The sequence below is a fragment of the Anguilla anguilla genome, chromosome 1 (genome assembly GCF_013347855.1).
Source record: "Anguilla anguilla isolate fAngAng1 chromosome 1, fAngAng1.pri, whole genome shotgun sequence".
Classification (NCBI taxonomy): Eukaryota; Metazoa; Chordata; class Actinopteri; order Anguilliformes; family Anguillidae; genus Anguilla; species Anguilla anguilla.
The window spans coordinates 31,991,245-32,057,010 of NC_049201.1; the positions used below are offsets into that span (position 1 = coordinate 31,991,245).

At 39.1% G+C, this 65,766-nt stretch overlaps 2 protein-coding genes across 4 annotated transcripts; one reads left to right on the forward strand and one right to left on the reverse strand.

Moving 5' to 3' along the window:
* The first annotated feature begins 514 nt into the window (after nt 1–514).
* Nucleotides 515–12,902, forward strand: LOC118234047 (ankyrin repeat domain-containing protein 66). 2 transcript variants are annotated; one of them, XM_035430356.1, is made up of 4 exons: nt 515–835; nt 6,543–6,771; nt 10,138–10,271; nt 11,592–12,902. In XM_035430356.1, the coding sequence occupies exons 1-4, from the start codon at nt 697–699 to the stop codon at nt 11,657–11,659; spliced, it is 570 nt and encodes a 189-aa protein (XP_035286247.1). In that variant the 5' UTR covers nt 515–696; the 3' UTR covers nt 11,660–12,902. The 2 variants fall into 2 exon arrangements, with proteins under 2 accessions (XP_035286247.1, XP_035286240.1); XM_035430349.1 differs by having other exon boundaries at nt 517–835; nt 10,138–12,902.
* A 632-nt stretch (nt 12,903–13,534) lies between these two features.
* Nucleotides 13,535–54,034, reverse strand: LOC118233902 (adhesion G-protein coupled receptor F1-like). Of its 2 annotated transcripts, XM_035429989.1 has the most exons (17): nt 53,973–54,034; nt 52,362–52,422; nt 52,116–52,140; nt 51,445–51,585; nt 24,497–24,652; nt 22,770–22,873; nt 22,381–22,439; nt 22,148–22,272; nt 21,728–21,934; nt 20,368–20,592; nt 19,817–19,972; nt 18,505–18,689; nt 18,069–18,263; nt 15,280–16,608; nt 14,975–15,016; nt 14,814–14,849; nt 13,535–14,154 (listed from the first exon to the last, which is right to left on the reverse strand). In XM_035429989.1, exons 1-17 carry the CDS (start codon nt 54,014–54,016, stop codon nt 14,101–14,103), a joined length of 3,144 nt encoding a protein of 1,047 aa, XP_035285880.1. In that variant the 5' UTR covers nt 54,017–54,034; the 3' UTR covers nt 13,535–14,100. The 2 variants fall into 2 exon arrangements, with proteins under 2 accessions (XP_035285880.1, XP_035285890.1); XM_035429999.1 differs by lacking the exons at nt 13,535–14,154; nt 14,814–14,849; nt 14,975–15,016; nt 15,280–16,608; nt 18,069–18,263 and having other exon boundaries at nt 18,614–18,687.
* Nucleotides 54,035–65,766: the final 11,732 nt, after the last annotated feature.

Here is a 65,766-nt window from a genome sequence, read left to right on the forward strand (position 1 = left end):
GCTCAAGGGTACAACGGCAGTGTCCTACCCGGGAATCGAACCTAAAACCTTTCGGTTACAAGTCCAGTTCCTTACCAGCTGTGCTACACTCCGTCCTACACACTTTCATGTGACTTTGAATGACCACAGGGCCAAGTCAGATTAAATAATTTAAGAAACGTAGCAATGCTTTGATTAGAGCCTGTTTATTTTGTGTGAACTAAGATAGAAACTACATATTTAAACTACAACAATGGTCGCATTCTGGCAAGCGCCACTCTAGTTTCCATACTAGCCCTCCTGCACGCGACAACCATTGTAGTTTCAATATAGCAACTTGTTCGAAACTTCGAAATACACGGTTGAGACATGAATGGGTGTCATTTATCTCGTAGAAGAAAACGTAATGCTGTCTTGGGCATACGTTAACCACAGACCTTATTTTCGGAAAAAAACGAAATTGTACAATTGTACCCATGGCGGAAGAAACGTCAGGGCTGGCCTACAAAATTACGTAATCACTGTGCTGCGTGGTTCTGACGTTACCATGGTACCCCATTCATTTTCTGGAAAGGACGCAACCATAGAGTTCAGTGGATAGCCTACAACAAAGGCTATTTACCTAATTTCTAGAGCTAATTGTAAATATTACCATTTTTAAAACTACATTATGTTGCTAGCTTACTGTTATTGTAGTTACTTTATTTAAGAAGGCACATGACCGAACTACACCAGGCAGCTGCAGCTGGGGATTACGACCTGGTGGAAGACATTGTGAAGAAGAATAGATGTAACCCAAACCAGAAAGACACTGACTGGAACAACAAAACACCACTACACTGGGCGGCGGCAAAAGGTATCCTATATAGACTAATCTAAATTGTTTCGCTTCATAGCCTGTGTCGCGAACATAGGCTACACAACTGCAGTCAGTTGTTAGCCAACCTCATACGTGTAACGTTTTCATAAAATTTATCCCGACCGTGAAGAACGACTGACTTTGTTGCATTCTGGACAGATGTGGCTGCTGAGTAAATCTGTTGTTTCTAAAATTTGTCCTTGCCCTGAAAAGTGTTTGATCCACAAGCGTAAAATTGTGTTATCACGGCGACACAATTGTATCGAAAAATACTATGTTTTGGTGGGTAAACGCTATATGCTGTAGCTGCATTTAGATCAAACCTACCATTCATAAAAACGTAAAAACACGCGTCAGTCACTCACTGAGCAGTGTGAAGCTAGCGACAGCAAGGACTTTCGCGCGGGTCTGAAAATTTCAAAATAAAAGTCCGACGATAAAACCACTGTTACGTTCAGCAAAATGAAATTAATTAAGGAAAAATCTGACTGCAGTTGTCCTAAAATATGAACTATTCGTTTTCTATTTGTACAATATTAAAACAACTTCGATTTTAAACACAGACATTGTAAAACTATTCACAAAGCTAATATTAATTACAAACAAATCTGTCTTCATGTTTTCTATTTTTTTCCCTACATTTTTAACAATGTCAATGCAAAAATTTAAATGGAGAATTAAAGATAAAATACACCCATTACTTTTAATTATTATTGCAATATCCAATACAACATTACATCAGTACATGAGTTTAACTGAATGGTAAGGGAAGAATTAGAGTAATTTAAAATGCATTACTTCAACATTCTGTGCTACCTTGTAACATCAACTATGCGCTGCTGCCTTCCCTGGACATGTTGTCTCAATGATATGGGGGTGTTTTGAAAACCTTGGACCCTTCACTCTTCAGATATATGTACTGCATGTTCAAACCCCAGCCACATTTTCTATGACGCTTATTTGATATAAGTGACACCATATCTGAAGTGTGGAGGGTCCAAGGTATTCAAAACACCCCCATATCATTGAGACAACATGTCCAGGGGAGGCAGCAGAGCATGTTATCTGTTATAGTATCAGAAAGCAATTGGAACTTAATTGAATGAAATTTGCCTATGTACTGCATGTTCAAACCCCAGCCACATTTTCTATGACGCTTATTTGATATAAGTGACACCATATCTGAAGAGTGGAGGGTCCAAGGTATTCAAAACACCCCCATATCATTGAGACAACATGTCCAGGGGAGGCAGCAGCGCATTATATATGTTATGCTATCAGAAAGCAATTGGGATTTAATTGAATGAAATTTGCCTATGTACTGCATGTTCAAACCCCAGCCACATTTTCTATGATGCTTATTTGATATAAGTGACACCATATCTGAAGAGTGGAGGGTCCAAGGTTTTCAAAACACCCCCATATCATTGAGACAACATGTCCAGGGGAGGTAGCAGAGCCTGATGTAGGCTACACGATCCATTGACCTATACTAGCAGTAGAGAGGAATACACTGTTTAGTTGAACCACAATATTTTCTATCAAATTTTCTATTATGTTTATTTGATATCTTTGTCATCATATCAATTTAGTGAAGGGCTGTGTGCAGTAAATGTGCATTGTTAATTCAAGTCTTGACAGATAACTTTTGGTCTGACTCTGGAATGTGGGTCCAAATGTTATCTATTTAGAGTTGAATTAGCACTGGACATTTTATTGTGTACTAACAAACCCATGCCACATAGTTTATCCTATAACAATTAGCCAGTAAGCTATCATCTAGAGTTGTTAGACCACCTCAGTGGTAACATGACCTATTAATTATGACAAATATGCTGGAATCAGTTTTATATTCTCCTAAAAAAAGCAAGATCATGGTATTTCATATTTAGACTTACTGCACTTCCAAGAATCAACATGGCAGAAATATAAAAAAAAGCTTTATAAAAATACACTGCCTTTTTAATTGGCATTATAATTATAACGAAGGAGTATTATGTCAGAACGTCGCTGGTTTAGAAAATAAACTTTGAGATATGCGTTTCTCGCTTACTTTTATTTTGAACGATTTCCGACGAATCTGCCGTTTTACTGTCGCTCACTGTCGCTCATTTCACGGTACTCTTAATCTGTGGGTGATTGACGCCTGTAATGCCATCATAGCTCAAAGTGTTTAAAACCATAAAACCACCCCCCTGGAGCCTGTCCTAGCGTGCAATGGGTGAGAGGCAGGAATACAACCTGGACAGGCCATTACATTTACATTACATTTATTTAGCAGACGCTTTAATCCAAAGCGACCTACAAAAGTGCATATCAAGATCATTGGACAGCTACAAAACACAGGTTCAATAAGACTGCCAATCTATAACAGGACACACACAGCATTCACTTACATACTCATACCTATGGGCAATTTAGAGTAGCCTATCTGAATGTCTTTTGTACTGTGGGAGGAAACTGGAATACCTGGAGGAAACCCACACGGACACAGAGAGAACATGCAAACTCCAGACAGAAAGGCCTCAACTGAGATTCTAACTCACAACCTTCGTGCTGAGAGGTGACAGTGCTACCCACTGCACCACCGTGCACAGTTTTTTCTATTGTGTTTTTTAATGAGACTATAATGAATATATTCATTATTATTAGACCCATAGGTTTTCCGCTAAAAATGCAAAAAGTACACAGAGGATAGCTCAAAAATACACTAAATCTTCACCTAAATGGACTGTTTGTTGAGCAAAACGTAGAATTAAGTAAATTCCATGAGTACAATTCAGTCAATCAAGATAAAGGATTGTATTTATAAATTTATTTAGGAGAACTCAATGTGTATTCACAACCTTTTTTACATGCCATTGCTTCAGATTTGCTTCAACTGATAAAATATCACTTCTGATATTGCAATAAATTGTCTTGATTCAACCCTTGAAAAATATCATACAATTTACAAAATGCAAAATAAAATAAAAAATCTATTCCTTGTTATTCATGGCATGCAGTCATTATATTGAGGCCATGAACTCATCATCATCATCACTACCACACCTTTCACCAGGGGATTCACACTGCACTTTTTGATTGAAATATAAAAATACCAGGGCCTTCATGTTTGACTCAGTCAGTGTCTCTGATAACACCAACTGTAATGTTAGACTTCTCCACCTCTTCTTAGTTTGTGACACAGTCACACTCTTTGTCAACATTTTGACAATACAGGCAGTTGTAAAAGAGGTCTGTGTCATGTCAATCATGTCATCAAACATGACCTGACTGCAGCTTGGTGAAGTACATTCAAACCGGCAATTAAAACCAGCATTAAAAAGACAGTGGTTTCCGAATGCAGAAAAATAATACTTTTTAAATAAATGATTAAATCTGTTTCTTAAAATAGGAATCATTTTGCTGCAGGCTGTTACATAAATTGATTAGTAAATCCATGCAATTTAAATAACATGACCAAACAAAGTTTCATTTTCCTTCCTAGTTAGTCACATTATATAAATAATACTATAATATTATATACATCCTACTATAGCCACATTATATAAGTATGTAACTAGCTAGCAAATATACATTAATGTTACATCCCAGTCAGTATCTAGATCCTTTTTATTTTAGGCTATATGAAAATAACAAATAAAAGTGGCTTTCTATTTTACCCAGCAATCTTAGCTTAAACATTTCCTCTGCTGGCACACTGCTGATGGTTGTCTTCTGGTGTTTCAGAACTGATTCTGACAGTTCAGCTAACGATTTGCATTTGAGCTGATGATCCTTCATATTATGTTAAAATTTTATGATGTTGTTGGGGTCAGATTGATACCAACAGTTTAATCTGACACAAAATGATTGAAATAGGAAAATATTGTCACTATGTGTCGACCTTCTTTCTTTAAAAAAAATTAATTTGGCATCTCCAGTCCCACGAGAATTTGAAATGTCCAGTTCAGACACTATCATGCTGCTGGCTTGGGAGAATGAAGACAAACTGTGATTTGTCTTCCTCCAAAACATGTGCCTGCCAGTCAGCTGCAATTGCTTTCACATCACAGCCGCAAACCATGCACATGTAGACCCATTCATACGTGTGTAAAAAAACAGCAAGCCACAGATGCCTGGATGGCCAGCAGGAGTCGCTTGAGCAATGAACAATGCTGTTTATACCGACTGTATCCCTCCCATATTCCTGAGGGCTGCCAGCCATAGTCGTCACTGGCACGGGTCAGATTCTACTCAGTCATGCGCAGCAAGTGGTGCTTTTGCTGAGTGAGCTACCAAACAGTCCTTTGTGTCACCTTCTTTATGTCTCCCAAATTACTTGGGCTTTATCTCTAAGTATTAAAAATGTGTGGGAAACTTCTCATTTTTGTGCCTGAAGTAAGTGAACATCTGAAACCTGTGTGGCTGCCACCAGAATCACCTGCAAAAATCAAAGATAAAAAAAGAAAAAAGGTTGTATATTTTCTTACGTTTTATACAGCTTCAGAGTTGTTTCAGCATTATTTTATCAATGTTGATACTGGCATGCTTTGGTTGAGACTTTGCATGGTTATACACAGTTGGTGTACTTTGGTATAAATTGGTTTTCAATGAAACCATGCACAAATTTAGCTCTGTGGATGTTTGTGAGTAACTGTGGCATTATATTTGACAAAAGACGTCACTTGAGTATTTGGTGCATGTAAATGTGTGCCGCCTTGAGGTCACAGAAATCTTGTCCCATTGAGGTCCATTGCTGCATGGGATATCTACAAAACTTGTCAAATCTTAGCAAAACTATCTAGATGGATTTTATAGCACTCTGGGTAAGTGGAAAGCTTAGTTATTTTATTTTTTGGGTTAACTGCCTCTTTAGGAAGCTTTCCAGTAAATATTGGGACAGTCAAAATAAAAGAAAGACTGCCACTATTGCATGCACGAATGTCAGTGATGGTAACAACAGTAGTCATTTTATTAATATTTGTAAAAGTAGTAAAAAAAATTTAATAAGTTTTCAGTGTTTTATTACATTCATTGGTTAGAAGTGTTTGGTAAGTGGAAGATTTGATGCAGTTGTAGTTGTGACACCAAATTTACTGTCAATTTTAAAATAAGGAATAAAGTTATAGCCTATATTAATTTGGGGTGCTTTGCCTAGTTTCTGTTGTCAGAAAACACCCATCATTCATTTTTTAATTCATTTTAATCTTTGAATTCATTGCTAATTTGTAGATTAAATAGGCCTATGTTACAAAAAAAAAAAAGAAAACGTTGGCTCTGACCTCACTAGAATACCATAAAATGAAGTGGAGTAGTTCTCATTTATACAGTAGTAGAGTAGATAAACACACAAGAAACCTGTTGGGGAATTGGATGGATGTCTTCAATACATTTTTATTTTGAGTTTCATTTTGTTGAACTTTTTAAAATGTAATGTATACTTGGAGCGGCTTAATGTAATAATTTAGTAATATTTAATAGTTAATCACAATTAGGTTACTGGCATCATAATTAGTCCATTGCTTTTTAATGATTTGAGAATATTAAGGCATGCTTGGATTATATTAATTGCAGAGTGCACCGGAACCCTCAGAAATTGCACAATTTCTGATCCCCCTCAGCTACGTTTCTCTCAACTGGCTACTTGAATGTCTGGGGATTGATGGAAAAACTATGGAATGTTCTGTATGACAATAGTACTCCCTCTTTTTGTGCTCAGGGCAAACGGATATGGTGAGGATCCTGGTGGAGAACGGGGCTAGGCCGTGCCTCAGGACGGATTCCGGCTGGACTCCCGCCCACTTTGCAGCCGAATCTGGGAGGCTAAGTGTCCTTCGCTTGCTACACTCGCTCCACGCCCCCATTGACAAAGAGGACTCCTCTGGAGACAGGCCCATTAGGATTGCTGACATATATGGCCATAAAGATTGCGTGGAATTCCTAGAAACGTAAGAGCTATCCTGCAAAAGTGCTTTCCTGCTTCTTGCTTTTTTTAGTCCAGTTTCCCCATTTCTTTCCTCCCTATTCAGAATGTACTTGTACTGCTGCACCATCCTTTGCTGGGAAAGCAGCTACCACCTCTCTTTTCACCCAGTCACCAGCAGAACTATGGTTTTGCTGTTTTGGACAACTACATTTCATGCACTTCAGGTTCTGGCAGATTTCAAACAAACACGTGACCAGAGAAATCTCTGAATGAGGCAGGGAATTCCTGCCAACTTGCATACTCCCTCTGTCACTGTGTAAGCAGGTAGGTGTGCTGCAGTTTTGATACCACAGCTCTAAAATAAGGTACAAGCCCCCTTTTGTCTCCTCAGGCTCCTTCAGCATTTTATAAGAAAAAAGAAATCAGTATGTCTCTTTTAAAGCTGTTTGTTAGCAAAAATGATCACTACCAATTACAATGGTACGCAATGGGTATACAGCCCTGCACAATTGTAGTTATGTTTGCAGTGTACTGTAGCTAATGCATAAACTCCAGGCTTGGTGACTCCTATTGCATATCATGGGATCAGGGATTTTGCAGGGGTTTTTTGAAAAACATTACAGAGATGTTTTTCTCAGTATTGAATTCCTTTTGGCATTATTAATAAGAACTGGGATCTCTCATATCTGCCACAGCATCTCTATTGGGCTTAGGTCAGGACTTTGAGTCGGTCACTCCAAACCTTTAATTTTGTTTTAATTTAACTTTTCAGCCAATCCTTGCCCATTTAGGGGGTACCCCATTTAAAGCTTTGTGGTACTTTATTTTTTCCAAAATTATGAATATAAAGTAATCTAAGCTAGTATTGTAAATGGTACAAATGTCTTGCTTCTTTTAAGCCATTTTTGAAGTCTCTGTGGTGTTCACATCTGGAGTTATAAATTCAATTGTCTAGGCAAAAAATGAATTTGCTCTTTTTTAGTTTGCAATGAAATACTGGGAGATTGCATATATACAGCAGGTTAAAGTATACAGGTCCTGGATCAAAAACTTCTTGACCACAAGTTCATAAAATCCAAGGGTGGATACGCAGAACTACTAATGATCTATGAAGCAAAAACTAAGCAGTGTACCCAGCATCTCCAAATCTATCCAAAATGTCTAAATTATGCATTGCTGTAAATCACAACATATTCACATATTTCACTACAAAACAACTGTTTTGACTCAAGAAACTCACGGTTGTATCATTTTCAGGTGGTAATTACAAGCTTTCAGCCAGTACATTGGTCTAAAATTTCTAGGGGTCCAGAAACATATCCAAAATCTCTCCAAAATTGAATAAAATGCTTTTTGTCCATTATAAAGCATATAAATGAGCCCCTATGAAGGTTTAAGATGAAGCATTGCTATCAGATTAAAAAAATAATGAAAAAATATTGTCACACAATGCGGTACAGTACTGTAATGTGTAATGATTAACTCTTATATGTATTTCTATACTCTGTACTCTCGTTTTCTTGTATGGGGATGGGACGACATGAAAACAATTTTCAACCGTCAACCATGTTTTGACAATGTTCCAACACTCACGTCATCACTGTTGCATGCTTCACAAAAACTATTACAATACTAAATATAGCTGCAAGCGATGAGGGGGCCAAGCAGTCCAGCAGGGCAGAGTTGCCATGGCAACTTGATTGGATCATGTTAAAAGGGTGGCTGTAAGCACTGATAGCAAGTTTTATGTCAATTGACCAAAGATTGGGTGTAACTGAGATGAGCTCACATCCTGTTTGGGTCGTCTGCCTTTGATTTGGCGGTAATGGATGAGCATTTTTGAAAATCAATGTTTGAAAATCAAAAATGCATCAGAGACGTTTTGAGGGTTGGTCCGAAGATGATCTGTGCCAAGTTTGGTGAAGATTGGGCAAATTTGTGGCCTGTGAAAATTTTTAAACCTTTTGATAAAATCCAATATGGTGGCCGCATCAATTAGGTTGACATGAAAAGTTGCTATGTGTCAGCCTTGGGACCTCTCACGGTATCATCAGACATGAGAATTTTTTTTTTTAAGCAAACACATCACCAGTTATTAGCCAAAATGCGTTTTTGCTTATTGCAGCGCCCCCCAGTGGTCAAATTATGGAAGGTTTTTTGTGCTTCTTCAAAATGGGGTCCCGAGTCCATGTACCAAGTTTGGTTTTGATACATCAAAGTGTTGCTGAGTTATGACCTCACTTCCTGTTTGGCGGCTTCGCCGCCATTTTCGATTGACTGTAATGGACGAACACATTTGTCTGTGCCTTGGGATCTCCAAAGAGACAACCACACACAAGAATTACTTTTTTTAAGGCAAACACATCAACAGTTATTGGGCAAAACGCATTTTTACTTATTGCGGCGCCCCCCTAGTGGTCAAATGACTCATGTTTTTTTGTATGTCCTCAGGAAGGGGTACTGAGTCTATGTACCAAGTTTGGTGTCAATGCGTCAAAGCATTGCAGAAATATGAGCTCACTTCCTGTTTGGCGACTTCGCTGCCGATTTTGATTGGTTGTGACGGATGAACGCTTTCGAAAATCAAAAATCCATCTGATAACTTTTGTGAGGCTTGGTCTGAACATCATCTGTGCCAAATTTGGTGAAGATTGGACAAAAGTTGTGGCCTGTGAAAATTTTAAAACTTTTTCAGAAAATCCAATATGGCGGAACATCCAATATGGCAGAAATTGATGTCAATGGGTGCGTTTAACTCAGCTTGACCCAAGGAATCCAACGGTACCTCATTTTAAAAAATTGGGCATACGGCTCAAAACTTACACGCATAAACGTACCTCCGACTTTGACCCGTTGGTGGCGCTAGCGCGCTTCAGGTGGAGACATGAATGTCGTTGAAAAGAATCATTGTGTCCCCAATCAGTGTGCCCAATTTAAAAACTTTTTACCATACAGTTCTAAGGGCTGCCGTAGACACCGTAGCCAGAAGAAAAGGATGATGATGATGATGATGATGATGAATAATAAGAAAAGGTAGAAACACAATGGGTGCCCTATGCAGCTTCGCTGCTTGGCCCCCAACTAACAGTGAAGCCACACTATCGGCTGTTTGTGGGCGTGTCACCTATTTTTGACAGACAGTTGTGTTCGTTAAATGTTGACCGGGTTTAATATCGTGTTTCATATTCATTGTCCTGTCTGAATAAAAATCATTTTTGCAGTAACCTAGATCTGAATTCTAGATCTTGATTCTTTGTCATCAGGGCTCCATTGAAAAAGAGACCCTGTGTCTCAATGTGATTTCCCTGTATAAATAAAGGTTACATCACGCATTGCATTGTGATCCACAGTATTGTTGTGTTGTTTTTTGTGCTTGTGTGTGTTGCAGTGCGGAAGTGGAATGCAGGGACTACCGCCGGTTGGCGCATCTCAGGGGCCTTGTTCTGGATGACACTGATGAAGAGTGGGAGGAACAAATGGAAGAAACTGTGCATAGGAGGGGAGGACAAGGTGACAAAAAGGGTAAAATGTGTGTTCTCAAAAAAACTGTTAAATTGCAAACTAAAGGCAGCGCAATCCCCAGAATGCACATTTCAAATACTCAACTTATAAAACAATAATATGTCTACAAATACAAGTACACAATTACATATGGCTTTTCAGAATGAAAAGCTGATTTCAGAGGTTTTTTAATCAAGCTCTTTAAATCATGTATGATTTGATATAAAGCATTCTAATTGATGCTTTACTGAACATGCAGGTTTAATTTATGCTATAGTGCTGTGTCAACAAATTTATTCAGAAAAGGCAAATGGTAAATGACTGTAAATGTCTTGATTGTGCTCATGAATTGAACGTAGGCCACAACATGCAACCTTTTCTGATCATGGACTTTCATTTGAAAAACAGCTGACGTAACACAGTGTTTGATATGATTTGGCCGTCAAAGCATCATCATGAAGGTGCTTATGAATTTGCCATATACCAGTGTACTAGCATGCCAGGTCACTGAACAATACCTGCAAATGTCTACACATTCATTTAGCATTGGTTGTATTATTGCTTATTCTTTCCAAACACTTTACACACACTGTGTATTCCCAGACCTCATAGCTATAAACATAGGTCTCTCTCTATATTTATAAAGGTCCAAACCAAATCATTTTGAAGAAACCACTGGAATACATTACACAAGGACAAATAGTTGTGTAAAGAAAAATGTGCATTGTTTATTCAATCAGATTATATTTATTAAATAATGCTTCATGCATTAGCTACTTCAGTTAGATTTTGAAAGAATTTACAAGTTAGGCAGTCATCCGAACACAATTTATATACATTAAATTGCAATGTAAAACAATAATAGAAGCATAAACAATGTTATTCAGTTTATTTTTAAATAATATAAAACTGAAATAAAACCCAAAAAGCACATTCTAGTCTTTAAAGGCAAGCGATGTTGTTGACAGAAAAAAATTACATGCTGATTATTTGCAGTGTGCGCATATGTAATTGGTCTTTATGAAAAAATACAACAGTAGAGATAGACAATACATGAATGAAAAGATGGAATCTGCAATGCATACATTCCTTTAAAAAAAAGACATTAAAACTACTATAATGTTCAATGATGAACTGTACTGGGGCAAATCTTTACACAATTTTCAGTTATTTTACGTCATATGCCTAACGAGATAAAGAAATAAGTAGAATTTACATTTTCAATAGTTTGAGGTCTGCTAATGGATTATACAGGTGATATTATGTTTATTGCAGATTCTACTGGTGAAGTCAGTTATAAAATATTTCCAATGGCACAGCATGAGTTTTTTTCTATTCCAGCTGTTCTGGAATTCTTCGACTGTTACATCACACTAGCCCTCGGACAGTTGAAGTTGCCCTTGATATGAGTGCTACACAGTTGAGGTTGCCCTTGATATGAGTGCTGATAATTATTGTAATAATATTAATTGTAATAATAATAATAATGATGAATGTCAGCTCATGGTTCATGTGGTGAAAATGTCTGTATTTGCAATATTATGCACGTTTTCAAATACTTGTGCTACAAATGATGTATTTGATTCTAGCAGACATTGTAATGGACACCCATGGTGTTTGTAAAGTAAAATAAAGCTAATAACACTGGCGCAGCCATATAAGGTCAACTGGTCCAACCAATGATGATAACATGACTAAGATTACTCACTTGTTTTGGATAATCTTCTGACTAGACTTGAATTGGAATTGAAAGGGGTTATGTTGGGAGCAAGTGCAGCATCTTTATCATGTATCATCTTTGGTTGAATGCGGGAAACAAGTTGGCAGTGCCGCAAAGCAGTATTATTGTCAAATTATTTTACATTTTTGTGTTTAGTCAATTATTTTAATCACTGGTGGGTTTATCCATGATGTGATGCACTATATGGCCAAAAGTATCTGTATACCTCTTTTTCTGGTGCTGTTTTTCATGGTTTGGGCTTGGCTCCTTAGTTCCAGTGAAAGCAAATCTTAATGCTACAGCAAACAATCACATTCTAGACGAGTCTGTGCTTGCCCAACATTTTGGGGGAGGCCCTTTTCCTGTTTCGTCTTGGCAATGCCCCCGGGCACACAGCGAGGTCCATATAGAAATTGTTTTGCCAAAATCGGTGAGGGAGAACTTGGACTGGCCTGCACAGAGTCCTGACCTCAACCCCATCTTTGGGATCAATTGGAAACCCAACTGCAAGCTAGGACTAATCACCCAAACAGTGCCCTACCTCACTAATGCTCCTCTCAGCAGAATGGAAGCTAATCTCTGCAGCAGTGCTCCAATATCTAGTATAAAGCCTTCCCAGAAGTGTGGAGGATGTTATAGCAGCAAAGGGTGGACCAAATCCATATTAATGTCCCTAATTTTGGATGAGATGTTGGATGTCAGGTTTCCACATACTTTTGGCCATGTAATGTACATTGTAAATTATAATCCCTATTAGATTGTTTATATTCTGCTTTCTCCTAGCCCATAGCTCATTTTGACTGCTTGGTTAATGTTAGCTAACTGTATAGTATAGTATATTTTTAAACTGTTGCTGCATCTAAACTGTTGCTACTTCTGGGCGAGTGTGAATGTCTGCATAAACAAATAAATTCTCACACTGAGGACATGAAGACCGGAGTTGTAAAGAGTTTATTTGGTGCAGTGTGTCTGTGGAAAATAAATGTGTTTGGTCCTTGAAAGAACAAGGTTTAACCCAAATACTGATTGTTGCATCATTCATAAACAGTCATTCTAATTTTGTGTTCTAATCACACCAGTATGACCTAATACTTCAGTGAGCACTAGCACTGCAACACCCATATGACCATACCCTCCCAAGGACTGCAAAAAGCAACCTCTAGGTCTGTATTCATAAAGTGTCTCAGAGCTGTAGTGTTGATCTAGGATCAGGGTTTCCCTTTCCATTCCTTAACCTTTTCCATTATGCACTGCAAAGCAAAGGACTCCTACTCTGAGAGGCTTTATGAATATGGTCCCTGATCTAGGATTCCCAGAATCAATTTCCCTCCTCTTTGACAGATTAAAAATCTGTGTGTTAAAACTGCATCTTGGATCAACAATGTCTGACTCCAAAACTACTAATTTTGAGTCAGATACCCTTGGTTACCTATGATACATCAACACTATACCTTCAACTGTCTCATGCTAGTCATATCACAGTATCATCAGATTCCATCTTACACCTGCTATGCCACCTAAGGAGATAAGTTACACAGTGGCCCCTTATAAAGTAAAATGGCCAGTGTTAAAAGTATATGAGTTCCCTTAATTGTCAGAAATAAGTTATCACAGCATTTTTTTGTGTATCTGCAACATTAATAACTTGATATTGATGCTGGTGTTTACATAATTTTTCTGTCTACAGTGCAAGTCGCTCTGCTGAATTAATTCATCTAAACTGTAATAAGTAATCATATCACTTGCAGTGTTAATATAATTTTTAATATTGAAAATACAAATATGCAGATTGTTTGATATGCATGCATGCATTTGAGATATGCATGTGAGGAAATGTTGTTTTGGACTGCTGCAAAGGCAGTTCATTATGGCGCCTGTTTTATTAGAAACATGACATGTTCACACAAAAAAGTCCACTAGCTGGTAGAACAGTTCCTATTTGTAGTCAGAAAAAAGAAAGTGGCACAGTAAAAATGATTTCTAAACCTGTACAGTAGATGTTGAGCCATAACAATTGCATAAAGACACTTGGTCACTATATGTTCTGCAAAAGTTATTTAAATGGAATACAGAAGTTCAGTGATGCATGGAATTGAATGTAAAAGCCAGTCTTTGTGGGGGGAAGAAACCTTATTTCTTTGGACATGTGAGTCTGGAGGATGTCTCACTCCTGGCTGATTTGGACTGATAGGTCATTTGAGAGAAATAGAATGTGGGAGGAAAAGAGAGATTACTTTGAGAATTTATTATAGTAGATATTAATTTTCACAAAAAGGACATCATTTTTAAATATAATAGTTGGCACTACTACGTGAAGCACAAAGTCAGCTGTGTGACTCTATGTCACGAGACCTTCATTTTGCCTAACAATTAAAAGCTACAATATTTTTTTTTTTTTACAAACAAGGGTTGGTGAATTCAGCAATTACAAAATAACTCAACAAAATGAAATTGTGGTCTATAAATGTAAAATGGGGTGTTGTGTAATGGTTAGGGGACTGGGCTAGTAACTCAAAGGTTCAGGGTTCTGGGGCTGGAGCACTGCTGATTGTATCCTTGAGTACAGTACCTAACTTGAATTGCTTCAGTAAAATCTCCAGCTGTATAAATAGGTTGTGTGTAAAAATGTAATCTAAGTTGTTCTGAATAAGAGATTGGGACTGCTAAATGCTGAAAGGTTACAAATGATATGAGTTCATGATGTTTTCTCTCATAAAACATTCTATTTCTGTTTTATTTTAAAACTCAGGGTTGAAGGGTAATAACATAACATGGCAACAAATGTGATTCTGTTAAGACACAATACAATGGCCTGAGCTTTGAAGTCGTGAAGATGAACTCACCTCAGGGTTTAAATAGATCAGCAGTGCTTCTCGAACCTGTTAAAAGAAAGGTGCAGGGAGGAACAGTTACGTTTAAGTGTACTAATGTTGGTGCATATTATGAAATGACCTTACAGCTTAATGCAAGAAAGCACATACAATTAATTTTAAAAGTGAGTTACCTTTTTCTCTCCAAAACATCCAGTAAGCAGGATAAAAATGCCCTGCAATGAAAAACAGTAAAATAAAATTGTATTTCATACAAATTCAATCAACAATTTCTTTAAATTTAACTTTAAAATAAATGAAAATCATTTTTAAATGCAAATTTTTGTTTAATGGAAAATGGAAATTGCCATGCTGTGCGTGAAACTATCTGAATACTTATCAAGGTAATTTGTTGATCAAATCCAAGCATTTGCCTATGTATCTCACTAGTATCTATTTGCAACAACAATAAAAAAAAAGAGTGGTGGGTGTGATGTACCTGAAAAGCATTCAGGAGAGTAAACAAGTAATGAATGATCATAGGAAGAACTCCATCTGCGAGGTCAACTGTCATTGTTACGAATCCTAAAATCCATGTCATTCCAAAAATGGGTGTGAAGAAGACCACTGCTTTCAGGATGCTTTTAACCATATCCTTTTCATCACCCTTGTTTCCCTCAGACACTGAGGGTTGCAGCAGTTTGGAGATCACCACCGCCAAGGAAAAGATATTAATGAAAATGATCACTCCAACAGGCAAAATGAATGCATGGATTGATCCCATCAAGATCCCATCATAATTCAACCAGCAGTCATCATTGTAGTATGAGCCTAACTTGCCATTGTCATAGTATATGTATGAGAACAACACGATCACTGCAGGACAGACATAGCCAAGGCTAAATGAGAATGCCAGGTACACTTTCCTCCTAACTTGGTGGAAGACAAAAATGAGTTTGTGAAGAAGCATTATGCTCAGGCACAGCATCCAAAAAAACATGGCCAGGTAACAGAAATGCTTCAGCAACACTAAAATTAGACACAAGTTCCCTGTGGTAGTGTTGGCTAAAAAGCAACAATCTGCCAAAAGCAGACATAGAGAGATGTTAACAAGTGCCATGTGGCGGAAATGTGCTATATTTGACTTTACAACTGAATTCCATACGATAAGCTCAATCATAAGACAGATGGCGAGAGAGAAAATTGAGACTCCTAGGCCTATGTAGGTTAATTCACTCAAGAATGGAAGGTGCACAGGATATTTGGACATGAGTGTTGAGAATGAAGTCAAGTGGCTACACTCACAGACTACCTTGTCTTCCAGATTTGTCTTTTTCAAGACACAGCCAGTTTTGGACCATTTGTGTCCCAGAAAGTCCCAGAAAACACAGTGTGCTTTGTGATTGCGAGGTCTTTTTTTGTTCAACAAAAATGTCAGTGAGATGTCTGGTGATTTTTGATACTGATTTTCCCATGTAGCTGACACTACAATGCTACTGGGCTCAGTGTCACTCATTTGGTCATTCGGCAGGAGGTCAGCAAGATTCTTAAATCCTATTGTTCTCATTGTTCCTGATATATTGCTACCTTTCATAGAGACTGAGACATTGAACACTTTTACATCACACATACTGAAGTGACAGGAAAAAAATTCTACATTTGTGTAGTTGAGAAGGTCAGTTCCAGTAATGTTTGTCTGATTTGATAGGCCCTCAACTGCTTTAAGGTACGTAGCAGTAAGGTTATAGTTAGTTTCACTGTTACTCTTTGGTGTCCAGGACGTGTTCAGCGATTCACTCAGCATATTGCTTGCTGAATGTAACACATCCTGAAAGAGAACAGAATACCTATTGAGTGAGCTTATAACATACTGTACAGATACATACACACATATGCACATACACACAGCCTTTACAAGGAAGCTGACTCAGTGCTATTCAGAGGTTTTATCACATTATGGGCTACCTTTACCTATCTTTCTATTTGTATGCTGTCATTTGGTGGGGCCTCAGCTTTTTTATGGCCATGTTGTAAAGAGCAAAAACCTTTTGATAATGGCCTTTGGAAACTACAGAATATTTATTTTTATCCCACTAGTTCAGGGATTTCAAACGTGGTCCTGGGGGGTCCCAGAGCATAAGCTTATTGTTTTCACAGCTAATCCCTTGCTAAAATGCGTTTAGGTTTGATTTTAAAACAGAGAATGGACTGACTGCCCTCCTTATTCATTTTATAACTTTATTTAGACAAGGGGGAGGAGGGGAGATGGGGTTGCAGAAAGTGATCTGATCACAGGATAGAAACTGCCATGGTGAGGAATCAAACCCCTTACCAGAGAGTTGGCCGCCTGATGGACTGCGCCACATGGTCTGCCTGTGTTTAGGTTTTCAGTTTTACTTCCTTTTTTACTTAAATTTACTCTATCATATTGAAAGTTTGGCTCATTGTCATTTACTTTGTCTTTGAACTATTTCTTTTTTTACTATTTTTTTACTGTTAATTGTTAGTAACTAGCTGTGAAGAATTTCAGCAATTTACTGTGATTTCTCCAGAAGGTGTATAAACTAAAATCCAACCTCTTTCTAAAGTAATCATTGGCCATTTAGTACATGACACAAAATGAAAGCATTCATTTATTAAGATTTATTAAGAGGCCCTGGGTATGAATATGGTACATTATACTTAATGGCATGCATAGCTATTGAAGGATTTACCCTTATATAAATAAGGTGGCAAATTTGTCAATAGACATTAGAGATACCTAATTAAGAGCAATTAACTGATTATAATTAAAGGTTACAATTACAGTTGGAACTGACATCAGAATAATAGTGGGTCCCCAGTACCAAGTTTGAAAACTCTTGCACAAGGATACATATTTAAAGCTCATCAGTCAGATTCACAATAAACAATAAATCAGCTCTATAAATATTGTCCTGTAAATTCTCACAAGGACTGACTAAACCTGTTTGTTCACATCAGGTAGCTAATGACCATTTCCAAGATTCCGTCTGACAGTAATATACTTTGTCAATCAATTTGAATAATACTGTTATTCTACATGATTTACAATTTCATTATGCAACATTTTGAATTTACTAGTTATGAATTGGTTCAAAAACAATTGTCAACCATGTTTTACCTTGTTATTCAAAGTTGAATCTGGACACAACATACCTACCTCAATATTTTTCCATAAATTGAATTTACACTTTGCATACATTCAGCTAAACTTCAGCTTCACTTCAACAGTCTAGTTTGAATAATGTGTTAAAAGAAAAAACTTACTTTTAATGTTTCAAACTTTAAAGGCTTTAGTATGATTGAGGAATCTGAAGCATCAGACATCACAGATAGAATATTCACACTTGCATTAATATTAGCATATGTATTAATTTCATTAGTGTGGCTGGTTGCATTTTTCATACGTTTAAACAATTCCTCTCCTTTATCCTGAACAGATCCTTGTCCTTTTCCAATGCTCTGGAACAACAACAAAAAGTGAATTTATTTGATTTACATTCAGTTATGAAAGGTGAAAGCAAAATTGTTGTTGTGTGGCACATTTGTTCTTCTGAAATCAAAATAAAGACAACAGTTTTTGAACAAAGTAAACAGTTTCCTTCAAAATTTACAATTCTTTTCCTTTGTTTTCTCACCAAATATGTTTTTAATCATGCATAAATCGAAATCTTGCTGTTTAAACGGGGCTGGGGTGTCTCACCAGTGCATCCTGAAGGAGGGAGTGAAGTTCTAAATTAACACAGTATGATATTTCATCTTTCCATTGTCCAGAATCAGAACAGTTCCTTTCTCTGTGACCAACATTATCATCACTGCATGTAAGTGTTGCCTTATATCCATTTTTTGCTTTGGGCCACTCTTTGTCTGCTTCACAATATGGTGTCTCTAAATGGAAAACAATTTAGAATACTGACCCAAAGGGTTTGTGCGGTGCATGTGCCCATGGCTTCAGGATTCATCAAACTACTTTTTAGTGAACATTTGAACAAAATGCAGTAAGAACACAAACTATTGGCAGGGGGGAGAACAAAAAGCTGGTGATGAGGGTATGGTTGCTGACTCCAAATCATTTATCAACTTCAAATGAGATTGAATTACATGAGATTGAAGTACAGTTGTGTGCTAGGTATCATTACATAAAAGAACCATGATAAAAAAAGAAACTACCAAATTGATGGCTGGCTCCAGCCAAGTCCTTCATAATTTAATCTACATGGCCAAAAGTATGTGGGCACCCCTTCTAATTAGTGGGTTTGGCTACTTCAGCTACACCCATTTCTAATAGGTGCATAAAATCAAGAATACAACTATGCAATCTCCATAGACAAACATTGGCAGTATAATAGGTCATACTGAAGAGCTCAGTGACTACAAATGTGGCACTATCATAGGATGCCGCCTTTCCAACAAGTCCGCTTGTCAAATTTCTGCCCTGGTAGAGCTGCCCCAGGCAATTGTAAGTGCTGTTATTGTGAAGTGGAAATGTCTAGGACCAAAGCAGTAGGCCAAATAAGCTCACAGAACCGGACCACCAAGTGCTGAAGCACATAGCGTGGAACAATCGTCTGTCCTTGGTTGCAATACTCACGACCGAGTTCCAGACTGCCTCTGAAAGCAACGTCAGCACAAGAGCTGTTCGCCACAGCCACGCACCACCATTGGAGCAGTGTGATGAATTGTGCTTCACTATCTGGCAGTATGACAGATGAATCTGGGTTTAGCGAATGCCAGGAGAATGCTAGCTGCCTGAATGTTGAGGCTGTTTTCATGGTTTGGGCTAGGCCCCTTAGTCCGTATTGATGCCAATGGTTTTAGAATGTGATTTTCAACAAGCACATATGGATGTGATGTTTGGGTGTTCACATACTTTTGGCCATGTCATGTATTTCTGAGAAGCCTACCAACGTAAAAATATTTGTGCTGCACCATGGAGTGTAAACAAAGAACCCATCAGCAAATTATTTTCATACTAAACATGCATGGAGAATCTTCAGCAGAAACAAAAAACTTACGACGGATCACAGGGATTGTGGCGCTGACTTGTAACGTGTTATTCAATCTGTTTTTAAAAAGTAATTCAACAACAGGGTCTTCGTCAGTTGTGCAATTAATCTTCGTATTCACTTCATAAATGATGAAATCAGATGAAACATTATTTTTTCCTTGGCCTGGAGGGAGATTAGTATGCAACAATGATTAGTAATATGTGATCAGATACAGTTTATAGGGCATACATATATCAGTTTTCTATATGAGGATATTCTGTATGTGTATATCAAAAGACATAAATTCTATTTTAAAACATACAATTTTTTGAATAAATCAATGAAATTCTTTTAAAATATTTATGTGTTTTGTGTTTACTCAGGTTCCCCAGAGTTTAAATATATGAAATATTTAAACTCTGGTATTTACCTGTACTGCTTGGATATTACCTTTATGAGGAAATGTGTTTCACATATTCATGTTAGGCACTTTGATGGTCAAAGTGGTTTTCACATAATGAGAAAGGGACTAGACATGGACAGTAGATTTAGAATGTCACAAATAAAGGTCATCTTACCTATTGGTGTAATTTTTTCCTTGTCATAATATACCATGTAATTTTCACTATCGTTTTTTATTTTGTATGTGATCTTGCTATCCTGCATTTTGTCTGGTTTTCCAAGGCAGTCTGGGAATTGTGGGTCAAGAATTTTGTCAACTGTTTCTGGTAAGAGTGCTATATCCAATTCTTTACAGGCTTTGTGGTCAATATTGTTCACCCGAAAGATGCACTCATAGGATCCTTGGGGAAAAAACACAAGTATTTACATCTATTGCAATAATGTAAATATTGCTATAATGTAAAAATGCTGATGTCCTGTGGATTAAAGACAGGCTCTGTCTTCACCTTGCATCCCAAAGTATGGATGTTCCCAACACATAACATATGATCACTTAAAAGTCAGATAAATAATTTCTGAAATCTTTATCTTGCATAGGCTTGGATTCAATTCAGGTCAACATTTTTCCTTAACTTTGACACACAGTCATATTCATCTGTTCATTTTAATCAATACCACAAGTTAAGCATCATCAACATTAACTTACCACTAATTTTATTTACAAAATTAATAACACATGTTGATTTGAATACAGTCCATAGTTTATTTTAATTCTCAGATAAGTGACTAGGAGTTGCAGAGCACATTGACTGAAATGTTACAAACACAAACACACATACACACACACACACACACACACACACACAATGATCAATAATACATTGATAATAACTTTATAACTTTTTATATTAGTACACCATGAAATATCATGCTGTCCAATTTCAATGTTTGGGTTTGGCCTTGTTTCGTGCATTTTTTACTCTTACTAATGTTGAGTGAGGTCAGCATTTTGCAAGTTTTTTTAGTATTAGAGCAAACATATTGTTCTAATGCCATGTCGTTTTGCATCTGCACCCTCCAAATGAGTGATAGTTCACATTTTCACATTACCTTTACATAGACAAAATGCTGCACTTGAAAATTTCAAATGTGCTGTTAACATGTACCAAAAATATAGTAACTCACAAAAATAATTCCAGTTAATGAGCATGTGTTTGGAGCAAACTAAAATTACTATGTTTACAACCATGTACAATGTTCAGTCATGTCTGGTGTTCATCACTAACGTCACTATCTTACTTGCATTGGACAGCCTGGACTGTGATCATTTCAAATGTACTGTGTATGAGTTTCCAGTTAATTCGTTTCTAATATTCCAACACCAGTCCCAATCAATTTTGTGGTTAAAGTAACACCCTGTCCCCATTTTAGTTCCCTTGTTTATCTTGTAAACATATTGCTAGTTTTTAAACATTTCTCTTAAAATGTACAATTTTGTATCCCTGATCAGAAAAAGGTGGGATGTCACTGACATACCTTTCCAAATGGCCGACGCCTTCGTTATGCTGAGATTACTTATACGACCGTTGGCTTTAATAGTTACCTCGGTTCCATTTACAATTTTAACAATTCCTTCTTTCCTCAGCTGCCAGGTGCTATCTACCACTTCCTGAAATTCACAGCTTATTTCTATTCCACAACCAAAGCATACTGGCATGTTTGGCATTTCCATTATTACAAGTCCTGTGGGAAGAAAATTATATCATAGTCCGCTTATTTAAAAAAAAATTCTAAATGAAAAAAGTGGCTGATAACTTTGTTTGCTTGGCATTCAATGCAGAGGTGTAAATCATTATAATATCACAAGAAACACAGGCAGCTTTAGAAAAGTATCAACTATTTGTTAATAAAAGGCACTGTAATTACAAAAATGTTGACTTAAATTTAGAGCTTTACCTTTTGTTTCCAAGAAGATATCAGCAGTCAAATTTTCCTTTAAAACCCTGGTTTTGCTAGAAAGGTCATTTGATGTAAAAGGAGCATTCACAATCATCTGAAAATCTGCAATAATGCTTCCTTTCCTTGGATTAAGATAAAAAGAATGGAAAGGGAAGGGGCAAAAAACTGGTTATGAGGTATATTTGGTTCTTAGCACATATACAACTTGTTAAATCTTTCTTCATATTTACCTGAACTGAGTGATTGCCAGACTGTCAAACCCACTCAATTCGCTGAAAGCTTTTTTAAGCTAAAATATAAGAACAGAATAATCAGAATTCATATTTTGAATTGTGTTATGCTTTTATCATTATAGACAATTACCATGTCAGGACCTGTTCACATGTAGTAGTTATTGCAACAAAGAAATGCAATGAAATAGCATGAAATGAAATTAATGGAATCTTATAAATAGATATGTGTGCTTCCAGTGTATTCTGAGGGTGTGATTTCTAAACACCAGAAAAAAAGGTTCTGAGAAACATTTGGTTACAGTTTTAAATGTGATGTACATTCATGTATAATCAGAACAGTTCTTGCACTATTACTGTTCTCTGATGTATTTCAAGTTTTCACATACAAAGTTGGTGAGCTCCACAGATTTGTATTTAAATATTTCACTGTTGCTGTCCGCCAGGTCATTCTGATATTCTCCTTGCAATGTAATGGATCCAGTGACAGTAACTGAAAATAAGTCGAAGTTAGAAAAAAACATTACTTCAAAAGCATCTCTGCTTATGCATGGGAGAGTACTGTTCTGAAATAAGGACATTCAAATTATTAATTAATTGAAGCTACACACTATAATAATAATAATAATAATAATAATAATAATAATAAATTGACCCTCATTAATTGTGTGACCTTTAGTAAATTCAACAGAATACATAAACAGCCACACTTATATCTCCATCCATTATTAACGATCCACCCTTAAATGCATATGCAATAAGGAGAGAAGTGGACCTTGCAATGATTCAGGTAGATGACATGCATACTGTACTTCCAGCCCCTGTGCCTATTTGATACGTTAGAGGCATGTACCTGGGACAGAATGCATCCTATCTGCTCCCGAAAAGAGTTTAAAAAAAGTTTTTGTAAATCTGGCCCTTGGTATAGAGAGAAAAGAGGAGAGGGCCAAGAACTGAAACCTGTGGGACACCTGTTAGTAGTTCTTCGATGGAGTGACAGTCAAGGTAGGCATCTTAGAGAACGTAATCCCACAAGCAAGCCTTTAATACTATAGAGGGTATGCACATGACGTCACAGTAAGTGGAAGTCACTGTGGTTACACTTACTGACTGGCAGGGTTAGCGTTCAGCTTGAATGCCGCAAAAACACAAAAAACACATCTAAAATGGGAAAGAGCTGTAGTGCAAATAGATTCAACAAGAAATCGGAGCTATCTTTTTACAGACTGCCAAAAGCTAAAGAAAACAGAAGCAAATGGATCGCTGCAATTCGCAGAAACAACTGGAATCCAGGCCCCGAAACGTGGATTTGAAATTGACATTTTGTGTCAGGTATGTTGGATTTTTGGGTAAAATCATACCTTAAGTTATGTACTGTATTGACTACTCATCAATTAAATATTTAGCATCTTTCATTTATATTCTGTGTAACTATAAAGTTTGTCAGCATTTATAAAAAAATGTCCATGATGATGAGCCTTGTGTTCTACAAACAAAGGGGGGATGGTTAGATAGTGTTAGCTAACCAAGCATATAAATTAAGGTATGATTTTACCCAAAAAATCCAACATACCTGACACAAAATAACAACCGCAAATCCACGTTTCGGTGGCTGGATTCCAGTTGTTTCTGCAAATTGCAGCGATCCATTTGTTTCTCTTTTCTTTAGCTTTCGGCAGTCTGTAAAAAGCTCCGATTTCTTGTTGAATGTCCATGGACCACTGATTCTTTGGTAAGTTGTAAGGATCACTGTCGAGTCCAACTGCCTTTAATTTAAGCAGATAATCGTTTGTTTTACTCCCGGTTTCGCAGTTTTCTCTACTAAAGGCAGCCACGCTGCAGGATGTTTTGCCACTCAGTCTGACTGAGGGGGCGTATTCCGGTGGGAAAGTGATGTCAATGCATACCCTCTATTTATTACAAAATAAAAACATGGTAATTCTTTACTATCATATAACAAACGCCACACAATACTGTATACATTTTTTTAACAAAAACCTACAATTCTCTGTACTGAAGGATGATTTCTAATTCTTTATTAATGTATTATTAACCTGAAAAGAAACAGAAATAAAGCTCACTGAATGGTGGCCGATGCAGTTTTGTAATACAGTACCTCTTAATTTCGGTATACACATAGGTGTAAGGTTTGCAGTTTTCATAATGCAATACTCCATAGTGCAGCAGTGAGGATGAAAACTGCATACATCATTACTCCAGATAAAATCCCCTTTACAGGTGCAGTTTGTTTTATCATTGTCAATTCTGCATTCTGTTGAAAAAGTGGATAAATAATTCAAGCACACACACACTACACACAAGGTGAATTCCAAATTGGTTAAATTTAGAAAAGTGGTATTTAAACATATTAATGAATCCACTAATTTTTTCACGGTAACCCACAAGAAAATATTAAGAAAATGACACCCTCAGCAATAATTATTAATTCATTTTCTATCTTTTTGTCAGTATTTTCTTAATATGAAGAGGTTTTTCACTGGTACGTACATGTGTGTTTTTATTTAAATTTAGATAAAAAAGTATTCAAGCTCTCTCAGCAGAGATCAAATTTACTATTCTTTTAAACAAACTTTTGTATACTTTTGAAAAGTTTGTATATTTTAGCAGTTAAATGCATCAATCTGGAGGAAAATTAAGAGGTTAGATCTGTGAAGAATACTGTTCTTTTGTAAACAATCCAATCATAAACCCCTGCAGTTGTACGATCACACATGAGCCATAAAGGATATTAAGTAAAAGCTTTCACATGTGCTGTACTGGTTTATTTAAAGTATTCGGAATCACAGTAATGTTGCAGTAACGTCAGATTTAGACATCATATTCAACTAAAATCTTGAGGACAAATGAAATTTAACATCAAGGAAAAAATTTCTACACCAAAAAATACCTCTTTTTTCAACTTCAAAGAGCTGAAATGTTTAATCAACAGGTTTCAAGCAGAGATTCTCTAGAAGGGAGATATTCCAACTACATAAACATTGAGTGTCAAAATTCAGCATAAAACAGTACTTGAACTTGATTAACATTCTGCATCTTTGAATAAATATATATTATTGACATAATGTTACATATCACTGTCAGGATATATAGCTTTGCCAACTTGATTCAGGAAATAATGTAGCCTACTAACTATTAACTCAAGCAATGTTGTATCCTCAGAATGCATTCTGTCTTGCGGAACTAGAGATACAGGACTTGAGCCTTCTAAAGAGACTACAGTCAGAGCTGATGGATGCTAGCAATTGAGATAGTAACATTTTCTCCATAACCCCCCTCCCCTTCAACTCCAAGCTGCCGATATGACATTGAACATTAAAGCAGCTGCTTTGTTCTGGCAAGACATTCCCTTTCCTGGAATCAATGCCTTTCGTTATGTAGAATTGCCTAGCTTTACAATAGGGATTTACAATTTCGGTTAACAAGGGCGACACTCTCCTGCGTTCAATGACAATTGAAACCCTGATAATAAGCATTATTAAACTTCCCACCTTTGTAATATACCTAGAATATGACATACATGCTGAAACATTAACTCACAAATTTGTCTCATGTAGACTAGATCATGCTAATACACTTTTTTTCTGGCTTTCCACAGCACAGTATATAGAGATTACAACTGACTCAAAATGCACTGCAAAATAAATAAATAAATAAATAAATAAATAAATAAATAAATAAATAAATAAATAAATAATCAATCTTGAAGTATTTTTTGTTTTATATTCAGACAGTCCTGTTCTGTTTTTGCTAAACAAGACAAAAAGACTTGCAGATGGGGTAAGGATATGTCAAATTGTCAAGAAAAAACATAACGTAAAACAAGCTAATATTTTCTACTTGAGAGAAAAAAAATATTAATATTACATTTTAAGTCTTATTACAAGACAAAAACACTTGTGAACTTTTTTCTGTGTCTTTTAAAACTGCATCAACTCTGTATCTCTCTGTTTCATGTATTTGAAAGGTGTCAAAGAAACAACGTCTATTATTATTATTGGTTTGATTGCAGCATGCCAGTTTTTAGCATGTAACTACATATTTGGAAATATGCTGAGAAGTTTACAAAGGGCCATACTAACATGGAATTGGCTGTGTATTATGTTTAGGAAGGTCTTGATTGTAGTGTGAATGAGTTCCATATAGCCTGAGGTGTTCATCCCTTTCCCTCTTAGAAGGTTCTATACACATCTTGATACATTTTGTATGATACCACACAATAATATACTCTTACAAATGCAACGATTCGATTTGATTCAGCTCCGATTCGATTCAGTTCTGATTCAGTTCTACTTAGCTCTTATTTAATTCAGTTCAAATTTGAAACAATTCCTTTTTACGTGTTCAATTTAAGGAGTGTTGCCTGTGTTGTGGGTAGAAATGCTTCATTATAGATCATGAAATCTAAGTAAAAATGTTAATCTTTCAATTGAGTCACTGTAAAAAAGCATTGTTAAAGCTGAAGTTTTTCAAAATTGTGGATCTGAAGTTGTTCGCTTTTTTTGTATGAGTGATAGGTGCTCTATTTTCCTAGTTAAGCCTATAAGTAAAGTGCTGGAATTAAACAAAAAAAAGAACAAAAATGAAAACCAGGACATTATAGCCTATTCAATTCAATAAAATGCACTTAACATATGTAACTTTCTAGGATGGCTACATGTAAAGGTAAACTGAAATGTACATGGAAATGTAGTGTATGTGCCTGTTCACAAAAAAGGGGTTGTGTTTGTAACAAGCCAATTGCACAGAATCATAGAGAGAGCAAGAGCCACATACTCCACTGCAGATGAGCAAGTCATTCTCATGTCAAAATATGAAGAGTACAGTAGCATCATCAATCAAAAATGCAACACAGTTGCTGCTGCCAAGGCCCGAGAGAACTGGTGGAAGAAAACTGCAAACACTGTCAATGCGTGAGTACTGGGTTAATCACTGCCCCATCCCTTCTCATTGATGGTAAAGAAAGTGAAGTGTTTTGTCTTCAGGCGTATTAACAGATTGCACATCTCCCAGAGAAATGAGAGAGTAAAAAATAGTTATTGAATAGTTCTTCAGGCAGTCAAAAGTTCTTTAGGCAACTACCAAAAACTACATGGAAATCGTTTTTCTGATTTTGGATGTATGAAAGGAAAGTTATTTCCACCCTATGAAAGGTTCCACAAAAATGGATGTGATAGTCGACATTGGAATAAGCTAAGAAAATGTAGACCTATTCCAGTAATGGTGACAGGTATGTGAATTCTGAAATATTAATCTCTTCTTCTGACAATTCACTCACCACTCAGCCCAGAAGCCATCAAAAGCCGCGTTTCCACCAAAATTACCCGGAACTTTCAGTCCCAGGAACTACTTTACCAGGAACTAAAAGGTTCCTTCAGCCAATGGTTGTCTGCGTTTCCACCGGGGTCTAAAGTACCGCGAAGATTAGGCAAATTAGCCCACTGACGTTGTCGTCGGTCCATCTGTCATATGATTTCTTCTGTAACCCCATACTACCACCGAAGTAGCCTACATTATTTTCTAATAACCGGGACAGCCCGGAGGGGTTTATTCCACTTATATACAACGGGTTACCAACAATGACTATATATGGTTACTTTTGTATTTATTGATTTTCATATATCCTCTCAAACACATTTATTAACAGCAGAAAACATGCACACGTTGTAAACAATTTGCTGTTTTATTACTTTCTCGTCGTCAATTCCATATAGGCTAATCGCAAAATGACAAGAATAGAACGAAAACTCGGACTTGCGTGAAAATGTAAATTAGTAGTGGTACAGCCACCGTTTGCTTTCCTTCGAAGTTACTGCTAGCCGAGCAGCGAAGTGTGCCCTCCAGATGCGAACCATGCACCATAAATGAGTCCATAGTCTTCCTGGTCTTTTCGTGGAATTGAAAAATGGCAGTAAAATTACAGCAGTCTGAAAAAGCTAAAGGGAAGATTACTATAATTAACCTGTTATTTTACCCGGATAAAAAGTGCGGAAGGTGATTTCCAGTTTGCTTGTACTGTATCACCAATGTTAATTATGCAGAACTACCGCATACCTCACATAACTGTATCAAACGTTTTGAGTCAATTACAACGGGCTAACAAAGAAAATCCGGAAGAAAATATTCAGCAACCGAATTAATCCGTTTGAATGTTTTGGTAGCCTACGTAATATGCTGTCCCAGCACGAATGCTTAGCATTTTATAAAACGAATACTAAAGCAAGAAAATAACAGAAGAGCACACGTTATAATTCCAAGACGTTGACAGGCTATAACCAAAAGTAGGCTACTGCGCCGCATAACATACAAGTTTGATTTGAAGTTATTATGAAAATAAATTGGTTTGCCGCTGCATATTTTCAAACATGGCGGGTAATGGCGGAAAATAAATACAACACAAATGCTACGAGTACTCGACCAATCAGAAATGTTCAGCGCTGCAAGCTCCACCCAAAAGGTTCCTGTACTTTCGGAAAGTACTACCCCTCGAGCAGGAACGTTTTGGGGGGTAAAACAAAGCCCCCAGAACTAAATTTAGACCCTAGTTCCTGCGGTGGAAACGCACTGAGTTCCTCAAAAGGTTCCTAGTTCCGGGGTATAGTTCCTGCGGTGGAAACGCGGCTAAAGAGTATACCCACTCACTCACTAGTAGGCCTACCCACCTGATCAGCTATCAGCACACCTTTGGGCTTATCAATGGTTCCACCACTAACAGAAGTATGGTCTTACCAGTCTTGCATCAAATGTTCCCTTACAAAAAAATAACACATAAGTTAATTTTTTGAGTACAGACTACTTGAGTACAAGTTTATTTTAAATGTATATTTTAAGTATTTTATAAAACTAAATTCACACCGTTCTTGACAAAACCATTTTTACATGGACCTTGCTGTGTGTGCCCGGGGGCATTGTCATGCTGAAACATGAAAGGCCTTACCCAAACTGTTGGGGAAGCACAGAATCGTCTAGAATGTGATTGTATACTGCAGAATTAGTATTTTCCCTTCACTGGAACTAAGGGGCCTAGCCCAAACAATAACAAAAACAGACCCAGACCAAGGGGTGTCCAGATACTTTTGGTAACATAGAGTAGCTATGGGCAGAGAAGCCTAGCCACTCCCACACTAGCTGTGACGAATGGTGACAGGTTAAAACAGATAATGGAAAAAGGTTTTTTTTTATTTTTTATTTTTTAAACAGCATAATTAGTGGGCTTGCTTGATTTTTAAGCACAGCTTTATCACCTAATGTTACTTTAGCTAACCCTAACATGTTAGCGTTTCGCCTACTTTAGTTAATCTAGTTATCGCGTACGGATGCTATTCTGCACGCATGAGTAGGAACTAATGACACACAGCTATAACCACCTATACAGATGTATGGACACACGGAGGACAACAAATAACGTTACAGAGGTGAGGACCAGTGGCGGTTCGTTAATATGGGACGCTGGGGCGCCGCCCCCCCTAAAAATTGTTTACTCGTACAATGCGTCTGGTAGTCTCTCAGCGCCTGTCAGCATTCATTAAAAATGGGTTCCACCGTTCCAAATTGTATTTGGTTAATTTCTGTGCGAATACACGTACTTCCTGGGTGAAGGGCACCAGCCAAATGAGTGTTTATGCAAGTCCGTCAACTTTTGGCAAGCAGGTGACCTGAGGCTGCTCTCTAATTGGTTGCTTCAGATTTTCCACGGGGCGCAGCTCTCTGCGCCCCAGACACTCCCACTTTTGTTGGCAGCGAATTGGTATTGTTTTTATGTTTTTTGATCTAATGTGATTGGACAATTCTCAATGCTATCTTTCATGTTCACACCCTCCATTAATATAACTATGGATGCACGACCGTCACTCCTGCTTAGCTAGCTGACTGCTACTTTCAAGAGATGGCAACTTCAAGTGAAACCGTGGAAATCAAAGAAAATTCGGTTATCTAATTACAAAAACACCCTTTCACAAGGCGTTCACTGGAAGAAAAAAAGAAGGTAAAGGAGCTTGGACCGGACCGACCCAATTTACAAATTCAGCAGCAGGTGTGATTGAGGACGAGCTTACACCCGGGGCTTCTCCCGCTCTTGTTATGACAAACGGAGTTGGCTAGCTGGATGTGGTGTAAGTAATGCCTTTTATTGCTTTCCCTGTTTGCTATTTCAAAGTGTCGGCACCGAAGCTTCGTGGACAACGATGGGGGTACAAGACCTAAAACATCTTTCTGAAAAATGCAAACAGCACGAAAGTAGCTGCAGCCATCTAGACAATTGTATGAAGCTAAATTTTTTTGGCAGGCTTAGCAGTGCTGAACAGCTAGATGAAGGCTACAGGATTGGCATTAGAAGGCACAACGAAGAGGTGACAGAAAATCGACGCATCCTGTCCAGAATAATAGACTGTGTGAAATTTTGTGGAGCCTTTGAGTTGGCTTTGCGTGGCCATGATGAGAGTGAGAGCTCCGATAATCTCGGGATATTCCGTGGGTTGGTGAATTTTGATGCCTCGCTTGATGGAGCGTTGAAAGAGCACCTTGAGAACGCCACTGTATTTAAGGGAACTTCAAAAACTGTGCAGAACGAGCTACTGGACTGTATGTTGTCTGTTGTGAGGGAACACATCATCAAAGAAGCCCAGAGCAGTGATTTTTTATCAATCCAGGCAGATGAGACAATGGATATTGCCACACAGCCCCAACTTGTGCTTGTGCTGCGCTACATTGATGACAAAAACAACGTGCAGGAAAGATTTTTTGAGTTCATCCCTCTGCAGTCAGCTAGAGCTGAGTCCATTGCTACAGCACTAAAACAGCGTCTTGCTGCCATCCTTCCTGAGAATCAGAAAAGTAAGCTCATCTGCCAGGCATATGATGGAGCCAGCGTGATGAGGGGTGCCACTGCAGGTGTTTAGAGAAAAATACAAGATGTGTACCCAAATGCCCACTACATCCACTGCTAAGCACATCAGCTCAACCTGATAACCTCTCACATATCCAAAGTGAGAATATTTTTTTCTGACCTTAGTGGATTTGCCAGCTTTTTTTCCAGATCACCCAAGCGGACAGGTGTTCTTGACAAAGTAGTGGCCCATAGACTGCCAACATCCAGAAACATCAGATGGAACTTTCACAGCCGTGCCATCAATACTGTGTTTGAGCACAGAGAGGACCTCATTCACTGTTTTGAAAGCATATGAGACTCAGGGGACTTTGACCCCAATACTGTCAGAGAAGCAGGAGCCTTTGCTATGCTACTGGAGGATCAGGATTTTAAGTTCATTCTGCAACTTTTTCACCACATCATGCCACATGTGGACCTCCTCTATGCCAAGCTGCAGAAGAAGAACATAGATTCGGTCCATATCAATGGGTGCATCCAGCAGTTCCAACAGGACATACAAAAGATCAGGTAATAGCTGTATTCCTGTTATTAATATGATTATTATTATTCACTTTCTCTCTTTTACTATTATTATAAATTCTTTGTCCTTTGCAGAAATTCTCTCCATTCCATGGTTGAGCAAAGAAGTGGCTCTCAGCCAACAAAGAGGTGTCGGCACTCAGTCCAGAGGACCATGAAAGGATTGCAGTAGAGGTGAGTTTATGTTGTAGAAATCAGTCACAGTCCATGTTACACTGGAGTGTAGTGTTAGATTTTTGTGTTTTTTAGTAATGTACCTTATTCAAAGTTTCAGAGTTATTGTAGGAAAATTTTGGGACTCCCCATGATTGTAATGACATCACGTGTCAAAGTTAGGGTATTCCCATCAATGTTGATCAGACTGGTCCCTCCAAACTCTCGATGCTCCATGCTAAAAGTACATCACACGTATGACTATTTACTCATGTAATCAATATGTAATCCAATAAACCTGTAACATTAGTTGCAGAGCTTATGGAAACGCAAGAAACCACAGTATCAACTGTAGAAAAAAAAAGCAAGAGAATGGAGAAGGCTTAGAAACCACACTTACTCACTCAGCAGAGAACATTAATCGAATATTAACCATACACTTATATTTTTCAAACTGATCAACTGCTAATAAATGTGCTAGAAGACTAATATTTTACAGTGACCCCTATGTAACCTGAATACAATGGGAAATTACAGGAGGCTGTGACTTGTATTCTTAATGGAAAAATACAGAATAAAGACTAACATTTTTTAAGGGAAAGTTGGGGTAATTTTCCACAATGATGTTATCACCTAAGAACAAGAAATCATTGTGGCGCCAAGAAGGTCAGGTGATGTTTTAAGGAATGTTTTAGGGGGAGTTATGGGGAGCACAGTGTATAAAATGGATGTAAAACTGACAATCGAGGTTCAATTCTGCAGAGTTGAATTCCGGCTTTGTGCACCTGTGCGAATAAAGTCTGATTAGAGATTGGACTTTGTGGTGTGGGGATGGCTGGTTTAAGCAGCCACACCTGCCCTGGGTCAAGCTAATTAGACCTGGCTAGTTAGATAATTGGTTATGAATTAGATAATTGGCCAGGCTAATTGGGCCCAGGAACAGGGGTGGCTGCACCTGTGCGTAGTGAGGTAATCAGTGCGCACAGGTTAAATCTGCCATCCCCACCCACACAGGAGAGCCTCTCTGTCATGACAGTGTTTTAACATCTGCTCCTTGGCAGTAACATCTTGCCAAACCCTTGCAAATAAATGTGGACTATTTGAACATCTTCTCCCTGTGTCTCTGTGCTGGAGGGCCCCAAGGAAAGCCACTTCGGTGGCCTGTGGCAGGCGTGTTTGCCACAGTGGCGCCTAACGTGGGGCCGCTCCGGCACAGGAAAGAGGCACAGGAGGGCCAGCCAGGAAGCACACTGGAGGAGGGGCAGCTGAGGTGTTCCCGACAGGGTTTCGGGCGGATCCTCCAGGCCAAAAACGGGGAGCGGGAGATGACAACAGAGGGGAAGGAAGCGATCCTCAGCTGGGACGCTGGGGAGCTGGACCTGCCCGTGAAGGCAGGTCAGCTACGGGCGGTGCACGAGAGGTGGTCGCGCCGTGAGCTGGACTTGGCCGGGAAGGCGGGTCAGCTACGGGCGGCGCACAAGCGGTGGCCGCGCCGTTTTGCTTCCTTTCATGTCTGTTGGTTGTTTTAGTTCGTTGTTTTGGCCTGGTTGGGTTGCCCGGAGCCCGTGAGGGGGAAAGCCTGCACCAGCCTTCCAGCAGAGCCGACTGGCGGCCACCACACCTGCAAGGGTTCCTGGTCCCCAGCGCCACAAGGAAGCCAGCCCACCAGCCCAGCCACCCGACCAGCCCACCAGCCCAGCCACCCCACCACAGCCCCTGGAACAGCCCAAGCCGGTGACATCCCCACCAGCCAGCTGAGCAGCCCAGGAATCCCCGCGCTCCGAGAGGGAGGAGGGGGGAGGGCTGCCTCATCATCCGGGGGAGGGTCACGACTATGTACTGGAATGTTCCGGGGCCCTTAAAGTGTTAAGGGCGCTTGGTTTTTTTTTTTTTTTTTTTTTTGCTTGGTTGGAGTGCTGGAGGGGGGGGGGGGGGGGGGGGGGGGGGAGTAGGCTTCGGCCAGGGATTCTCCCTGGCCTCAGTTTGGCGTTGGGGGTATGTGGTGTGGGGATGGCTGGTTTAAGCAGCCACACCTGCCCTGGGTCAAGCTAATTAGACCTGGCTAGTTAGATAATTGGTTATGAATTAGATAATTGGCCAGGCTAATTGGGCCCAGGAACAGGGGTGGCTGCACCTGTGCGTAGTGAGGTAATCAGTGCGCACAGGTTAAATCTGCCATCCCCACCCACACAGGGGAGCCTTCTCTGTCATGACAGGGTTTTACATCTGCTCATTTGGCTGTACCATCTTGCCAAACCCTTGCAAATAAATCTGGACTGCTTGAACATCATCTCCCTGTGTCTCTGTGCCGGAGGGCCCCAAGGAAAGCCACTTCGGTGGCCTGTGGCAGGCGTGTTTGCCACAGACTTTTAATTCTGTCGATTCCTAGACACTACATTTTGGGGGCTCGTCCGGGATACGAGAAAGGGATTGCTGAAGCTCCCGGCTCCTGGAGACGGAGGCAGAGGGTACTAGCCCCTTAAAAGCTGGCCAGCTTATCAAGAGGTGAGAGTATTTAACTACATGTTTCGGATTGGGGCGCTGTCCCCTCTGACCTCCTCTCCCTGACGCCGGAAGTGAAATCCTTTCGTAAAACTAACCCGGAAACTAACACCGAAAATTGAGGGGAAGAAAGCGGCAAGCTCTCCGGAAAACGTGCGCAGTGAACCGTGAGTGAATTGAGTGTGGTGTGAGTGAAAGGACTTCATAAATTGTGCTGAAAAGTGTGATTGAAGCAGAATTGATATTGGAAATATTGTTACTGCTGATGGTTTAAACTGTTGCTGTTGTTTTAAAAAGAGGTGCCAGAGACTTGGGAGGAGAGAAACCCAAGAAGGGCCACCTGCAAGAGCTCTGGTAAAAGCGTTTTTGGAAAAAACACTGTCCTCTGAGGTGTAAAGTAAGAGAAAAATTGTTGGTAAGGTAAAATACTGTTAAGCTGTGCTGATGCTTAGATGCTTGTGCTTGAGCAGATATAACATTGTATTGAGGCAACTGAGGTAAAAATTGTGATTTATGTGTATATACAACCATAAAAGAGAAGGGTGAAAATTGATAAACTAAGTTAAACTAAGGTTAAATAAAGGTTAAATATATAATAAAATATAGATAATTAATACAATAAAAGTATTAAGGGAAGCATAAAATAATGGAAAATGGACAGAAAACGCCGGTTGAGATAATCGCGGGAATATATCCTAAATGTAAACAGGAGATAGAAAATACATCAGAAAAATGGACAAAAAGAGCTAAAAAAATGGCCATAAGATGGCCTAAAGGGGGTACGTTTGATAGGGAAATATACGATCAGATGGGAGGAGTAATAGCAAATTACAGAACAGGAGATAAGTCAGAAAAAAGAAAACTAAAACGAGAACAGGAAAAAGCAATTTTAGGATGGTTCAGGTCCGCTTCCCTAGAAAAAGGTGTAGGGATATGTAGAGATCACAGCGAAATGATGACTCCTCCTCCGTATGCCCCACAGTTACCGGGACATATGGAGGTAAAGGAAAAAGGCTTGTACCCAATATGCCCGGTATATATCTGAAGCGCCACCTGCAACGACAGTGTGTCCAGTAGTGAAAGGACAAGTTGAGATACACGGGTGGGTAGAACATGAGGAAGATGGAGAACAGCTCGGGATAGATAGAGCGTGTCTCGAGAAAGAAAGGGAGGAAATAGAAGAAAGGGTAGCAAGGCTAAGGGGAGAATACAAAGAAGTGGAGGATTTAAAGGAATGATATAACCAGTATGATGAATACCATAGCCGGTTAATAAAAAAGGCAAAAGAGATGGACGGAGTGTAGCACAGTGGGTAAGGAACTGGGCTTGTAACCGAAAGGTCGCGGGGTCGATTCCTGGGTAGGACACTGCCGTTGTACCCTTGAGCAAGGTACTTAACCTGCATTGCTTCAGTATATACCCAGCCGTATAAATGGATACAATGTAAAATGCTATGTAAAAGTTGTGTAAGTCGCTCTGTAATGTAAGATAAGAGACACTGGGAGAAAACAGCAAGCGTCTAAAATGCGCCAAAAGCCTGAACAGGTGGGGTCAAAAAGAGACGGGGAAACACATAAAAAATGCGAAACTTCGGGGTGGAAAAACACTAAATGGGAAAAACTCCCATATAACACGTGGGAAGAGCTGAAAAAAGCAAAGCCAAAAAGTACCAAGGAAACAGATTCCCGAGATAAGCATAAGCCAAGTTTAGCAAAAGGCACTGCAAATAAAGAGAAAAATCCCCAAGTAGAATATAAATTAGAATATAAGAAGGAAGGGGAGGAGGAGTTCCCCCCAGCAGAAAAAGGCGGGGCAAGTAACAGTGGGGCAAGCCAGGCGAGTGGTAGCGAGGCAGAAGAGGAAGAAGAGTCAGACGGGGAAGAAGAGTCGGCACAGGTGGGGGGAGACATAGGTGGGCGATATAAAACAGTAAGAAAAAGACTGCAAACCCAACGTTACCCAGCAGCAGAAAAATGTAGCCATGATGCTGAAGCCCCCAAAACCGTAGCGCCGTTGTTGATTAGGGAAGGTGGTGCACCCTGATACATTCCCTGGTCCACCCAGGATATGCTAAATGTAATAACCAATCTCCCTGATTTGCAGAATGGGGCGAGCCACTGGATCAGGGTGCTGGAGGAAGAGACGTCAGGCCGGATCCTGGCTGTGGGGGACCTGAAGGCTCTCCTAGGAAAGGTTGTGGGGATGGAAACAATGCTGGATATATTTCAGCAGGCTGGCTTTGACAGAAACCATGCGCAAACTCCAGCAGTGGACGGTGGGCCATTTGATAACGTGCGTGGGGTTGTTTGGACTGCTCTGCGAGCCCTGTATCCCGCACGACCAGACATAACGACCTTAACGGGACTGCCGTTAAAAGACAATGAACCACCGGCAACATACATCAACACGCAGTTGCGCAGATGGAGGCTGATAACTGAAAGAGACGTGACACACAGAGAGTTTGTGGATCGCGTGGTGCTCGCTGTAGAAAGGCAGCGGAAAGAGGGAAAAAAGCTGGAAGATTAAACATAAGACATTCAAAGAAAACTACTGCAGTTGCAGCTGGAGGAGCTGAAAGGTGAGAGAAACAAAAGAGTTGGATAAAGAGAAAGAGGCGAAAAAAGTGGCATCTGTGAAAATACAGAATATGGACAATGGGTTCTTTGACTTTGAAGCCACCCCCGCGCCTGAACCATGGAGCAGCCCGATGGCGCCACAGCCGACGGTAATCTACAACTTCTCCGGCATCCCTCACCCAGTGGCCATGCAAGGTAATATGCAAGGGGGGGGACCACAACCGGGTGGGAACCAAATGGGGGGAGGGCCAGGGAATGGTGGTCAAAAGAATCAGTGGAAAGGGCAGCAGAATCAGAATAACAACATGCAAAATAGAAATTGGAACCAACAAGGCTTTCCCAACCAACAGAGACAGGGCCCCATAGTTTGCTATGGATGTGGTCAAGAGGGGCACATAAAGAGATGGTGCCCGAAAACACAAGGGATGTACCCGGGTAACCAGGGGACCTGGGTACCAATTCAGCCTCAGCAACCGCAGGGTTACCCCAACTTGGCCCCACCTCCCCAGGCTAGGCCCCCATATCAGACTGGGGGGCCTGTAAATTACCAAGGTGCCCAATAGGGGTGCCCAGAGAACCAAGGCAGAGTAGGACAGCATGTAATGATAACAAACGGGCCAGAACAAGAACCTATAATAAATGTACAAATTGGAGGAAAAATTGTCCCCATGATTATAGATACTGGTGCAACATGCACATGCATTCGGAAAGAATATGTCGGGAGAAGTTATTCAAACAGTAGGGTTCTCGGGGAAAACAATGATAAGCCCGACTACAAAACCGGTATAAATAAAAATAGGCGTAAAAGCAAAAGTGTGCAAAAATTCCCCCGTAAGTCTTCTAGGGAGAGATGCAATTCTGGCCTTAGGACTGAAATTAAACTGTGAAGAAGGGGGCATAGATTTAACAGGAATGTACTATATGAGAAGTGAAAACCACCACATGGCAAATGTATATTGGGTAGGGGATATTGAGACACAAGTAAAAGACCAAGTGTGGAGCACTTGGCAAAAATATGTTGAGGCTCAGATCCCGCAGGCAACTGAGCCAGAGTATGACTTACATTGCACAATGAGATTTGATCCCTACCAGAACCCAGATCTAGAAAGAGTGGAGTGAGGGAAAAGGAGAAAGACAATATTTGGTGTCAACTGCGCTCCTGATAGGAAAGGAAGGAGCAGCATTAAACATAGTAAGGACCCCATGGATTGAGCAGTGGTTTCAAGAGGAGCATGCGGCCCCACACATAACGTTGAAAATCAATCCAGGATATCAGGCTAAGGACTTAGGACCTATGGTTAAGACAGCAGAAGAGCTCCAATTCAGGCCAACAGAAAACCCCTTAATTTGGTGCACAGAAGATCAAACTATGATCAACATTATGGTAAGTGCTCAGATGTGGGGAAAGCCCCAACTGGTGAGGTACCGTGGGAAGAGGGTACAAAACGGGAGAAATCTGGAGAAAAATTGGGCATAGAAGAACATTTAGACCGATTACCAAGCCAGCTATGGTCGCAACATGACACTGATGTAGGTAAGGTGAAATCGGCAATCCCGGTTGAAGTGTACTTGAAACCAGGCTGTAGAGGTCCATTTAAATTGCAATATTCTTTAAAAAGAGAAGCAGTGGAGGGAGTGAGAAAACCCATAGAAGGTCTGTTAAAATTGGGAGTGCTTAGAGCAACGCAAATTCCATATAATACACCTTTACTGCCTGTACGAAAAGCAGATGGGGAAAAATGGAGATTGGTGCATGATCTAAGAGCAGTAAATGATGTAGTGCAGGAAATGGCTGCAGAAGTGCCTAATCCTCATACGTTATTAACCAATGTTCCTCCCACTGCAAAATGGTTTACAGTAATAGATCTGTGTTCTGCTTTCTTCAGCGTTCCGTTGGCCGAACAAACCAAGAGCTGTTTGCCTTTACGATTGAAAACCAACAGTATAAGTACAACAGAATGCCGCAGGGGTTTAAACATTCGCCGCATGTGTTCAACCAAGTGCTAAAGGATGAGTTACAAGGTTTAGACCTCAAAAGTGTGGTGTTGCAATATGTTGATGACTTATTACTATGTGCAGACACAAAAGAACAGTGCATAAGCGACAGCATGAAACTGCTGGAAAAACTGGCGAAGGGGGGACACAAGGTGTCCAGGAAGAAGCTGCAGCTCTGCTCTCAGGAGGTGGAGTACTTGGGAAGAGTAATCACGGCTGGCGGTAAGAGAATGTCAAATATAAACAGTTGGAGACAATAATGCAAGTTCTGCAACCACAGACAGTGGGAAAAATGATGACATTCTTAGGAATGACAGGTTTTTAGCATGGATTGGGTGGAAGGGTATTCTGAAAAAATGCAACCATTAAGACTGCGTTAATTGCGCCAACAGTGGTATTACATTCGCAGCCCACTCTAGCTGATGTGAAGGAAATGCAACAGGAAGCTACTGATGAGGAAAAAACAGAGTGGGAAAGGAGAGGGGCTAGGCAAGGCGAGGACGAGTTATGGAGAAATGCGGAAGGATTGCTTGTGGTTCCGATGCCGTTACTAACCCTACTAATCAGCGAAGCGCATGGGCATGATCACTGTGCACGAGGACAGGTGATGAGAAATATTAAAAAGCAGGGGTTCTGGTCGCTATACAAAATCGAATAGACTAGCAATTGAGCATGTGTGAAATATGTGCAAAGAATAATATATGAAAGCCATTAACAGCACTTATTGGCCACATGTCAATGCCAGAGGAACCCTTTAAACATCTAATGATGGATTAGGTAGACATGATACATAAGGTAAGAGGCAAAAGGTATATGTTGGTAGTCATAGATCTGTTTAGCCGATGGGTGGAAGCAATCCCCTCCAAGGACCAAGGGGCAGGAACTGTAGTAAAGTTTCTGGTAAACGAGGTAATACCAAGATTTGGCATACCTGTGACAATAAGCTCTGACAATGGTCCTGCGTTCATGGGACATGTGCTAAAACAGGTCATGCAGGCTTTAAGAATAAAACAGAGGTACGGGTGCGTATATCACCCTCAGTCACAAGGCATAGTGGAGAGGGTAAATGGGATCATTAAGGCAAAGGTTAACAAAATATGCCAAGATGCACACCTGAATTGGGTTGATGCACTGCCTTTAGCATTAATGTGCTATAGGAGCCAGGAAAGTAGAATTACCCACCTCAGCCCTCATGAGATGGTGACGGGTAGGAGGATGCCGGTTCCTCAAATAAGAGGGCAGTCAGAAGGCCCTCCTTTAGAGGACCTAGACTTGGGACTTCGACTGTATATGCAACAACTCTCTGCCATTCACCAAATTATATTTGAGCAGGAGCAGGCCAGAGAACCTGAAACAGCAGCTGAGGCCCAACCGGGGACGCATTGGGGATCGTAGAGGCATTGAGACAATTGATTTGTCAGGTCTGGAAGGAGACTAAGGAGACCAGCTGGTTAGGGACTGACAATGACACTGTATATGAACTAATACTTGAAACACTGTAAGATATTAGGATAATACAGGTTGAAGAAGAGAGAGAAAATGAGGACGAAGACTACCACAATAGGGAGACTGAGGTCTACATAATGAGTTATCAGGACGAATTAAAAACAACGGAGCCAAGCCCAAAAGAGGGGGAAAAAACCCAGTCTAAAGCCGCGGGTGGTAAAATTGTTGCAGGAATAGTATTAATAGGTTGTGCAATATTTATGGTAGCACCCATAGGGATAGTGGTGGGAATAAAATTTACAGGACCAAAGGAAAAGGGAATAGAAGTTGCAATTTTGATAATGATGGTAGTAGTAGTTTTTATGATAGCTGGCGTTTATCTTATTCTAACTGGAGTAAATAATCAAAGCAAAAACAAAAGTGAACTTGGACAAAGTCCCTCCAGTGTAACACTTAGGGTCAAACGAGGGGTAAAGATTAGAACAGCCAATACCCCATTGTGGGTACGAACGCAGTCAAATAGATAGTGGAAATGGGCTAACTACACTGCTAGAGTACATTCCCTTGAGTCTTGCATGGTCTGCGCAAAGGCAGAGCCAGTTCTAACTCTAAGCCCGAACCCAAATATCTATGTGAGATGTATGCAAAGAGAACAGATAAAGAGGGCAATAAATGAGACAATACCAAAAGACAAGTGTCCCATCCAATGTATAGAGTAATTGGGGTCAAGTATAAAGCGGGACGATAAAAATAAAACTTGTAAAAAATATAATCTGTAGCAAAGTTATGAAAACTCACGTATAGATAACAAAAAGTTGCAATTAACAGATGGGTCTTATGAATGTTATGAAGTCACCAATGGGAGAGTACAGCTAGGAACGTTCCCAGGTGAATGTCAGATAAAATTGACATGTAATGCAACCGAAGGACAAAACAATCCCCGATTGAATTACACTCAACTGCCGGCTACCTGCGAAATGACATTAAGTATGCCCTTATAAATTATACAAAGGATATAAATTTCACGGAGATGGAAATAGCAACTCCTAAATGTCAAAATATTATTAATGCAAATAAAAGGGTGGCTGATATTTTCTGGATGTGTGGGACGGGTGTATATAGTCGCTTACCGACAGGTTGGATGGGAACGTGCGCTCGCGTAATATTGTCCCATTCAGTCGCAATAGGATACCCAACCCAAGGCCAAACTGAGAACAGGTGTCGGAAGAGAAGCTACGATTCTGACTTGGCGGTAACAATAGATGTAACTGGACAACCAAGGGGGATCCCCAATCAATATAAAGCCAGAAATGAGATATTAGCTGGATTTGAATCCATCATTCCATGGATAACAGTAAATAAAAACGTAGAGTGGATAAATTATATATACTATAATCAGCAAAGTTTTATCAACCACACCGACAAGGCTTTGTCAGCTCTGGGAGAACAATTAGCGGCAACTAGTAAAATGGCTAGGCAAAATCGCTGGGTATTGGACTGGATGCTGGCCAAAAAGGAGGGTGTCTGTGTAATGTTCGGAAAAGACTGCTGTACGTTCATCCCAAATAACACCTCCCCAGAAGGAGCTTTTACTCACGCAATGGACAGACAGAAGACTCTGAGACATGAATTGACTATGAATGCTGGATATGGCAATATTTTGGGGGACTGGCTGGAGCAGGCGATAGGACGATGGGGAAGTTAGTTGGCAAAAATAGGACTTGCAGTGGGGATAACACTGATAGTGGTACTGGTGTTGCTGTCTTGTATCCTCCCTCTCTTGAGATCCTCTCTCCACAGGGCTGTAGGTATCCAATTGGTGTCATACAAGGTGACTAACGCAGGAGCCAGGCGCCAGTTGGGTGATTCAAGTTTCCGGCGGACGCTGTCACAGTCCAGGGAGACGAGGAGAGCGGAGGGACTGTGGACGTTGATACCAGTCCAGGGAGCAACAGCACCAACAGTGCCCCTGCGGGTCCAGTACGAGAATCGCAAGCCGGCTTTCCAGTGGAGTGACGTGCAGACTGCGTACTCTGGTTGGAAGATATACCAGGAGCCCACCATCTACGAGGACTGCGGCAATTTGTCGCGTTACGAATCAACGTGTTAACAAAATTAAAGGAGTGTATGATAACTTTGTTGGGTCACTTAGCATAATACATACAGCTTTAATATGTTAAATCAAATGTTGCGACTGCAGAGAGTGTTGGAGGAACCATGGGAACAACGTTATATTGAGGAGTCCGATGCATTTGGATGTTGCTATGGCAGCAGGGGATGTGCAGGCACCCAACGTAGTATACATGGGGTGGGGCACACCCGACGCTGTCTAACGCTGAGAATGGCGTCAGCCAAAGCCCAGGTGACATCCATGTTGCCATTCCCAGGCCAATGGGCAATGCCGACATGTTATCCTACTATTATGTGCAAAATAATGTGCAGCTGACTAAGCTGCAAGTGAAAAAGCTCACTATATCCTGGTATTAAGTAAATAATGAACCCACAGACCGAAGGGAAATCACGATGGCAAAAATCCAATTCTCATGCGAAGCTGAGCTTGTAATTCAGAAGGCTCAGGCCCCGCAAGCCACCTTCTTTGCGACAATAAAAGAGGAAATTGTGGTGATGTCGCAAGGAAGTGAGGTCCTCTGGGCAAGTAACCCCTGTGCCTACCGAGTGTATGTTGAGACAAGACAAAACCAGCAGCGCCCAAGATCACCACCCTGCGTACTGGGCCCCGGCTGTCCCATTTGTACCATGGAGGTGAGGGAGCCGGTCGCTGTTGTTGCTGCCCCTCTAATTCCTCCTACCCCCGTGCAGCAGCAGCAGGCCACAGCAGCGACAACAGGCAGGCAAGGGGTTCCTTTTGTCCCAATTTCAGTTGTGGCCCCTATGGCAGCCCCTATGGCAGAAATTGAAACAGCAGGGAGCCCTCAGGGGTCCTCTCGGATTTCTTCCCCAATCCCTTCCCCTACCTCTCCCCAATCTCCTGATTCTCCCAATTCTCCCGAATCGGACACTGATTACTCACCCACAGTGCCCAATGGCCAGGGGAATCCCATGATCCCTACAATATATGACCATGATGGCATGATAATTCCAAAATGAGATTGAAAAGGTTGATAAGACTACAACAAGGGGAGTCATTCGGGGCCATGAGATCAGACCCCGAAAGGGGGAAAATGTAGGAAAATTTTGGGACTCCCCATGATTGTAATGACATCACGTGTCAAAGTTAAGGTATTCCCATCAATGTTGATCAGACTGGTCCCTCCAAACTCTTGATGCTCCATGCTAAAAGTACATCACACGTATGACTATTTACTCATGTAATCAATATGTAATCCAATAAACCTGTATCATTAGTTGCAGCTAAGCTTATGGAAACGCAAGAAACCACAGTATCAACTGTAGAAAAAAAAAGCAAGAGAATGCAGAAGGCTTAAAAACCACACTTACTCACTCAGCAGAGAACATTAATCGAATATTAACCATACACTTATATTTTTCAAACTGATCAACTGCTAATAAATGTGCTAGAAGACTAATATTTTACAGTGACCGCTATGTAACCTGAATACAATGGAAAATTACAGGAGGCTGTGACTTGTATTCTTAATGGAAAAATACAGAATAAAGACTAACATTTTTTAAGGGAAAGTTGGGGTAATTTTCCACAATGATGTTATCACCTAAGAACAAGAAATCATTGTGGCGCCAAGAAGGTCAGGTGATGTTTTAAGGAATGTTTTAGGGGGAGTTATGGGGAGCACAGTGTATAAAATGGATGTAAAACTGACAATCGAGGTTCAATTCTGCAGAGTTGATCCAGCTTTGTGCACCTGTGCGAATAAAGTCTGACTTTTCTGAAGAGCTTGCTGCTGTGGTGACTTTTCCCTCGTGAAATTGTTTTCTACAAATTAGAGATTGGACTTTGAATTCTGTCGATTCCTAGACACAACATTATAATCTGTTTAAGTCCCCACATCCATCCTGTTTCCATCTGGGTGTTGAGTACCCTTTCAAATGCAAGCTCTCCCCTGAGACTTAGGTGCCAAGAGCCATTGGAAAGCAATTAATAGAAATTATAATATGTGAAGAGTCATTGATTTAGCAAGGAAAAGGAACCAGGGAAGGAGTGAATTATCACATGCATGTGATAATTCCTCCTGGCTAGACCCCATTGTTTAGAGATTGTACTTAAGCTGTGCCACTTGGAGGTGTTAGACTGGAGAAGCTCATAAAACCACACAGATTTGTAACCAAGAATTAAAGAGTGCAATTGGAAGCAACAGCAGCTAACAGAATTTTACTTAGGAAGAAAAACAGTTCTTCATCTTTGTGGAAGGATGTTTGCCAACTTTTTACCTACTTTGTGTAGATGAAATAGGAACTAAATCGAAAAGCTTGAAATGTAACTGCAAGTAGTTGAACTAGTATAAAATTAGAGCTAAAAGCCTAACAGTTAAAAATGAATATTGTCTTGGGGAAAGTAACCTGTGATTTATTAGTAGAAGTGATTGAATGTTTTAAGTAAAGACCATGTGAAAAAAATGTTTAAAGAAATGTTGAATGCTTGTGAAGAAACAGGAGGGTTGTTACATTTGGCAATTTGATAGTGGAAAGATCAAGGACATACACTGCAGAATGGTAAACATCTCACAAGACTTAAGCAATAATCTTCTGCATTCACATATTCACATTTTGCCCAGCAGATGGCAGCAGAAGGCTCTATAAATGACCTTGGAGTTAGCTAATATTTTCCTACTCTTTATGACTTCATAGAATGCAACAGTGGCAGTAAAAATGACTTTAGTAGTTCCATATTTAGAAATAGAGCTGTTGCCTGTTGGTAACTTTAGGTGATGTAGGTGAAATGGGCATTTTGTCATCTCTACATATTATTATTGTTTTATTCTTCTCTCTGTAGGTCTGTGATACCATACTGGGACACACCAAGGAACGCTTCTCCTTCACAAACCACCTTGTCAGTGCCACCTTGCTGCATGGGGACAGGTTTGAAGAGTACAAGATGGCAGTTCCTGAAGATGCACTGAGCAACACCTTGAAGGCCTACCCAATGCTCAATGGAAGTAAGCTAAAGACAGAGCTTAGTCTCATCTACAGCAAGGAAGAGTTCAAAGCCTGTTGTGGTGCTGTGGACCTATTCCAGTTGTTTATGGAGAATAATCTAGAAGAAGTCTTTTCAGAGACTGTCACTCTCCTAAAGATCCTTTGGCGCCGCAGATGGCTGCCTCGGTGTGTTGACCAAAGCAAATTCCTTGTATGTGTAAATGTACTTGGCAATAAAATACGATTCTGATTCTGATTCTGATTCTCATCACCACACCCATGACCACGGCGGAAGCTGAGAGGTGCTTCTCAACCTTGAAAAGAATTAAAACTTTTCTCAGAAACACCATGACCCAGGAGAGGCTGAATGCATTGGCCATGGTGTCAATGGAAAAGAGACTGGTGACTGAGATGACTGACTTTAACCAGAAAGTAATTGAGAAATTTGCAGGCCAGAAGGAAAGGAGGGCAAAATTTATGTTCAAGTAATGCTACTGGCCAGTGTTTAGGCTACATTACAGTGTGTTGTTAGATTTTTTTTTTTTTTTTGCTGAGCAAAAAAAACTGCTTTTTTTAAGTTGATTAAAGTTTAAAGTTTTTTTTAGAGTGCTGTTTCAGTTTGTTTGTCCCCCCCCCCCCCCCCCCCCCCCCCCCCCCAAAACTGCGCCCCCCCCCCCCAAAAGATTTTATCACCAGCCTCCACTGCTACAGTGTGCCGTGGGTCTGGACAGTTACATGCTTCTTCTGAGCTATGCGCCCTCATTGAAATGCATGGAGGCTTGAGGACAGTGCCAGTTGGAATTTGAAGCAAGCCCACACAATTCCTTTAGGAATTGTAACCTTTCTAGTATTTAAAATGTTATCTTTGATTTAGTTTCGAGGCCAAAAATGGAAAAATGGATTGTTCATTCATTAGTTCGTTTTTCGTATAAAAAACTAAAAAACAAAATAATGATTAAGTTATCATGATTGTTTGTTCCATTAGAAACCAATTACGGAATTATACGATAGGACCCGGACCTAACAAAGTAGCCGTCCAGCTTTCTAGCATTATGGATACATTGGAAAGTATTAGAACATTAGCAAGGTAACAGCAATAAGTTGAATATTCATTAAGTTAGCTAGCATTACTGGATACCAGTTATTAGCATGTTCACTTGCCAGTACGGAATGGTGAGTGGGACTATCTATGCTGTCTAGGGTAGCAAAGTAAGGATCAGTCCTGCTATCATGGTAATTGTTGAACGTCAGCATTGCATTCAAAAAAGTTACCTACTGATATGCGCAATACAATTCAATTAAATAGCTAAAAATTTCATATCACAAATGCATTGCATAGGCACATTGCCACATTTAACCAGTAAAGCTCTACCTCAAACTTATTAACATGAAACAGATATTTTAATGACTGTGATTTTTTGGTAAAAAAGTTACTAAAACCACTAAAGCACTGTTACACAGGCAAAGCAAACAAATACCAAAAAGTGACCAATTTTACGCCTGTATGCTAATAAATACACACATACATATACACATGTTGATATGTTCTATTTAAGGTCAAATGAACTTAACACAAAACTATTTTTAACATTGTGGCCTGTTTTAGGGTTAACGGCAGATAGCATGAGCCGCCACGCACTGTAGCATTCAGAAACCCTAAAGCAGTTAACTAATATTGTGAGGGAGGGGGGAGTGTCGGAGGACCACACACAACTGTACAGGGACTCTAAAAGCTTATCACCGAGGTGACACAGAGGCTAGAGGAAACGAGGAAGGGGAAAAATAAAACAGATCAACTGAAGTGAAAACTCAAACTCCCTGTCAAGCCTGTCAACGTCTTGGAATTATAACGTGTGCTCTTCTGTTCTTTTCTTGCTTTAGTATTCGTTTTATAAAATGATAAGCATTCGTGCTGGGACAGCATATTACGTAGGCTACCAAAACATTCAAACAGATTAATTCGGTTGCTGAATATTTTCTTCCGGATTTTCTTTGTTAGCCCGTTGTAATTGACTCAAAACGTTTGATACAGTTATGTGAGGTATGCGGTAGTTCTGCGTAATTAACATTGGTGATACAGTAAAAGCAAACTGGAAATCACCTTCCGCACTTTTTGTCAGGGTAAAATAACAGGTTAATTCTAGTAATCGTACCTTTAGCTTTTTCAGACTGCCATAATTTTACTCTGCCATTCTTCAATTCCACAAAAAGACCAGGAAGACTATGGACTAATTTATGGTGCATGGTTCGCATCTGGAGGGCACACTTCGCTGCTCGGCTAGCAGTAACTTGGAAGGAAAACAAACGGTGGCTGTACCACTACTAATTTAAATTTTCACGCAAGTCCGAGTTTTCGTTCTATTCTTGTCATTTTGCGATTAGCCTATATAGAATTGACGATGAGAAAGTAATCAAACAACAAATTGTTTACAACGTGTGCATGTTTTCTGCTGTTGTTGCCAGTTATATTGGAAATGTGAATGCATTCTGTCGCACTTCGTTCTGGGTACTTTTGGTGGAAACGCGGCTTTTGTTGATAGGCAGAGCAAACTGTTTGGATCTACCTTCATCAAAATGTATAACTCACAACCAGATGAAAATTAACAAATATTCATGTCTAATCTAAAGACGAGGTTCAACTACCTTAAAACAATGAACAAAGGTTGCAGACATGGACAGTCACATAAGAAATAAATGAAAGAAGATACCAAACCACAGCTTTTGTCCCAAAGTAATCCAAAATTCAAAAACCAAAAAACATTCCAAGAGATATTCCGAGAGAACCAGAGATGAAATGTAGACCACTGCCAGACCTAGGTGCGACTCAGATGCCCACTTTCAACTGCTATAAAACTTTCTAAGTTGCCCAGTTGCTAACTGATTTAACTCAGACAGAAAGTCACATTCTTTTAACTGGTGAAAAAGAGCAGGGGTATGGACACCCCCTCTGACACACACTCACACACACACGCAGACACACACATTCACACCTCAGATGTAACTCCCCAGTTCCTACTTGTCTTATCTCCAGGCTATGCTGGCCGAGTACTTTGAAGCCTCAATGGCCGAGAACTGCCAAATGGTGAATTACATGTCTGACAATATATATATATATATATATATATATATATATATTTTTTTTTTTAATTACATTTTTTTATTTTAGAAATTCACAAGAACTACCATTGTCTTTTAGAGATTAAAAACTTTCTGTAGTGATCAATTTCCTCATCTGGGACATATATCTGTACCTTATGGAAATTATATTAGCTATTTTCCTCTTTCCTCGGTTTTAGTCTAACCTCATGGGTGAGACCTATGAAACTTGGCACAATGGTACTTCCACATACATGACTAATAAGTGATTTCAGTACTGATTCACCACTCGGGGGTGCTATGACTGTCACTTTAAGACATCATAATGCCTGTCCTTAGTGGGTTAGATACTTGAAATTAAACTCATAAGATGTCTTTCCTCCCAGACAACATACAGTCAAGTCCATAAATATTTGGATATTGACAAAGCTATTGTTATTTTAGCTGTCTACCACAGTATATTGGAGTTGCAATTAAATAATATTTAATAATATGAGCTCAAAGTGCAGACCTTCAGCTTTAATTTGAAGGTATTTACATCCAAATCGGGTGAATGGTGTAGAAATTACAGCACTTTTTATGCGGTCCCCCCCTTTTTAAGGGACCACATTTTAAGGGGTAATTGGACAATTGGCTGCTGTTCCATGGCCAGGTGTGTGTTATTCCCTCATTATTTCATTTACAAGTAAGCAGATAAATAGTCTAGAATTGATTTCAAGTGTGGCATTTGCATTTGGAATCTGTTGCTGTTAACTCTCAATATGAAGTCCAAAGAGCTGTCACTGCAAGCCATCATTAGGCTGGTAAAAAAAAAAAAAACCCCATCAGAGAGATAGCAAAAACATTAGGTGTGGCCACATCAACTATTTGGTACATTCTTAAACAGAAAGAACGCACTGGTGAGCTCAGGAACACCAAAAGGCCCGGAAGACCAGGGAAACCAACTGTGGTGGATGACAGAAGAATACTTTCCCTGGTGAAGAAAAACCCCTTCACAACAGTTGGCCAGATCAAGAACACCCTCCAGGAGGTAGGCGTATCTGTGTCAAAGTCAACAATCAAGAGAATACTTCACCAGAGTAAATACAGAGGGTTTACCACAAGATGCAAACTATTGGTAAGCCTCAAAAACAGGAAGACCAGATTAGAGTTTGCCAAAAAAACATCTAAAAAAGCCTGTACAGTTCTGGAACAACACCCTATGGGCAGATGAGACAAAGGTCAACTTGAACCAGAGTGATGGGAAGGGAAGAGTATGGAGAAGGGAAGGAACTGCTCATTATCCAAAGCATACTGTACTACCTCATCTGTGAAGCATGGTGGAGGTAGTGTTATGGCGTGGGCATGTATGGCTGCCACTGGAACTGGTTCCCTTGTATTTATTGATGATGTGACTGCTGACAAAAGCAGCAGGATGAATTCTGAAGTGTATAGGGCTATATTATCTGCTCAGATTAAGCCAAATGCTTCAAAACTCATTGGATGGCGCTTCACGGTTCAGATTGACAACGAACCGAAGCATACTGCGAAAGCAACCAAAGACTTTTTTCAGGCAAAGAAGTGGAATGTTCTGCAATGGCCAAGTCAATCACCTGACCTGAATCCAATTGAGCATGCATTTCACTTGCTGAAGGCAAAACTGAAAGCAAAACGCCCCAAGAACAAGCAGGAACTGAAGACAGCTGCTGTAGAGGCCTGTCAGAGCATCACCAGGGAGGAAACCCAGTGTCTGGTGATGTGTATGGGTTCAAGACTTTAGGCAGTTTCAGGATTCAGGCAGGATTTGCAACCAAGTATTAAAAATGACAATTTAATTTATGATTATGGTAGTTTGTCCAATTACTTTTTAGCCCCTAAAATTGGGGGGGGGGGGGGGGGGGGGGGGGAGAGGGGGAGAGGAGGAAGGGGGGCTATGTATAAAAATGGTTTTAATCCCTACATTGTTCATACAAAATTTTTGACAAAACCCTTAAATTAAACCTGAAAGTCTACACTTAAATCACATCTTGATTGTTTCATTTCAAATCCATTGTGGTGGCGTACAGAGCCAAAATGATGAAAATTGTGTCACTGTCCAAATACTTATGTACTTGACTATGTGCTTAGAAGTCCACCACACTAAATATTCCACCATTTTGAATATTCAACACACATTTAAAAGACATCTCCTCCTAGACCATTCAACATCATTCAAGGACAATTTCAATGCTTAAAAAAATCCCAAATTACATCTTTTCCCGGGGTGATTGACTTATGACATGCAATTTTTACATTTACATTTTCCATTGAGCTCTCCTGTATAAAGTTTATGGAAATTGTTTTTCTCTGCACAAACATTTCACAATGAACTTGCAGAAGGTGTGGCTTATCACAAATATTCACCATTTTCAGTTGGTCACCATTTTGGAGTTAACCTTTTCTCCTAAAACTCATCACATATCTCATCATAGGTCTATATGCATAATCTTTCTATGCATATATACAAAATTAATTTCAATCATGTTTCTGAGCCAAACAATATGGCCACCATGATCCAATATGACTACAGCAGCACTCTGTATTATAAAAACTCCTAAGACATTGACCTATCACCCTTATTATTATTGTTGTTATTGTTATTATTTCATACTCATAATCAGGGAAATGTGATATGCAACTCTTTTCATCTGCTTCAGAATTAAATAAAATAATTAAAAATGTTTTTATTTAGTAAGTAACGTGACCCAAATGTTCTGATCATTTCAATAACAGTACCATTAATCGACCATGACTGAGATTGACAAGTTTAAATGGGTTTACCTGTGGTGATGTTCACATATTTAAGGGTCGCTGTTTTATCTACTAGCACATTTATTGAGCGATGAGATGCCAGTTCTTCAGTGATATTTGGCAATGCACTGGATTCCATTATGAGTTCAGCATAATATGTAGAATATGAGTCTGGTAAAAATAAATAATAATATTTTTAAAAATTATATATATATATATATATATATATATATATATATATATATATATATATATATATACATTACACTCACACAGTGAATATCATATGAAAATCAGTGTTAAGAAACTGAAATGTACAGCTTTCTGGTATTTCCAGTACAATACAATGGGCTATTCAAGCCTCAAGATTTACAGTTTTTCTATGTTTTCTTTTGATTGATAACTATCATACGAAAGTGATGAAAGCAATAAGCTGCAGAATGAGAGAACTAGCATAGCATAGCACCAGAGGGCTGATTTTCTATCCATTTGTTTTTCACAAAGCTTTTAGGGAAACCTTACACAGCATGTGAATACAATCAATTATTAGCAGTTCACAAAATATATTTTTATCACACTGTTGACAACACCTAACCCAAATTCAATTTGTTGAAAACGTTTCTAAAATGTTAACAGCAATATAACAATATTTTACAGTATCTTTACATTTGACTTTACTGATGTGCGTCACATGAACTCACCTGCTGCATAAGACACCTGCATAATCTAAGAACAAAACAAATTTAAAGATTAACTGAAGGGAAACAGTAATTTAATTTTAAAAGATCAGTATACATAGATGGGCTACTTGATGTGCATTACATGTACTGTATGTATATGACTAATAATGAAGGTAATATTTAGCATTTGATTCTGGTCTTACATAGGTGTTCATTAAAAACTATTCCTTATAATACACAAATGCAAAAAATATTTTGCAGTCTAACCTGGTAGGAAAACACTCCCAGGAAACATAGAAATACCAGGTTTAGGGTCTTCATTTTGTACCTGTGAGGGAGGAGGATAGACAAAGTTATATGGACAGAAAGAAACCTGTAGTCCCAACAGAAATGAAATGCTAGAAAATGCCATATTTAGTGCAAAGGGTTAATATCTCCAGTTAATTCAAATGAAGCCAAATTGGGCCCAAATATTTACCTAATATTTATAAAGCATTTTAGTCAACAATAAGATGGGAAAGTCATTTTGTAACAATTTATGTTTGTATGCTCAGTACAAACATTATAAATGTTCTTCATAAAAATGTGAATAAGATATTCCAAGTCACCACACTATATTGGCATCCTAATAAATAAACCAAATAACTAATTATGTCCACCAAACTAAATCTTTGCATCACTAAATAAAAAAAACATCTGATTGTATTTGATGCAAGATTAAAATATGTACCATAAAGAAATGTACGTACTCAGTAATCAAACTGAGACAGATTTACTTCATCCTGAATAATGCTTTTTTTCTAAACATGCTAGAAAAATCATCAGTTCAGTAGCTGTCTCTCTAATTACAAAGGACATATTTCCCTGTTAAAAATGACATACAGGAAGTCTCTTAGGGGATCAATAGTCCCGATCATAGCAAAGTACATTTCTGCATACCATGAGACAGAAAAATAAAAATACATAATTACAACAAACATTTATTTATTTATTTACTAATTACTATTACTGAAAATAAAACTGTTTTTAAATGAACTCAAATTAACTGTTAGAGACTGAGAAAGGAAGAGAGAAAGAAAATAGATGAGAAAGATTAAGGAGAAAGTACAGTAATCGCAGTGTAGTTTAATTCCAAAGAAAACATTTTTTGGTGTTTTCCATTGCTTTCAGAAAAACAAAAGCATGGTGAGTGTCCACTTTTTCCTCACATTATACCATTTTCTGTCTGTGTTTAGCTTATCGCATATAACTTGAATTCAAATAAAGTTGTTTCTGAGCGCTGCATAATATTTTTGTGTAATGAGATACACAACGTAACCATGTCTTAAACAGAAGAGTTTCTGTACATCACAGGTGTGAAGATAGACCTACTATAGCTTTTGCTTTTATTCTGTTTGTGCTTTCCAGGAATAATAATGTAGTAATAAAATCATGTTTTACAACTGCTGTACTGTCCAGATTTAAACTACTATGAGCCAATGGAAAATTCCACTCTGCATGTTCAACGGTGAGAACTGACTGACCAGCAAAGACCACCTTTCAAATTATACATTATTGTACACTTAAAGAAAATAACATCTGAAATCAGTGCTTTTTTTTTTTTTTTTAAAGTAGCTATAATGTATTTTTAATAAGACATTAAAGCAATATGAAGTTGACTGACTAATGTTTAATACGAAAGGTTTCTACAGGGAAAGAGAATCCTCACAATACAGGCAAAAAGTTGTTATTTTTCAGGATATTGCCTCTCCATGAATTCTCTGATCAACTTTCATTGACAATATTCTATGAATATTATAAACACATGGCTTGATTTATAATCCAGGTTTAAAAGGTTTAAACAATTTTTATATTGTATAGTAATGTTAAAGTACTGACCTTGATGTACTGACAGAATACTCTTCGAGTGGAAAAGGCCACATAATCGATGCTATGAAAAGCTTTTATGGAGAGGAGAGAAGAAATGCATGCTGGGGGTGGGTTGTGGTTAAGTGGTTAATGTACAGTTCTGTACTCAAAAAACACATGTAAACACCAGGCAAATGGGATACATGAAACTGCTGAACTTTCTCTGATATTTGCATAACAGACCTCATGCTTGACAACCAAGCTACATCAAGTCAATATTTCAGCCTCTGAGCATGTAGTTTTCTGTCTTTATTTGAATAGCAAATATATTTGTCTATGACCTCACTCATGGTGCATTCATATGCCACTGCTGCACCTAAAATAAACTACAAGCCAGTGTTGCTAAAATGACTTGTGTTTAATACACAGTATACTTTACAATCAATTATATTATTAATCGAGTTAATTAATTGCTTGTAAATAGTATGCAATTTTTTTAAGTGCTATTTTTATAACACTTTTCAAACAACTGCATTCAAAGTGTTTCCCAATAGACGGCCTTTAGCTTCCCAATTGTACGTTTAATTGTGATAGAGCATACATTTATCTTTATAAACTGTCAATTTTTATCAACATGATAATTTGCTTGCTTGACAATGGCACAAACCACTGTTATTCTCTAGAGTATTTAAGCAACATATTAGTTGTCTAAAGGCAAAGCCAACTATTAATCTCTCTAATCTTTAATATTCCATATTAAATCAATTTATCAAATTTTATTTGTATAGCGTATTTTACAGCAGTTGTCACAATGCGTTTTACAGACAACCCTGGCCTAAACCCCCACAGGAGCAAGCCTAAGGCAACAGTGGCAAGGAAAAACTCCCTGTGGCAGATGGGAAGAAACCTTGGAAGGAACCAGGCTCAAGGGGGAAACCCATCCTCCTCTGGTCGGCTCAGGGTGCCGACTGGTGACCAGCATGTCAGCCAGTTTTATAAGATTTGTGATGTGGCTCAAATGATGGGTGGGGCCGGGTGGCGGTGATGGAGAACAGCAGGTGGCGACAGATGTGGGCAGGGTGGAGGCAATGACGAAGGAGGGGCTGGACCGCAGAGGTGGGGGAGACCAGACGACTCTCAAAGCACTCTTGAGGGTTGGGGCAAGAGCCCCGCCGGCAGTGTGGGGAAGAGGGTAGAAACGGCAATTAGGGAATTTGCAATATAGCAGACAGTGGGTAAGGTGGCAGTAGTATGTATTGGGGGGACCCCGCCAGGAGTAGAATATGGCTGCATATCTACTAGGACAGGGATGGAGAGCCCATGCAGTCATGAGGGGTAGACAACCATACCCGCCTATCAAGAGCCAGCCCATGTAAAGTCGGGTCACAGCTGATTGACAGGTGACATTAAGGAAAGGATTGCCACCTACAAAGCTCTATGACTACAGGCTTCTCGCACCCTGTCTCCAGACTACAACTGATTGTAAGCCTGAGCATATCAGATATGGAGGACCAAACTCCTAGCTTTTAAACTACACATTGAAAATTTCACTACCATAAACCTCCTTACCCCTATGAAGTTGTTTATGCTCTGTTGAGCACGTGTTACTACACAAGCTGGGGACAGACCTGGAAACTCCTCCTGCAGCACCTCAGTTGCAGGAGAGGTCACTGGTGATTCAGTCACCAAGGGGCTGACACAAACTTTATCTCCCGCCAAATTTCCTATTTCTAAATAGGAATGATACCCCAGGTATTGGTAAAGACGACACTACTCCAACAGTTACAAGACCATTAATACGTTGGATTTAAGGTGGAAACGATGAAGAGGCACAGATACAAAATGGCCACCCACACCTTTAATCAACGTACTAGTCTTCAGTGAGCTACAATCATTCCACCCACAGTCAGCTACAACCAGCGACTGCACCGTGCCTGTGACCCGTAAAATAACCACTGGACGTTCCTCACTTCCCACTGGAGTGACTGAACCATCTGAGATAAACCCATGGTACGAAGATGGAACTATATAACCAGTCTCTTTAGTGTCGTCGGGAACAACACACTGGAAACCAGCTCAGTTCTTTGCCTCCACGACGGTTATTATTCCCCGATAGCTGAACGCCTCATCGGAGATTATCCCGTACATTTTTACTTTTTAGCACATGTAGGCCCTAGTTCGAACCCACTGATACCTTTGCATTCTTAGTGCAATGCTCTATCAACTGAGCCATAGGACTAGTACTATGATGGTCATGATGTAAAGATGTAGTAACCATGTGACCTGGAGTTATGAGTTGAAAATTAGATTAATATCCTTAAGAATCATTGCAATATACACTCTACACCATAAATATACACTCTAATGCAGAATGTAATCCAGGGTACACTGCTTACTTTTGCTGCATATATCTTTAGCAGTTTCGCATATCATCTTCAGGTTTTGCACACCTCCAGTCAATGAGTTTATGATCCAGGACATGTGTAGTTTTACCTGTTTTATACATGTGATCTCTCAGTATTTAATTCCAAACTAAAGGGGAACATCTTCATTTTTGCCAATATAATTGTATTTGTGTCACTTTATTTTTTACCTAAATTCTAAATATTAACTTCATTTAAGCCATTTTCCAAGTCTCTGTGATGCTCACTTCTGGTGTTATAATGTGTTAATATAGAACACCCCCTAAATGGGTGATAATTGGCCAATTTGTACATCTGTGCAGCATTTGTTAAGGGGTTAACAAATGCTACATAAGAGTTCAATTGTGAATATTATCCTTTTTGCATTATGGAATGATCAATCTCATTACGGATACAATATTTAAATGCACAAGCCAGAATCTAGTATCACATTCTTCAAGGCTGCTTTAAAAAAAAGAAAAGCATGGGATAGGAAAGGCTGGGGTAGCATTTATTATTCCAATTATGAAAATGTACTTTACTTGCCTTCTCATCCCATGTGCACCAGCCACTGAAGCCACTATCTATACCTAACAAAATTAAAAAGAGTGTAAGGCAGCATAGTGGGGTGTGTTTAAGATACAGGATACAGCAGGTAATATATAGAACAAACTTAAAAAACATGATGAAGGGATTAAAAAATATAATAATATTGAATCCGGGTAAAGTTTCACTTTAAAAAACATAAACAGCTTTATTACTGCCACCTGCAACTGTACTGTGTTGTAGGTGGCAGTAATAAAATGTGCACCATATTATATTTTAAAACATTTAACAATGAAAACCTTTGTTCCAGTTTACTATCGATGTCTGAGCAGAAATTCAAAGTTTTTACTGGTAAGGTCTAGTTTAGAAGGGTGAATATGACATAGGGAAATTCATGCAAATTTATATTTGCAGCAGCAGTATCACAGGAAAGTCTTTGTTCTAGAATAGTATTCTGAGGTGTTCTGAGACTGTGAACGGGGCACTGGAGGAGGGCCTTGGAGCTATTTTTGAGGCGCCTGCACAATTTAAATTCTCAAGCCCGAGGGCCCTCCTCTTAAGTGTCTGTCAATCGTTAGACAACAAAGCTTCTTTGCAAAGCGCGTTCCTGCTAAAGCATGCATAGTTGATCAATCAATGTCAAGAAGTTGTATGTCACTTGTTTCTAGCCAATCATGAATGTGAGAAACTATAACTAATATATCATTTTGATTCCAATCTTTTTGAATGAAATACATAAATATTAAAACAAAACCTTCTATGAATTATAGGCTAAATAAATAAGGATAAATTCCTGAAAATTACCCACTCCTGGCTTCATCTGTGAAGTGGTCTTGTACAGTGGTTCCCAACCTTGGTCCTGGAGTAACCCTGTGTATGCTGGTTTTTGTTCCAACCACAATTGCAATCTTAGTATTTTAGTAGTTTAGAATTTAAATAGTTACTCAGAATTTTAGTAGTTAATTTTTCCTAATTAGGTGCTTCTCATATTGGTTTTCAAGATGGATTATTTACCCTCTTAAACCCCTTTCTTCTGCACCTTTTCTTCTGGCACAAGATTCTCTGAAGTGCAGCCATCACAGTTTAGCCTGTTCTTCACAATGCAGGGGTGGAAATGTTTTGACCTTATGTATACAATTGTACAGAGGCAGCAAATAGTTTTATTAAGGAAATGTAATTAGATGATCATTTGCATATCAATGACATTTAATTGGATAAAAAAATATATCAAGTTATCAATGTGACATTGACATGGTCATTCCAGATCATATTCAAATGCATTTTTATTTTATGGGTATATATTTTATATTTTTACAATATTGCATGGCTCCAGCACCCCCCGCAACCCTGAACAGGATAAGCGGTTATAGATAATGGATGGATGGATATTCATTCTAAATATATGAGAAAAAGAACAGACTATGAGACTACTACACTTTATAGGCTATTGTAGGCTGTGATTGTAAGAATACCTCAAATGTGCCTCTGTATTGTGTGTGCTTAGACTCGGACAGCTGCTAGTGGGATCTTAAAGAGGTTCTTTGCAAGGAGTGAGTGATCTAGATGGCTCGTAACTTAAAGGTGCAGTATGTAAGTTTGGAGAAACGAGTGAGAGAGCGCTAGATTTTTTTTATTCTCCTTTGCTCTCCCTCCAAAGCCCCACCCTCCAAACACATGCATGCGTGCCTGTCTTCTGGGTACTGCAGAGAGGACAAGAGTGTAACGTAGGGAGAGTGAAGCACATCATGTCTCATTCACAGGTTAAAAATAAAACATAACATCATCATGATGAACGTAAACATTGAACACAGCTATAATTTTTATTTGCACCTATAGGCTAACATCAGTTGATAAATGCAGATGAGGAATGGAGGGAGATGCCGCTATTTATATTTGTATCTATATTTGTTCAACCAACAAAACTATTTGTATTTGTAATTGTATTTAGATAAAAACGGAAGGGGGTATGGTGTGAATCGGAAGTGGACAGAAAAATCCAAGAAATCCTGATTTTTACCATTATGATCACTGACACTACTATTGTTGCAATATTAAAGTATTGAAGTCATGGTTTTACAATGACATCAATAATAGTCCAGTTTACAACAGGTAATTTGGTTTTTAACACTGTATTTAACAAACAATGACCTATATGTTATAAAGCCTTATTACATGGTTTTGTTGAATGCTCAATCTTGATTGGTCACCTCAGGCATTCAGCGATCAGCTACAGTGGGCTCCAGAATTATTGGCACCCTTAGTAAAAAATGAAGAAAAAAGGCTGCATATAATAAATGACACAGATAATAATCTATATGTTGTGTTCAAAAATATGGGAAAACTATATACCTTTATTTCAATACATTTACTCTCATGCTTCAATTTTTTTATTAAGTAATCACATTTTTTCTGAAAACCATAGGTGCCATATTTATTGGCACCCCAAACAATTATTGTGAGTAAAATCAAACTAAATTTAATTGGCAATATAATTTTACTTAATTTAGTTCATCTCAGTCTAAAGGAACTATATTGTGTCATTCCATCACTTCCAGTTTCACTAGAGAATAAAAATGAGGTAACGAGCATACAAAATCCCTTTGTCGTCCATCAGCATGGGAAAAGCCAAATAACTGTAAATTCAGAAGAGGCCGATGATAATTTACCGTCACAAGTCTGGTAATGGGCACAAAAAAGACATAAACGGTTAAACATACCACTTAGCACTGTAAGGGCAATAATTAAAAGGTGTAAAACATATGGAATGGTTGCAAATTTGCCAGGAAGAGGAAGCAAGTGCATGGTGTCCCCACGAACGGTGAGGAAGATGGTCAGGGAGGCCATTAATAACCCAAGGATCACTGTTCAAGAATTGCAGAGATTGGTTTGTTTCTTTCGGTCAACAAGTCTAAAAAAACATAAAATGACACCTCCATACCAACTAACTCTTTGGAAGGGTGGCATGAAGACAGCCCTTACTGAGCACAATAAACAAAACCAAGAATCTGGAGCTTGCCAAACCTCATTGGAATTATGACTGGAAGAGAGTGCTATTGTCAGATGAGACCAAAATTGAACTTTTTGGCCATACACACCATCAACATGTTTGGCAGCAAAAGAGGAATGCATACAGGCGCCTCATACCTACTGTCAAATATGGAGGTGGGTCATTGATATTTTGGAGATGTTTTGCTGGCACAATGAATTCAACAAAGTCCCAGGAAATTCTGGCAGAAAATTTGGTTGTCTCTGCTAAGAAGCTAGGACTTAGTCATAGGTAGATTGTCCAGCAGGACAATGACTCCAAGCATACATCAAAATCTAAACAGAAATGCTTAAGTGAAATCAACATCCATGTTTTCCAATGGCTATCTCAGTCTCCAGACTTAAATTCCATCAAAATCCTGTGGTCTGAACTAAAGAGGGGGTGTCCATAAGCGCAAACCCAAAGATATCAATGATTCTGAAAAGTTCTACATGGAGCAATGGTCAAAAATCCCTCCAAATGTGTTCTCTAACATTATCACAAATTATAGGAAAAGACTCATGGCTGTCATCTTTGCCAGGGGTGTTTTCACAAAATATTAAACCAGGGGTGCCAATAATTGTGAAATCTGTTTTTTGGGGAAATATTTTTTTATTTAAAAACATTTTAGACCTTGGTTGATTCCAATGAATCATTAATCAAGCTCACTAGTTTACACATGTTGGAAAATAAAGCTTATGTCAATAACTATTATTTTTTAGTTTAGCATTTTTTGTGCATATTTATCAAGGGTGCCAATAATTCCGGAGCCCACTGTATTTCTGTATAATGACCGCTGCTATGGGTAAGGGACCACTTTAACCTAGAAATCTTCATAACACTCCGCAAACAGAAGTTCAGCAGCTGTCAATTTGATCTCTGCCACTTCAAGAAAATTATTAGCCTATTGCACAATCCAGTATGACACACATCTGCTTTAGCAACTTCCTTCATCTGTTTACTGCCGGTTAGTTCGCTACCTCTGAAATTCATATGCTTGCTTTTTTTGCCTCCTTGTACTTCAGTGACATTTTACACAGAGTTAGCTTTCAAATACCATTAAATAGTATTTATAGTATGTAGCGTGTAGTAGTATTTATAGTATTTGCATTGAGAGTTCAATTCAGTTTTTAAACCATTGTTGTTCCTATATCAGCTGTCTCGAGTGTGTTTTAGTTACCTTGCAAGTCAGCTAGTTTTGTTACCTAGCCTTTAGCAGCTGCGCTCTCTGGCTCTTTTTATACTCGATGCCTGGATGAGTTGCCGAAAATGAAGGTGACTGATGTCCATCGTACTGCTAAAGTAAGCAGTAAAGCTCCTTCTTCAATGCTATATATACAACCCCAATTCCAAAAAAGTTGGGAAGGTATTATGAAATGCAAATAAAAACAGAAAGCAGTAATTTGGAAATTTACTTTGACTTGTATTCAAACAAAAACAGTATAAAGACAAAATGTTTCATGTTTTATCTATTTCACTTCATTGTTTTTTGAATTTATGCCTGCAACATGTTCCAAAAAAGTTTGGACAGGGGCAATTTAGGACTAATAATGATGTGACAAGTTGAAATATCACGGTGATGTGATACAGGTCATGTTAAACAGGTGAGGCAATCGTGTTATAGTATATAAGGAGCCTCCAAGAAAGACCTAGTTTTTCATGGGCAAGAATGGGTTGAGGCTTGCCAATTTGCCAACAGATGCGTCAGCGATTAAACCAGCACTTTGAGAACAACGTTGCCCAAAAACAAATCAGTAGGTGCACAATATAATTAAAAGATTTAAGGAATCCGGTCAAATCTCAATATGTAAAGGGCAAGGCCGAAAACCACTTCTGAATATGCATGATCTCTGATCCCTCAGATGTCACTGTCTTAAAAGTCGTCATGCATCTGTAATGGATATCATGACATGGGCTCGGGAATACTTTGGTAAACCTTTGTCAGTCAGCACCATTCGCCGCTACATCAACAGATGCAAATTAAGGCTTATTATGCAAAGCAGAAGCCATACATCAACACTGTCCAGAAGTGCTGCCGACTTCTCTGGGCTTGGTTTCATCTGAGATGGACAGTAGCACAGTGGAGCCTGTTTTGTGGTCTGACGAGTCAACATTTCAAATAGTTTTTGGACAAAACAGCCGTCGTGTCCTCTGGGCCAAAGAGGAAAAGGACCATCCAAGTTGTTATCAGCGTCAGGTCCAAAAGCCAGCATCTGTCATGATATGGGGGTGTGTCAGTGCCCATGGCACATCTGTGAGGGCACCATTAATGCAGAAAGATATGTACAAATTTTCAGCAGGACAACGCCAACCACATTCTGCCCAGATTACAAGTGCATGGCTGTGTAAGCAGAGAGTGTGGGTGCTAGATTGGCCTGCCTGCAGTCCTGACCTGTCCCCAATTGGGAATTTGTGGCTCATTATGAAGCGCAAAATACGGCAACGAAGGCCCCGTACAATTGTGCAGCTGAAGACCTGCATAATGGAAGAATGGGGGAAAACTCCACTTGCGAATCTTAACCAACCGGTGTCTTCAGTGCCCAAACGCTAAATAAGTGTTATTAAAATAAATGATGATGTTACACAGTGGTAAACCCTTGACTGTCCCAACTTTTTTGGAGCATGTTGCACTCATCAGATTTGAAATGAGTGTATATGTTCAAAAAAGTAGTAGAGGTAGTGTAGAGGTATAAGCACTCGCCTACCACCGCAGAGACCCCGGTTCAATCCCCGGCAGCGGTACTTCGGGCTTGGTCAGTCGTTCCTACCAACACAATTGCCTCGCAGGTGGGAAGCCGGTAAGGGTATGAGTCCTGATCGTTGCATTAGCGACTCCTACTACTCCCCCTGTTCAGCAGGGAGGGGATCTGGGGGAGAACCTTTGCATGCGTTACACTCTCCCAGTGAAACTCCTCGCTGTCAGGTGAAAAGAAGCGGCTGGGGCCTCCACATGTATCGGAGGAGGCATGTGGTAGTCTACACCCTCCCCAGACCAACAGAGGATAGCGCATCAACCAGGACTGTGATTCACACGGGGAATTGGTATAACGACTAAATTGGGAAGAAAATGAGAGAAAAACGGCAAAATAATAATAATTTTAAAAATAATAAATTCACAAGGTAAAACATCAAATACTGTTCTGTTGTAGTGTTTTCAATATAGTACAGGGTGAATAGAATTTACATTTCCTTTTTGTTTTATTAGCATTTTCCATAGGGTCACAACTTTTTTGGAATTGGGATTGTATATGTGTGTGTGTGTGTGTATGTGTGTGGAACATGGGGGTTTACTATTCTGAGGTGTGAATGTGTGTGTGTGTGTGTGTGTGTGTCAGAGGGGGTGTCCAAGCCCCTGCCCCCTCATATTTTACACTACATAAAATATGCAGCTTTTTCTACTCAGGTAGATTTGAGCAACTTGGAAAGAAGAAGTTTGTAACAGTTGGAAGTGGGCATCTGAGTCCTGCATCTAGGTTTGACGTTCTACATTGCATCTCTGGTAGTTGAACCTCATCTTTCAATCAGACATGAATATTAGTTGTAACTTAATACATTTCTTAATTTTAGTCTGGTTGTGAGTAAAAGGTTGATCCAACAAAGAGATGCAGCATGCAACATTTCAGCCTGATTTGTCAAATGGTTGAAGAGTTATAGGCATTTAAATTCTTTTTTTATAGCGCCACCTATCGACAGAAAGACAAAATTGGCACGCTTCCTCATAATCATATACGGTACTTATGAACCAAATTTCATGAGGTTACAGCTGTTTAAGTAAAACATTTTAGTGAAGAATAATAATAAAAAATAATTTTAAAAATTTTTTTAACCAGAACAAAAACAATAGGGTTCATTGCAGCTTCACCGCTCGGACCCCAAATAATAATTTGAAAAATAAAAAAATATTAAAATAGCTCACTCCACACATCTTTCACTCCTCTTTTTCCTGCCTCCAGCTCTGTCACCATACAGATTAAGCCACCTTATTACTGCCGCCTCCACTTCTTTCTCTATAGCCTTTTCAGAGTGGATTATTTTGTAGTGCTCCTGTGGGGTAAATAAAGAGATACTTAAATGAACATATATAGACTTACAGGCTATGTCCAGTAATGCTGTTGGTCTTGGCTTATAAATTTGGGCTTGTGCTTATTTTTATTATAATAGCAAAGATATGTTTTTAGTTGGATTGGCAGCTGAATCAAAACATTTTATGCAACAAGCACACATAAGTAACCTGCAGAACCTGAAAGTAAGAAGATGTTTCTTTTTTTGTTGAGCTGATGTATCTATTACCCTTATATGAAAAGCATTTGGTATAATAACAATGTAACTACATCATATATGTGATTCAGATCATACACTTAAGTTTATTTTTAACAGTGGTTAAGCTTGCTCTAATGCTCAGTGAATTTAATTTAAATCACTTGAATTCATTCTGTGCCTTGTTTGTGAATACATATTGAATTGTGGCACTTATGTATAACAATTTCTTTCAAAAAGAGGTCTAAATGCCCTCTTTTGATCAGCACCCTTCTAATTTATCTTCTGGGCCAAGTTATTGTGAAGGAGCCTCCCCATTATGTTGAACACCACTATCTTGGTGTCCTTGCCTCCAGTGGCGCCCAGGTAAGTTATTTACGATCTGATGAATAACACGTTTTCAACATTTAAAAAATGCTAAGTCATTCGCACACACTGTCTATAAGTCATTACTTCAAATCTAGGCCTGCCATTAAAAGTATTGATATCAAAATTTCACCTAGTTACATGAAACAATATTGACTATCTTACCTCACACAAATTAAACAAGCTGTATTCTAAAGCAATGCTACCCAATGTTTCCAAAAAATGTTCAAGCAACTTGGCCCTGTGTTTTTTTAATCTTACCATCTGAAGACAACATCGTCATTCGAACTTTGTGTCACATTAAAGTGTCTAATAACAAAAATTGCCTCATGCAAGACATATAAATGAATGTATGAAACTGCTGGTCAATACCTAAAGAAAGGATATTGGTTGTCAAGTTCATTTACTGGTCTTGTATCTTTGTAACTTAAAATAAATACTGATTGTAAAATGAATACTGTACATACATACATACACACATATGCAATACTTCATTGGCCCCATGGGGATATTTAAAATACAGATAAAAAATTGACGTATTGAGGCCTATTAAATAAATATACTGAATCTTACAAACCTATCCACACATGTTTACCCAAATAATGTACTGTATGCTTGTACCCACAGGGCCAAGTTACTTGAAACAATGATGTATTGGGCAAGAGGCAGGAGTACACCCTGGACAGGCCACCAATCTATTGCTGTGAACACATTCACCATTCACTCACGATTTACTCACACCTGGAGGAAACCCACACGGACACAGGGAGAACATGCAAACTCCATAATGACCAGGCCTGATTCGAACTCGGGCCAGATTCGAACCCCAGGACCTTCTTGCTGTGAGGCGACAGTGCTACCCACTGAATTATTGTCTGTAGGATATGAGTCACGAATACTGCCATTTTGTTATCCATTGTAGACAATCTAGCTTTCGGGTAGGACGCTATGTGTGAACCACACACAAATTTGACTAAATATCTTGCATAATTGGAGAAAATGCCATTTCTCTGCCATTGTCACTGCAAAACCTGTTGGCCTCTGCAAAAATGGTTGCCTTCCACTTCCAGAACCGGTGTGCGTATCATCTTTTTTTTAAAAACTTTTTGTTGTTGTTGAAGTTTTATACATAATAACTAATGAGGTCATTGGCAGTCATAGGACGATTGCAGAGACAAATACAGTCATAGCACTAATAAGAAGCGTTAATTACACAGTATCTGCATTG

Coding starts and splice junctions, on each gene's coding strand:
- LOC118234047 (XM_035430349.1), top strand. CDS start 697: ATGACCGAACTACACCAGGCAGCTGCAGCTGGGGATTACGACCTGGTG. Junction 836..6,542: donor ACACTGGGCGGCGGCAAAAG/GTATCCTATATA, acceptor TTTTGTGCTCAG/GGCAAACGGATATGGTGAGG. Junction 6,772..10,137: donor TGCGTGGAATTCCTAGAAAC/GTAAGAGCTATC, acceptor TGTGTGTTGCAG/TGCGGAAGTGGAATGCAGGG.
- LOC118233902 (XM_035429989.1), bottom strand. CDS start 54,016: ATGTGGCCTTTTCCACTCGAAGAGTATTCTGTCAGTACATCAAG. Junction 51,586..52,115: donor GCAGGTGTCTTATGCAGCAG/GTGAGTTCATGT, acceptor TATTTTTACCAG/ACTCATATTCTACATATTAT. Junction 21,935..22,147: donor TATCTTCTTGGAAACAAAAG/GTAAAGCTCTAA, acceptor TTCTTCCCACAG/GACTTGTAATAATGGAAATG.